Below are 72,089 nucleotides of genomic sequence, written 5' to 3' on the forward strand. Positions count from 1 at the left end.
TTTTGGACTGTAGAAAAATTGATTGAAAATGTCATTTGGATTGTGTCATGTTGAATAACTACTTTTTATAGCCTCAAAGTGTCCAAAATTGCCATTTTTACAGACTTTTTCTCCTACTCAGAAGCTTCTGTTTCGACCAATTTCAGGCTTTAAAATGACTCTAAACACACTTATTTGAGTTCCAAGAGTTCTAATTCACATTCAATATTCATTTACAGTCAAAAAATTAAACATTAAAAAATTATCATTTCTGACCATTTGGAGAAAGTTCGACAGGTCACGGGTCATCGTTTTTCATCAGAAAATTGATTTTTTTGTACTGTAGAAATATTGATTCAAAATGTCATTTGGATTGTGCCTCATGTTGAATAACTACTTTTTATATCCTCAATGTGACCAAAATTGCCATTTTTACAGACTTTTTCTCCTACTCAGAAGCTTCTATTTCGTCCAATTTCAGGCATTAAAATGACTTTAAACACACGTATTTTAGTTTCAAGAGTTCTAATTCACATTCAATATTTATTTACAGTCAAAAAATTAAACATTAAAAAATTATCATTTCTGACCATTTAGAGAAAGTTCGACAGGTCATGGGTCATCGTTTTTCATCAGAAAATTGATTTTTTAGACTGTAGAAAAATTGATTCAAAATGTCATTTGGATTGTGCCTCATGTTGAATAACTACTTTTTATATCCTCAATGTGACCAAAATTGCCATTTTTACAGACTTTTTCTCCTACTCAGAAGCTTCTATTTCGACCAATTTCAGGCATTAAAATGACTTTAAACACACTTATTTTAGTTTCAAGAGTTCGAATTCACATTCAATATTCATTTACAGTCAAAAAATTAAACATTAAAAAATTATCATTTCTGACTATTTGGAGAATGTTCGACAGGTCACGGGTCATCGTTTTTCATCAGAAAATTGATTTTTTTGGACTGTAGAAAAATTGATTCAAAATGTCATTTGGATTGTGTCTCATGTTGAATAACCACTTTTTATAGCCTCAATGTGACCAAAATTGCCATTTTTACAGACTTTTTCTCCTACTCAGAAGCTTCTATTTCGACCAATTTCAGGCATTAAAATGATACTAAACACACTTATTTTAGTTCCAAAGAGTTCTAATTCACATTCAATATTCATTTACAATCAAAATTTTAAACATTAAAAAATTATCATTTCTGACCATTTGGAGAAAGTTCGACAGGTCACGGGTCATCGTTTTTCATCAGAAAATTGATTTTTCGGACTGTAGAAAAATTGATTCAAAATGTCATTTGGATTGTGTCTCATGTTGAATAACTACATTTTATAGCCTCAAAGTGACCAAAATTGCCATTTTTACAGACTTTTTCTCCTACTCAGAAGCTTCTATTTCGACCAATTTCAGGCATTAAAATGACTTTAAACACACGTATTTTAGTTTCAAGAGTCCTAATTCACATTCAATATTCATTTACAGTCAAAAAATTAAACATTAAAAAAATTATCATTTCTGACCATTTGGAGAAAGTTCGACAGGTCACGGGTCATCGTTTTTCATCAGAAAATTGATTTTTTGGACTGTAGAAAAATTGATTGAAAATGTCATTTGGATTGTGTCATGTTGAATAACTACTTTTTATAGCCTCAAAGTGTCCAAAATTGCCATTTTTACAGACTTTTTCTCCTACTCAGAAGCTTCTATTTCGACCAATTTCAGGCTTTAAAATGACTCTAAACACACTTATTTTAGTTCCAAGAGTTCTAATTCACATTCAATATTCATTTACAGTCAAAAAATTTAACATCAAAAAATGATCATTTCTGACCATTTGGAGAATGTTCGACAGGTCACGCACGGGTCATCATTTTTTATCAGAAAATAGATTTTTTGGACTGTAGAAAAATTTATTCAAAATGTCATTTGGATTGTGCCTCATGTTGAATAACTACTTTTTATAACGTCAATGTGACCAAAATTGCCATTTTTACAGACTTTTTCTCCTACTTAGAAGCTTCTATTTCAACCAATTTCAGGCCTTAAAAAGACTCTAAACACACTTATTTTAGTTCCAAGAGTTCTAATTCACATTCAATATTCATTTACAGTCAAAAAATTAAACATTAAAAAATTATAATTTCTGACTATTTGGAGAAAGTTCGACAGGTCACGGGTCATCATTTTTCATCAGAAAATTGATTTTTTTGTACTGTAGAAAAATTGATTCAAAATGTCATTTGGATTGTGTCTCATGTTGAATAACCACTTTTTATAGCCTCAAAGTGACCAAAATTGCCATTTTTACAGACTTTTTCTCCTACTCAGAAGCTCCTATTTCGTCCAATTTCAGGCATTAAAATGACTTTAAACACACGTATTTTAGTTTCAAGAGTTCTAATTCACATTCAATATTCATTTACAGTCAAAAAATTAAACATTAAAAAATGATAATTTCTGACCATTTGGAGAAATTTCGACAGGTCACGGGTCATCGTTTTCCATCAGAAAATTGATTTTTTGGACTGTAGAAAAATTGATTCAAAATGTCATTTGGATTGTGTCTCATGTTGAATAACCACTTTTTATAGCCTCAAAGTGACCAAAATTGCCATTTTTACAGACTTTTTCTCCTACTTAGAAGCTTCTATTTCAACCAATTTTAGGCATTAAAATGACTCTAAACACACTTATTTTAGTTCCAAGAGTTCTAATTCACATTCAATATTCATTTACAGTCAAAAAATAAACATTAAAAAATTATCATTTCTGACCATTTGGAGAAAGTTCGACAGGTCACGGGTCATCGTTTTTCATCAGAAAATTGATTTTTTAGACTGTAGAAAAATTGATTCAAAATGTCATTTGGATTGTGCCTCATGTTGAATAACTACTTTTTACATCCTCAATGTGACCAAAATTGCCATTTTTACAGACTTTTTCTCCTACTCAGAAGCTTCTATTTCGACCAATTTCAGGCATTAAAATGACTCTAAACACACCTATTTTAGTTCCAAGAGTTCTAATTCACATTCAATATTCATCTACAGTCAAAAAATGTAACATAAAAAAATGATCATTTCAGACCATTTGGAAAAAGTTCGACAGGTACGGGTCATCGTTTTTCATCAGAAAATTGATTTTTTGGACTGTACAAAAATTAATTCAAAATGTCATTTGGATTGTGTCTCATGTTGAATAACAACTTTTTATAGCCTCAAAGTGACCAAAATTGCCATTTTTACAGACTTTTTCTTCTACTCAGAAGCCTCTATTTCGACCCATTTCAGGCATTAAAATGACTTTAAACACACGTATTTTAGTTTCAAGAGTTCGAATTCACATTCAATATTCATTTACAGTCAAAAAATATAACATTAAAAAATTATAATTTCTGACCATTTGGAGAAAGTTCGACAGGTCACGGGTCATCGTTTTTCATCAGAAAATTGATGTTTTGGACTGTAGAAAAATTGATTCAAAATGTCATTTGGATTGTGCCTCATGTTGAATAACTACTTTTTATAGCCTCAATGTGACCACAATTGCCATTTTTACAGACTTTTTCTCCTACTCAGAAGCTTCTATTTCGACCAATTTCAGGCATTAAAATGACTCTAAACACACCTATTTGAGTTCCAAGAGTTCTAATTCACATTCAATATTCATTTACAATCAAAATTTTAAACATTAAAAAATTATCATTTCTGACCATTTAGAGAAAGTTCGACAGGTCATGGGTCATCGTTTTTCATCAGAAAATTGATTTTTTAGACTGTAGAAAAATTGATTCAAAATGTCATTTGGATTGTGCCTCATGTTGAATAACTACTTTTTATATCCTCAATGTGACCAAAATTGCCATTTTTACAGACTTTTTCTCCTACTCAGAAGCTTCTATTTCGACCAATTTCAGGCATTAAAATGACTCTAAACACACCTATTTTAGTTCCAAGAGTTCTAATTCACATTCAATATTCATCTACAGTCAAAAAATGTAACATAAAAAAATGATCATTTCAGACCATTTGGAAAAAGTTCGACAGGTACGGGTCATCGTTTTTCATCAGAAAATTGATTTTTTGGAATGTACAAAAATTAATTCAAAATGTCATTTGGATTGTGTCTCATGTTGAATAACAACTTTTTATAGCCTCAAAGTGACCAAAATTGCCATTTTTACAGACTTTTTCTCCTACTCAGAAGCTTCTATTTCGACCAATTTCAGGCATTAAAATGACTTTAAACACACTTATTTTAGTTTCAAGAGTTCGAATTCACATTCAATATTCATTTACAGTCAAAAAATTAAACATTAAAAAATTATCATTTCTGACTATTTGGAGAATGTTCGACAGGTCACGGGTCATCGTTTTTCATCAGAAAATTGATTTTTTTGGACTGTAGAAAAATTGATTCAAAATGTCATTTGGATTGTGTCTCATGTTGAATAACCACTTTTTATAGCCTCAATGTGACCAAAATTGCCATTTTTACAGACTTTTTCTCCTACTCAGAAGCTTCTATTTCGACCAATTTCAGGCATTAAAATGATACTAAACACACTTATTTTAGTTCCAAAGAGTTCTAATTCACATTCAATATTCATTTACAATCAAAATTTCAAACATTAAAAAATTATCATTTCTGACCATTTGGAGAAAGTTCGACAGGTCACGGGTCATCGTTTTTCATCAGAAAATTGATTTTTCGGACTGTAGAAAAATTGATTCAAAATGTCATTTGGATTGTGTCTCATGTTGAATAACTACTTTTTATAGCCTCAAAGTGACCAAAATTGCCATTTTTACAGACTTTTTCTCCTACTCAGAAGCTTCTATTTCGACCAATTTCAGGCATTAAAATGACTTTAAACACACGTATTTTAGTTTCAAGAGTCCTAATTCACATTCAATATTCATTTACAGTCAAAAAATTAAACATTAAAAAAATTATCATTTCTGACCATTTGGAGAAAGTTCGACAGGTCACGGGTCATCGTTTTTCATCAGAAAATTGATTTTTTGGACTGTAGAAAAATTGATTGAAAATGTCATTTGGATTGTGTCATGTTGAATAACTACTTTTTATAGCCTCAAAGTGTCCAAAATTGCCATTTTTACAGACTTTTTCTCCTACTCAGAAGCTTCTATTTCGACCAATTTCAGGCTTTAAAATGACTCTAAACACACTTATTTTAGTTCCAAGAGTTCTAATTCACATTCAATATTCATTTACAGTCAAAAAATTTAACATCAAAAAATGATCATTTCTGACCATTTGGAGAAAGTTCGACAGGTCACGCACGGGTCATCATTTTTTATCAGAAAATAGATTTTTTGGACTGTAGAAAAATTTATTCAAAATGTCATTTGGATTGTGCCTCATGTTGAATAACTACTTTTTATATCCTCAATGTGACCAAAATTGCCATTTTTACAGACTTTTTCTCCTACTTAGAAGCTTCTATTTCAACCAATTTCAGGCATTAAAAAGACTCTAAACACACTTATTTTAGTTCCAAGAGTTCTAATTCACATTCAATATTCATTTACAGTCAAAAAATTAAACATTAAAAAATTATAATTTCTGACTATTTGGAGAAAGTTCGACAGGTCACGGGTCATCATTTTTCATCAGAAAATTGATTTTTTTGTACTGTAGAAAAATTGATTCAAAATGTCATTTGGATTGTGTCTCATGTTGAATAACCACTTTTTATAGCCTCAAAGTGACCAAAATTGCCATTTTTACAGACTTTTTCTCCTACTCAGAAGCTTCTATTTCGTCCAATTTCAGGCATTAAAATGACTTTAAACACACGTATTTTAGTTTCAAGAGTTCTAATTCACATTCAATATTCATTTACAGTAAAAAAATTAAACATTAAAAAATGATCATTTCTGACCATTTGGAGAAATTTCGACAGGTCACGGGTCATCGTTTTCCATCAGAAAATTGATTTTTTGGACTGTGGAAAAATTGATTCAAAATGTCATTTGGATTGTGTCTCATGTTGAATAACCACTTTTTATAGCCTCAAAGTGACCAAAATTGCCATTTTTACAGACTTTTTCTCCTACTTAGAAGCTTCTATTTCAACCAATTTTAGGCATTAAAATGACTCTAAACACACTTATTTTAGTTCCAAGAGTTCTAATTCACATTCAATATTCATTTACAGTCAAAAAATTAAACATTAAAAAATTATCATTTCTGACCATTTGGAGAAAGTTCGACAGGTCACGGGTCATCGTTTTTCATCAGAAAATTGATTTTTTAGACTGTAGAAAAATTGATTCAAAATGTCATTTGGATTGTGCCTCATGTTGAATAACTACTTTTTACATCCTCAATGTGACCAAAATTGCCATTTTTACAGACTTTTTCTCCTACTCAGAAGCTTCTATTTTGACCAATTTCAGGCATTAAAATGACTCTAAACACACCTATTTTAGTTCCAAGAGTTCTAATTCACATTCAATATTCATCTACAGTCAAAAAATGTAACATAAAAAAATGATCATTTCAGACCATTTGGAAAAAGTTCGACAGGTACGGGTCATCGTTTTTCATCAGAAAATTGATTTTTTGGACTGTACAAAAATTAATTCAAAATGTCATTTGGATTGTGTCTCATGTTGAATAACAACTTTTTATAGCCTCAAAGTGACCAAAATTGCCATTTTTACAGACTTTTTCTCCTACTCAGAAGCCTCTATTTCGACCCATTTCAGGCATTAAAATGACTTTAAACACACGTATTTTAGTTTCAAGAGTTCTAATTCACATTCAATATTCATTTACAGTCAAAAAATATAACATTAAAAAATTATCATTTCTGACCATTTGGAGAAAGTTCGACAGGTCACGGGTCATCGTTTTTCATCAGAAAATTGATGTTTTGGACTGTAGAAAAATTGATTCAAAATGTCATTTGGATTGTGCCTCATGTTGAATAACTACTTTTTATAGCCTCAATGTGACCACAATTGCCATTTTTACAGACTTTTTCTCCTACTCAGAAGCTTCTATTTCGACCAATTTCAGGCATTAAAATGACTCTAAACACACCTATTTGAGTTCCAAGAGTTCTAATTCACATTCAATATTCATTTACAATCAAAATTTTAAACATTAAAAAATTATCATTTCTGACCATTTAGAGAAAGTTCGACAGGTCATGGGTCATCGTTTTTCATCAGAAAATTGATTTTTTAGACTGTAGAAAAATTGATTCAAAATGTCATTTGGATTGTGCCTCATGTTGAATAACTACTTTTTATATCCTCAATGTGACCAAAATTGCCATTTTTACAGACTTTTTCTCCTACTCAGAAGCTTCTATTTCGACCAATTTCAGGCATTAAAATGACTCTAAACACACCTATTTTAGTTCCAAGAGTTCTAATTCACATTCAATATTCATCTACAGTCAAAAAATGTAACATAAAAAAATGATCATTTCAGACCATTTGGAAAAAGTTCGACAGGTACGGGTCATCGTTTTTCATCAGAAAATTGATTTTTTGGAATGTACAAAAATTAATTCAGAATGTCATTTGGATTGTGTCTCATGTTGAATAACAACTTTTTATAGCCTCAAAGTGACCAAAATTGCCATTTTTACAGACTTTTTCTCCTACTCAGAAGCTTCTATTTCGACCAATTTCAGGCATTAAAATGACTTTAAACACACTTATTTTAGTTTCAAGAGTTCGAATTCACATTCAATATTCATTTACAGTCAAAAAATTAAACATTAAAAAATTATCATTTCTGACTATTTGGAGAATGTTCGACAGGTCACGGGTCATCGTTTTTCATCAGAAAATTGATTTTTTTGGACTGTAGAAAAATTGATTCAAAATGTCATTTGGATTGTGTCTCATGTTGAATAACCACTTTTTATAGCCTCAATGTGACCAAAATTGCCATTTTTACAGACTTTTTCTCCTACTCAGAAGCTTCTATTTCGACCAATTTCAGGCATTAAAATGATACTAAACACACTTATTTTAGTTCCAAAGAGTTCTAATTCACATTCAATATTCATTTACAATCAAAATTTTAAACATTAAAAAATTATCATTTCTGACCATTTGGAGAAAGTTCGACAGGTCACGGGTCATCGTTTTTCATCAGAAAATTGATTTTTCGGACTGTAGAAAAATTGATTCAAAATGTCATTTGGATTGTGTCTCATGTTGAATAACTACTTTTTATAACCTCAAAGTGAACAAAATTGCCATTTTTACAGACTTTTTCTCCTACTCAGAAGCTTCTATTTCGACCAATTTCAGGCATTAAAATGACTTTAAACACACCTATTTGAGTTCCAAGAGTTCGAATTCACATTCAATATTCATTTACAGTCAAAAAATTAAACATTAAAAAATTATCATTTCTGACTATTTGGAGAATGTTCGACAGGTCACGGGTCATCGTTTTTCATCAGAAAATTGATTTTTTTGGACTGTAGAAAAATTGATTCAAAATGTCATTTGGATTGTGCCTCATGTTGAATAACTACTTTTTATATCCTCAATGTGACCAAAATTGCCATTTTTACAGACTTTTTCTCCTACTCAGAAGCTTCTATTTCGACCAATTTCAGGCATTAAAATGACTCTAAACACACCTATTTTAGTTCCAAGAGTTCTAATTCACATTCAATATTCATCTACAGTCAAAAAATGTAACATAAAAAAATGATCATTTCAGACCATTTGGAAAAAGTTCGACAGGTACGGGTCATCGTTTTTCATCAGAAAATTGATTTTTTTGTACTGTAGAAAAATTGATTCAAAATGTCATTTGGATTGTGTCTCATGTTGAATAACCACTTTTTATAGCCTCAAAGTGACCAAAATTGCCATTTTTACAGGCTTTTTCTCCTACTCAGAAGCTTCTATTTCGTCCAATTTCAGGCATTAAAATGACTTTAAACACACGTATTTTAGTTTCAAGAGTTCTAATTCACATTCAATATTCATTTACAGTCAAAAAATTAAACATTAAAAAATGATCATTTCTGACCATTTGGAGAAATTTCGACAGGTCACGGGTCATCGTTTTTCATCAGAAAATTGATTTTTTAGACTGTAGAAAAATTGATTCAAAATGTCATTTGGATTGTGCCTCATGTTGAATAACTACTTTTTACATCCTCAATGTGACCAAAATTGCCATTTTTACAGACTTTTTCTCCTACTCAGAAGCTTCTATTTTGACCAATTTCAGGCATTAAAATGACTCTAAACACACCTATTTTAGTTCCAAGAGTTCTGATTCACATTCAATATTCATCTACAGTCAAAAAATGTAACATAAAAAAATGATCATTTCAGACCATTTGGAAAAAGTTCGACAGGTACGGGTCATCGTTTTTCATCAGAAAATTGATTTTTTGGACTGTACAAAAATTAATTCAAAATGTCATTTGGATTGTGTCTCATGTTGAATAACAACTTTTTATAGCCTCAAAGTGACCAAAATTGCCATTTTTACAGACTTTTTCTCCTACTCAGAAGCCTCTATTTCGACCCATTTCAGGCATTAAAATGACTTTAAACACACGTATTTTAGTTTCAAGAGTTCTAATTCACATTCAATATTCATTTACAGTCAAAAAATATAACATTAAAAAATTATCATTTCTGACCATTTGGAGAAAGTTCGACAGGTCACGGGTCATCGTTTTTCATCAGAAAATTGATGTTTTGGACTGTAGAAAAATTGATTCAAAATGTCATTTGGATTGTGCCTCATGTTGAATAACTACTTTTTATAGCCTCAATGTGACCACAATTGCCATTTTTACAGACTTTTTCTCCTACTCAGAAGCTTCTATTTCGACCAATTTCAGGCATTAAAATGACTCTAAACACACCTATTTGAGTTCCAAGAGTTCTAATTCACATTCAATATTCATTTACAATCAAAATTTTAAACATTAAAAAATTATCATTTCTGACCATTTAGAGAAAGTTCGACAGGTCATGGGTCATCGTTTTTCATCAGAAAATTGATTTTTTAGACTGTAGAAAAATTGATTCAAAATGTCATTTGGATTGTGCCTCATGTTGAATAACTACTTTTTATATCCTCAATGTGACCAAAATTGCCATTTTTACAGACTTTTTCTCCTACTCAGAAGCTTCTATTTCGACCAATTTCAGGCATTAAAATGACTCTAAACACACCTATTTTAGTTCCAAGAGTTCTAATTCACATTCAATATTCATCTACAGTCAAAAAATGTAACATAAAAAAATGATCATTTCAGACCATTTGGAAAAAGTTCGACAGGTACGGGTCATCGTTTTTCATCAGAAAATTGATTTTTTGGAATGTACAAAAATTAATTCAGAATGTCATTTGGATTGTGTCTCATGTTGAATAACAACTTTTTATAGCCTCAAAGTGACCAAAATTGCCATTTTTACAGACTTTTTCTCCTACTCAGAAGCTTCTATTTCGACCAATTTCAGGCATTAAAATGACTTTAAACACACTTATTTTAGTTTCAAGAGTTCGAATTCACATTCAATATTCATTTACAGTCAAAAAATTAAACATTAAAAAATTATCATTTCTGACTATTTGGAGAATGTTCGACAGGTCACGGGTCATCGTTTTTCATCAGAAAATTGATTTTTTTGGACTGTAGAAAAATTGATTCAAAATGTCATTTGGATTGTGTCTCATGTTGAATAACCACTTTTTATAGCCTCAATGTGACCAAAATTGCCATTTTTACAGACTTTTTCTCCTACTCAGAAGCTTCTATTTCGACCAATTTCAGGCATTAAAATGATACTAAACACACTTATTTTAGTTCCAAAGAGTTCTAATTCACATTCAATATTCATTTACAATCAAAATTTTAAACATTAAAAAATTATCATTTCTGACCATTTGGAGAAAGTTCGACAGGTCACGGGTCATCGTTTTTCATCAGAAAATTGATTTTTCGGACTGTAGAAAAATTGATTCAAAATGTCATTTGGATTGTGTCTCATGTTGAATAACTACTTTTTATAACCTCAAAGTGACCAAAATTGCCATTTTTACAGACTTTTTCTCCTACTCAGAAGCTTCTATTTCGACCAATTTCAGGCATTAAAATGACTTTAAACACACGTATTTTAGTTTCAAGAGTTCGAATTCACATTCAATATTCATTTACAGTCAAAAAATTAAACATTAAAAAATTATCATTTCTGACTATTTGGAGAATGTTCGACAGGTCACGGGTCATCGTTTTTCATCAGAAAATTGATTTTTTTGGACTGTAGAAAAATTGATTCAAAATGTCATTTGGATTGTGTCTCATGTTGAATAACCACTTTTTATAGCCTCAATGTGACCAAAATTGCCATTTTTACAGACTTTTTCTCCTACTCAGAAGCTTCTATTTCGACCAATTTCAGGCATTAAAATGATACTAAACACACTTATTTTAGTTCCAAAGAGTTCTAATTCACATTCAATATTCATTTACAATCAAAATTTTAAACATTAAAAAATTATCATTTCTGACCATTTGGAGAAAGTTCGACAGGTCACGGGTCATCGTTTTTCATCAGAAAATTGATTTTTCGGACTGTAGAAAAATTGATTCAAAATGTCATTTGGATTGTGTCTCATGTTGAATAACTACTTTTTATAACCTCAAAGTGACCAAAATTGCCATTTTTACAGACTTTTTCTCCTACTCAGAAGCTTCTATTTCGACCAATTTCAGGCATTAAAATGACTTTAAACACACGTATTTTAGTTTCAAGAGTTCGAATTCACATTCAATATTCATTTACAGTCAAAAAATTAAACATTAAAAAATTATCATTTCTGACTATTTGGAGAATGTTCGACAGGTCACGGGTCATCGTTTTTCATCAGAAAATTGATTTTTTTGGACTGTAGAAAAATTGATTCAAAATGTCATTTGGATTGTGTCTCATGTTGAATAACCACTTTTTATAGCCTCAATGTGACCAAAATTGCCATTTTTACAGACTTTTTCTCCTACTCAGAAGCTTCTATTTCGACCAATTTCAGGCATTAAAATGATACTAAACACACTTATTTTAGTTCCAAAGAGTTCTAATTCACATTCAATATTCATTTACAATCAAAATTTTAAACATTAAAAAATTATCATTTCTGACCATTTGGAGAAAGTTCGACAGGTCACGGGTCATCGTTTTTCATCAGAAAATTGATTTTTCGGACTGTAGAAAAATTGATTCAAAATGTCATTTGGATTGTGTCTCATGTTGAATAACTACTTTTTATAACCTCAAAGTGACCAAAATTGCCATTTTTACAGACTTTTTCTCCTACTCAGAAGCTTCTATTTCGACCAATTTCAGGCATTAAAATGACTTTAAACACACGTATTTTAGTTTCAAGAGTTCGAATTCACATTCAATATTCATTTACAGTCAAAAAATTAAACATTAAAAAATTATCATTTCTGACTATTTGGAGAATGTTCGACAGGTCACGGGTCATCGTTTTTCATCAGAAAATTGATTTTTTTGGACTGTAGAAAAATTGATTCAAAATGTCATTTGGATTGTGTCTCATGTTGAATAACCACTTTTTATAGCCTCAATGTGACCAAAATTGCCATTTTTACAGACTTTTTCTCCTACTCAGAAGCTTCTATTTCGACCAATTTCAGGCATTAAAATGACTTTAAACACACGTATTTTAGTTTCAAGAGTCCTAATTCACATTCAATATTCATTTACAGTCAAAAAATTAAACATTAAAAAAATTATCATTTCTGACCATTTGGAGAAAGTTCGACAGGTCACGGGTCATCGTTTTTCATCAGAAAATTGATTTTTTGGACTGTAGAAAAATTGATTGAAAATGTCATTTGGATTGTGTCATGTTGAATAACTACTTTTTATAGCCTCAAAGTGTCCAAAATTGCCATTTTTACAGACTTTTTCTCCTACTCAGAAGCTTCTATTTCGACCAATTTCAGGCTTTAAAATGACTTTAAACACACGTATTTTAGTTTCAAGAGTTCGTATTCACATTCAATATTCATTTACAGTCAAAAAATATAACATTAAAAAATTATCATTTCTGACCATTTGGAGAAAGTTCGACAGGTCACGGGTCATCGTTTTTCATCAGAAAATTGATGTTTTGGACTGTAGAAAAATTGATTCAAAATGTCATTTGGATTGTGCCTCATGTTGAATAACTACTTTTTATAGCCTCAATGTGACCACAATTGCCATTTTTACAGACTTTTTCTCCTACTCAGAAGCTTCTATTTCGACCAATTTCAGGCATTAAAATGACTCTAAACACACCTATTTGAGTTCCAAGAGTTCTAATTCACATTCAATATTCATTTACAATCAAAATTTTAAACATTAAAAAATTATCATTTCTGACCATTTGGAGAAAGTTCGACAGGTCACGGGTCATCGTTTTTCATCAGAAAATTGATTTTTTGGACTGTAGAAAAATTGATTGAAAATGTCATTTGGATTGTGTCTCATGTTGAATAACTACTTTTTATAGCCTCAAAGTGACGAAAATTGCCATTTTTACAGACTTTTTCTCCTACTCAGAAGCTTCTATTTCGACCATTTTCAGGCATTAAAATGAATTTAAACACACGTATTTTAGTTTCAAGAGTCCTAATTCACATTCAATATTAATTTACAGTCAAAAAATTAAACACTAAAAAATTTTTTCATTTCTGACCATTTGGAGAAAGTTCGACAGGTCACGGGTCATCGTTTTTCATCAGAAAATTGATTTTTTGGACTGTAGAAAAATTGATTCAAAATGTCATTTGGATTGTGTCTCATGTTGAATAACTATTTTTATAGCCTCAAAGTGACCAAAATTGCCATTTTTACAGACTTTTTCTCCTACTTAGAAGCTTCTATTTCAACCAATTTTAGGCATTAAAATGAATCTAAACACACTTATTTTAGTTCCAAGAGTTCTAATTCACATTCAATTTTCATTTACAGTCAAAAAATTAAACATTAAAAAAATTATCATTTCTGACCATTTGGAGAAAGTTCGACAGGTCACGGGTCATCGTTTTTCATCAGAAAATTGATTTTTTGGACTGTAGAAAAATTGATTAAAAATGTCATTTGGATTGTGCCTCTTGTTGAATAACTACTTTTTATATCCTCAATGTGACCAAAATTGCCATTTTTACAGACTTTTTCTCCTACTCAGAAGCTTCTATTTCGACCAATTTCAGGCATTAAAATGACTTTAAACACACTTATTTTAGTTTCAAGAGTTCGAATTCACATTCAATATTCATTTACAGTCAAAAAATTAAACATTAAAAAATTATCATTTCTGACTATTTGGAGAATGTTCGACAGGTCACGGGTCATCGTTTTTCATCAGAAAATTGATTTTTTTGGACTGTAGAAAAATTGATTCAAAATGTCATTTGGATTGTGTCTCATGTTGAATAACCACTTTTTATAGCCTCAATGTGACCAAAATTGCCATTTTTACAGACTTTTTCTCCTACTCAGAAGCTTCTATTTCGACCAATTTCAGGCATTAAAATGATACTAAACACACTTATTTTAGTTCCAAAGAGTTCTAATTCACATTCAATATTCATTTACAATCAAAATTTTAAACATTAAAAAATTATCATTTCTGACCATTTGGAGAAAGTTCGACAGGTCACGGGTCATCGTTTTTCATCAGAAAATTGATTTTTCGGACTGTAGAAAAATTGATTCAAAATGTCATTTGGATTGTGTCTCATGTTGAATAACTACTTTTTATAGCCTCAAAGTGACCAAAATTGCCATTTTTACAGACTTTTTCTCCTACTCAGAAGCTTCTATTTCGACCAATTTCAGGCATTAAAATGACTTTAAACACGTATTTTAGTTTCAAGAGTCCTAATTCACATTCAATATTCATTTACAGTCAAAAAATTAAACATTAAAAAAATTATCATTTCTGACCATTTGGAGAAAGTTCGACAGGTCATGGGTCATCGTTTTTCATCAGAAAATTGATTTTTTGGACTGTAGAAAAATTGATTGAAAATGTCATTTGGATTGTGTCATGTTGAATAACTACTTTTTATAGCCTCAAAGTGTCCAAAATTGCCATTTTTACAGACTTTTTCTCCTACTCAGAAGCTTCTATTTCGACCAATTTCAGGCTTTAAAATGACTCTAAACACACTTATTTTAGTTCCAAGAGTTCTAATTCACATTCAATATTCATTTACAGTCAAAAAATTTAACATCAAAAAATGATCATTTCTGACCATTTGGAGAAAGTTCGACAGGTCACGCACGGGTCATCATTTTTTATCAGAAAATAGATTTTTTGGACTGTAGAAAAATTTATTCAAAATGTCATTTGGATTGTGCCTCATGTTGAATAACTACTTTTTATATCCTCAATGTGACCAAAATTGCCATTTTTACAGACTTTTTCTCCTACTTAGAAGCTTCTATTTCAACCAATTTCAGGCATTAAAAAGACTCTAAACACACTTATTTTAGTTCCAAGAGTTCTAATTCACATTCAATATTCATTTACAGTCAAAAAATTAAACATTAAAAAATGATCATTTCTGACCATTTGGAGAAATTTCGACAGGTCACCGGTCATCATTTTTCATCAGAAAATTGATTTTTTGGACTGTAGAAAAATTGATTCAAAATGTCATTTGGATTGTGTCTCATGTTGAATAACTATTTTTATAGCCTCAAAGTGACCAAAATTGCCATTTTTACAGACTTTTTCTCCTACTTAGAAGCTTCTATTTCGACCAATTTCAGGCATTAAAATGATACTAAACACACTTATTTTAGTTCCAAAGAGTTCTAATTCACATTCAATATTCATTTACAATCAAAATTTTAAACATTAAAAAATTATCATTTCTGACCATTTGGAGAAAGTTCGACAGGTCACGGGTCATCGTTTTTCATCAGAAAATTGATTTTTCGGACTGTAGAAAAATTGATTCAAAATGTCATTTGGATTGTGTCTCATGTTGAATAACTATTTTTATAACCTCAAAGTGACCAAAATTGCCATTTTTACAGACTTTTTCTCCTACTCAGAAGCTTCTATTTCGACCAATTTCAGGCATTAAAATGACTTTAAACACACGTATTTTAGTTTCAAGAGTCCTAATTCACATTCAATATTCATTTACAGTCAAAAAATTAAACATTAAAAAAATTATCATTTCTGACCATTTGGAGAAAGTTCGACAGGTCACGGGTCATCGTTTTTCATCAGAAAATTGATTTTTTGGACTGTAGAAAAATTGATTGAAAATGTCATTTGGATTGTGTCATGTTGAATAACTACTTTTTATAGCCTCAAAGTGTCCAAAATTGCCATTTTTACAGACTTTTTCTCCTACTCAGAAGCTTCTATTTCGACCAATTTCAGGCTTTAAAATGACTCTAAACACACTTATTTTAGTTCCAAGAGTTCTAATTCACATTCAATATTCATTTACAGTCAAAAAATTTAACATCAAAAAATGATCATTTCTGACCATTTGGAGAAAGTTCGACAGGTCACGCACGGGTCATCATTTTTTATCAGAAAATAGATTTTTTGGACTGTAGAAAAATTTATTCAAAATGTCATTTGGATTGTGCCTCATGTTGAATAACTACTTTTTATATCCTCAATGTGACCAAAATTGCCATTTTTACAGACTTTTTCTCCTACTTAGAAGCTTCTATTTCAACCAATTTCAGGCATTAAAAAGACTCTAAACACACTTATTTTAGTTCCAAGAGTTCTAATTCACATTCAATATTCATTTACAGTCAAAAAATTAAACATTAAAAAATTATAATTTCTGACTATTTGGAGAAAGTTCGACAGGTCACGGGTCATCATTTTTCATCAGAAAATTGATTTTTTTGTACTATAGAAAAATTGATTCAAAATGTCATTTGGATTGTGTCTCATGTTGAATAACCACTTTTTATAGCCTCAAAGTGACCAAAATTGCCATTTTTACAGACTTTTTCTCCTACTCAGAAGCTTCTATTTCGTCCAATTTCAGGCATTAAAATGACTTTAAACACACGTATTTTAGTTTCAAGAGTTCTAATTCACATTCAATATTCATTTACAGTCAAAAAATTAAACATTAAAAAATGATCATTTCTGACCATTTGGAGAAATTTCGACAGGTCACGGGTCATCGTTTTCCATCAGAAAATTGATTTTTTGGACTGTAGAAAAATTGATTCAAAATGTCATTTGGATTGTGTCTCATGTTGAATAACCACTTTTCATAGCCTCAGAGTGACCAAAATTGCCATTTTTACAGACTTTTTCTCCTACTTAGAAGCTTCTATTTCAACCAATTTTAGGCATTAAAATGACTCTAAACACACTTATTTTAGTTCCAAGAGTTCTAATTCACATTCAATATTCATTTACAGTCAAAAAATTAAACATTAAAAAATTATCATTTCTGACCATTTGGAGAAAGTTCGACAGGTCACGGGTCATCGTTTTTCATCAGAAAATTGATTTTTTAGACTGTAGAAAAATTGATTCAAAATGTCATTTGGATTGTGCCTTATGTTGAATAACTACTTTTTACATCCTCAATGTGACCAAAATTGCCATTTTTACAGACTTTTTCTCCTACTCAGAAGCTTCTATTTCGACCAATTTCAGGCATTAAAATGACTCTAAACACACCTATTTTAGTTCCAAGAGTTCTAATTCACATTCAATATTCATCTACAGTCAAAAAATGTAACATAAAAAAATGATCATTTCAGACCATTTGGAAAAAGTTCGACAGGTACGGGTCATCGTTTTTCATCAGAAAATTGATTTTTTGGACTGTACAAAAATTAATTCAAAATGTCATTTGGATTGTGTCTCATGTTGAATAACAACTTTTTATAGCCTCAAAGTGACCAAAATTGCCATTTTTACAGACTTTTTCTCCTACTCAGAAGCCTCTATTTCGACCCATTTCAGGCATTAAAATGACTTTAAACACACGTATTTTAGTTTCAAGAGTTCGTATTCACATTCAATATTCATTTACAGTCAAAAAATATAACATTAAAAAATTATCATTTCTGACCATTTGGAGAAAGTTCGACAGGTCACGGGTCATCGTTTTTCATCAGAAAATTGATGTTTTGGACTGTAGAAAAATTGATTCAAAATGTCATTTGGATTGTGCCTCATGTTGAATAACTACTTTTTATAGCCTCAATGTGACCACAATTGCCATTTTTACAGACTTTTTCTCCTACTCGGAAGCTTCTATTTCGACCAATTTCAGGCATTAAAATGACTCTAAACACACCTATTTGAGTTCCAAGAGTTCTAATTCACATTCAATATTCATTTACAATCAAAATTTTAAACATTAAAAAATTATCATTTCTGACCATTTGGAGAAAGTTCGACAGGTCACGGGTCATCGTTTTTCATCAGAAAATTGATTTTTTGGACTGTAGAAAAATTGATTGAAAATGTCATTTGGATTGTGTCTCATGTTGAATAACTACTTTTTATAGCCTCAAAGTGACGAAAATTGCCATTTTTACAGACTTTTTCTCCTACTCAGAAGCTTCTATTTCGACCATTTTCAGGCATTAAAATGACTTTAAACACACGTATTTTAGTTTCAAGAGTCCTAATTCACATTCAATATTAATTTACAGTCAAAAAATTAAACACTAAAAAAAATTTTCATTTCTGACCATTTGGAGAAAGTTCGACAGGTCACGGGTCATCGTTTTTCATCAGAAAATTGATTTTTTGGACTGTAGAAAAATTGATTCAAAATGTCATTTGGATTGTGTCTCATGTTAAATAACTATTTTTATAGCCTCAAAGTGACCAAAATTGCCATTTTTACAGACTTTTTCTCCTACTTAGAAGCTTCTATTTCAACCAATTTTAGGCATTAAAATGAATCTAAACACACTTATTTTAGTTCCAAGAGTTCTAATTCACATTCAATTTTCATTTACAGTCAAAAAATTAAACATTAAAAAAATTATCATTTCTGACCATTTGGAGAAAGTTCGACAGGTCACGGGTCATCGTTTTTCATCAGAAAATTGATTTTTTGGACTGTAGAAAAATTGATTAAAAATGTCATTTGGATTGTGCCTCTTGTTGAATAACTACTTTTTATATCCTCAATGTGACCAAAATTGCCATTTTTACAGACTTTTTCTCCTACTCAGAAGCTTCTATTTCGACCAATTTCAGGCATTAAAATGACTTTAAACACACTTATTTTAGTTTCAAGAGTTCGAATTCACATTCAATATTCATTTACAGTCAAAAAATTAAACATTAAAAAATTATCATTTCTGACTATTTGGAGAATGTTCGACAGGTCACGGGTCATCGTTTTTCATCAGAAAATTGATTTTTTTGGACTGTAGAAAAATTGATTCAAAATGTCATTTGGATTGTGTCTCATGTTGAATAACCACTTTTTATAGCCTCAATGTGACCAAAATTGCCATTTTTACAGACTTTTTCTCCTACTCAGAAGCTTCTATTTCGACCAATTTCAGGCATTAAAATGATACTAAACACACTTATTTTAGTTCCAAAGAGTTCTAATTCACATTCAATATTCATTTACAATCAAAATTTTAAACATTAAAAAATTATCATTTCTGACCATTTGGAGAAAGTTCGACAGGTCACGGGTCATCGTTTTTCATCAGAAAATTGATTTTTCGGACTGTAGAAAAATTGATTCAAAATGTCATTTGGATTGTGTCTCATGTTGAATAACTACTTTTTATAGCCTCAAAGTGACCAAAATTGCCATTTTTACAGACTTTTTCTCCTACTCAGAAGCTTCTATTTCGACCAATTTCAGGCATTAAAATGACTTTAAACACACGTATTTTAGTTTCAAGAGTCCTAATTCACATTCAATATTCATTTACAGTCAAAAAATTAAACATTAAAAAAATTATCATTTCTGACCATTTGGAGAAAGTTCGACAGGTCATGGGTCATCGTTTTTCATCAGAAAATTGATTTTTTGGACTGTAGAAAAATTGATTGAAAATGTCATTTGGATTGTGTCATGTTGAATAACTACTTTTTATAGCCTCAAAGTGTCCAAAATTGCCATTTTTACAGACTTTTTCTCCTACTCAGAAGCTTCTATTTCGACCAATTTCAGGCTTTAAAATGACTCTAAACACACTTATTTTAGTTCCAAGAGTTCTAATTCACATTCAATATTCATTTACAGTCAAAAAATTTAACATCAAAAAATGATCATTTCTGACCATTTGGAGAAAGTTCGACAGGTCACGCACGGGTCATCATTTTTTATCAGAAAATAGATTTTTTGGACTGTAGAAAAATTTATTCAAAATGTCATTTGGATTGTGCCTCATGTTGAATAACTACTTTTTATATCCTCAATGTGACCAAAATTGCCATTTTTACAGACTTTTTCTCCTACTTAGAAGCTTCTATTTCAACCAATTTCAGGCATTAAAAAGACTCTAAACACACTTATTTTAGTTCCAAGAGTTCTAATTCACATTCAATATTCATTTACAGTCAAAAAATTAAACATTAAAAAATGATCATTTCTGACCATTTGGAGAAATTTCGACAGGTCACGGGTCATCATTTTTCATCAGAAAATTGATTTTTTTGTACTGTAGAAAAATTGATTCAAAATGTCATTTGGATTGTGTCTCATGTTGAATAACTATTTTTATAGCCTCAAAGTGACTAAAATTGCCATTTTTACAGACTTTTTCTCCTACTTAGAAGCTTCTATTTCAACCAATTTTAGGCATTAAAATGACTCTAAACACACTTATTTCAGTTCCAAGAGTTCTAATTCACATTCAATTTTCATTTACAGTCAAAAAATTAAACATTAAAAAAATGATCATTTCTGACCATTTGGAGAAAGTTCGACAGGTCACGGGTCATCGTTTTTCATCAGAAAATTGATTTTTTGGACTGTAGAAAAATTGATTAAAAATGTCATTTGGATTGTGCCTCTTGTTGAATAACTACTTTTTATATCCTCAATGTGACCAAAATTGCCATTTTTACAGACTTTTTCTCCTACTCAGAAGCTTCTATTTCGACCAATTTCAGGCATTAAAATGACTTTAAACACACTTATTTTAGTTTCAAGAGTTCGAATTCACATTCAATATTCATTTACAGTCAAAAAATTAAACATTAAAAAATTATCATTTCTGACTATTTGGAGAATGTTCGACAGGTCACGGGTCATCGTTTTTCATCAGAAAATTGATTTTTTTGGACTGTAGAAAAATTGATTCAAAATGTCATTTGGATTGTGTCTCATGTTGAATAACCACTTTTTATAGCCTCAATGTGACCAAAATTGCCATTTTTACAGACTTTTTCTCCTACTCAGAAGCTTCTATTTCGACCAATTTCAGGCATTAAAATGATACTAAACACACCTATTTTAGTTCCAAAGAGTTCTAATTCACATTCAATATTCATTTACAATCAAAATTTTAAACATTAAAAAATTATCATTTCTGACCATTTGGAGAAAGTTCGACAAGTCACGGGTCATCGTTTTTCATCAGAAAATTGATTTTTCGGACTGTAGAAAAATTGATTCAAAATGTCATTTGGATTGTGTCTCATGTTAAATAACTACTTTTTATAGCCTCAAAGTGACCAAAATTGCCATTTTTACAGACTTTTTCTCCTACTCAGAAGCTTCTATTTCGACCAATTTCAGGCATTAAAATGACTTTAAACACACGTATTTTAGTTTCAAGAGTCCTAATTCACATTCAATATTCATTTACAGTCAAAAAATTAAACATTAAAAAAATTATCATTTCTGACCATTTGGAGAAAGTTCGACAGGTCACGGGTCATCGTTTTTCATCAGAAAATTGATTTTTTGGACTGTAGAAAAATTGATTGAAAATGTCATTTGGATTGTGTCATGTTGAATAACTACTTTTTATAGCCTCAAAGTGTCCAAAATTGCCATTTTTACAGACTTTTTCTCCTACTCAGAAGCTTCTATTTCGACCAATTTCAGGCTTTAAAATGACTCTAAACACACTTATTATATTTCCAAGAGTTCTAATTCACATTCAATATTCATTTACAGTTAAAAAATTTAACATCAAAAAATGATCATTTCTGACCATTTGGAGAAAGTTCGACAGGTCACGCACGGGTCATCATTTTTTATCAGAAAATAGATTTTTTGGACTGTAGAAAAATTTATTCAAAATGTCATTTGGATTGTGCCTCATGTTGAATAACTACTTTTTATATCCTCAATGTGACCAAAATTGCCATTTTTACAGACTTTTTCTCCTACTTAGAAGCTTCTATTTCAACCAATTTCAGGCATTAAAAAGACTCTAAACACACTTATTTTAGTTCCAAGAGTTCTAATTCACATTCAATATTCATTTACAGTCAAAAAATTAAACATTAAAAAATTATAATTTCTGACTATTTGGAGAAAGTTCGACAGGTCACGGGTCATCATTTTTCATCAGAAAATTGATTTTTTTGTACTATAGAAAAATTGATTCAAAATGTCATTTGGATTGTGTCTCATGTTGAATAACCACTTTTTATAGCCTCAAAGTGACCAAAATTGCCATTTTTACAGACTTTTTCTCCTACTCAGAAGCTTCTATTTCGTTCAATTTCAGGCATTAAAATGACTTTAAACACACGTATTTTAGTTTCAAGAGTTCTAATTCACATTCAATATTCATTTACAGTCAAAAAATTAAACATTAAAAAATGATCATTTCTGACCATTTGGAGAAATTTCGACAGGTCACGGGTCATCGTTTTCCATCAGAAAATTGATTTTTTGGACTGTAGAAAAATTGATTCAAAATGTCATTTGGATTGTGTCTCATGTTGAATAACCACTTTTTATAGCCTCAGAGTGACCAAAATTGCCATTTTTACAGACTTTTTCTCCTACTTAGAAGCTTCTATTTCAACCAATTTTAGGCATTAAAATGACTCTAAACACACTTATTTTAGTTCCAAGAGTTCTAATTCACATTCAATTTTCATTTACAGTCAAAAAATTAAACATTAAAAAAATTATCATTTCTGACCATTAGGAGAAAGTTCGACAGGTCACGGGTCATCGTTTTTCATCAGAAAATTGATTTTTTGGACTGTAGAAAAATTGATTAAAAATGTCATTTGGATTGTGCCTCTTGTTGAATAACTACTTTTTATATCCTCAATGTGACCAAAATTGCCATTTTTACAGACTTTTTCTCCTACTCAGAAGCTTCTATTTTGACCAATTTCAGGCATTAAAATGACTTTAAACACACTTATTTTAGTTTCAAGAGTTCGAATTCACATTCAATATTCATTTACAGTCAAAAAATTAAACATTAAAAAATTATAATTTCTGACTATTTGGAGAATGTTCGACAGGTCACGGGTCATCGTTTTTCATCAGAAAATTGATTTTTTTGGACTGTAGAAAAATTGATTCAAAATGTCATTTGGATTGTGTCTCATGTTGAATAACCACTTTTTATAGCCTCAATGTGACCAAAATTGCCATTTTTACAGACTTTTTCTCCTACTCAGAAGCTTCTATTTCGACCAATTTCAGGCATTAAAATGATACTAAACACACCTATTTTAGTTCCAAAGAGTTCTAATTCACATTCAATATTCATTTACAATCAAAATTTTAAACATTAAAAAATTATCATTTCTTACCATTTGGAGAAAGTTCGACAAGTCACGGGTCATCGTTTTTCATCAGAAAATTGATTTTTCGGACTGTAGAAAAATTGATTCAAAATGTCATTTGGATTGTGTCTCATGTTGAATAACTACTTTTTATAGCCTCAAAGTGACCAAAATTGCCATTTTTACAGACTTTTTCTCCCACTCAGAAGCTTCTATTTCGACCAATTTCAGGCATTAAAATGACTTTAAACACACGTATTTTAGTTTCAAGAGTCCTAATTCACATTCAATATTCATTTACAGTCAAAAAATTAAACATTAAAAAAATTATAATTTCTGACCATTTGGAGAAAGTTCGACAGGTCACGGGTCATCGTTTTTCATCAGAAAATTGATTTTTTGGACTGTAGAAAAATTGATTGAAAATGTCATTTGGATTGTGTCATGTTGAATAACTACTTTTTATAGCCTCAAAGTGTCCAAAATTGCCATTTTTACAGACTTTTTCTCCTACTCAGAAGCTTCTATTTCGACCAATTTCAGGCTTTAAAATGACTCTAAACACACTTATTTTAGTTCCAAGAGTTCTAATTCACATTCAATATTCATTTACAGTCAAAAAATTTAACATCAAAAAATGATCATTTCTGACCATTTGGAGAAAGTTCGACAGGTCACGCACGGGTCATCATTTTTTATCAGAAAATAGATTTTTTGGACTGTAGAAAAATTTATTCAAAATGTCATTTGGATTGTGCCTCATGTTGAATAACTACTTTTTATATCCTCAATGTGACCAAAATTGCCATTTTTACAGACTTTTTCTCCTACTTAGAAGCTTCTATTTCAACCAATTTCAGGCATTAAAAAGACTCTAAACACACTTATTTTAGTTCCAAGAGTTCTAATTCACATTCAATATTCATTTACAGTCAAAAAATTAAACATTAAAAAATGATCATTTCTGACCATTTGGAGAAATTTCGACAGGTCACGGGTCATCATTTTTCATCAGAAAATTGATTTTTTTGTACTGTAGAAAAATTGATTCAAAATGTCATTTGGATTGTGTCTCATGTTGAATAACCACTTTTTATAGCCTCAAAGTGACCAAAATTGCCATTTTTACAGACTTTTTCTCCTACTCAGAAGCTTCTATTTTGTCCAATTTCAGGCATTAAAATGACTTTAAACACACGTATTTTAGTTTCAAGAGTTCTAATTCACATTCAATATTCATTTACAGTCAAAAAATTAAACATTAAAAAATGATCATTTCTGACCATTTGGAGAAATTTCGACAGGTCACGGGTCATCGTTTTCTATCAGAAAATTGATTTTTTGGACTGTAGAAAAATTGATTCAAAATGTCATTTGGATTGTGTCTCATGTTGAATAACCACTTTTTATAGCCTCAAAGTGACCAAAATTGCCATTTTTACAGACTTTTTCTCCTACTTAGAAGCTTCTATTTCAACCAATTTTAGGCATTAAAATGACTCTAAACACACTTATTTTAGTTCCAAGAGTTCTAATTCACATTCAATATTCATTTACAGTCAAAAAATTAAACATTAAAAAATTATCATTTCTGACCATTTGGAGAAAGTTCGACAGGTCACGGGTCATCGTTTTTCATCAGAAAATTGATTTTTTAGACTGTAGAAAAATTGATTCAAAATGTCATTTGGATTGTGCCTCATGTTGAATAACTACTTTTTACATCCTCAATGTGACCAAAATTGCCATTTTTACAGACTTTTTCTCCTACTCAGAAGCTTCTATTTCGACCAATTTCAGGCATTAAAATGACTCTAAACACACCTATTTTAGTTCCAAGAGTTCTAATTCACATTCAATATTCATCTACAGTCAAAAAATGTAACATAAAAAAATGATCATTTCAGACCATTTGGAAAAAGTTCGACAGGTACGGGTCATCGTTTTTCATCAGAAAATTGATTTTTTGGACTGTACAAAAATTGATTGAAAATGTCATTTGGATTGTGCCTCATGTTGAATAACTACTTTTTACATCCTCAATGTGACCAAAATTGCCATTTTTCCAGACTTTTTCTCCTACTCAGAAGCTTCTATTTCGACCAATTTCAGGCATTAAAATGACTCTAAACACACGTATTTTAGTTTCAAGAGTTCGAATTCACATTCAATATTCATTTACAGTCAAAAAATATAACATTAAAAAATTATCATTTCTGACCATTTGGAGAAAGTTCGACAGGTCACGGGTCATCGTTTTTCATCAGAAAATTGATGTTTTGGACTGTAGAAAAATTGATTCAAAATGTCATTTGGATTGTGCCTCATGTTGAATAACTACTTTTTATAGCCTCAATGTGACCACAATTGCCATTTTTACAGACTTTTTCTCCTACTCAGAAGCTTCTATTTCGACCAATTTCAGGCATTAAAATGACTCTAAACACACCTATTTGAGTTCCAAGAGTTCTAATTCACATTCAATATTCATTTACAATCAAAATTTTAAACATTAAAAAATTATCATTTCTGACCATTTAGAGAAAGTTCGACAGGTCATGGGTCATCGTTTTTCATCAGAAAATTGATTTTTTAGACTGTAGAAAAATTGATTCAAAATGTCATTTGGATTGTGCCTCATGTTGAATAACTACTTTTTATATCCTCAATGTGACCAAAATTGCCATTTTTACAGACTTTTTCTCCTACTCAGAAGCTTCTATTTCGACCAATTTCAGGCATTAAAATGACTTTAAACACACTTATTTTAGTTTCAAGAGTTCGAATTCACATTCAATATTCATTTACAGTCAAAAAATTAAACATTAAAAAATTATCATTTCTGACTATTTGGAGAATGTTCGACAGGTCACGGGTCATCGTTTTTCATCAGAAAATTGATTTTTTTGGACTGTAGAAAAATTGATTCAAAATGTCATTTGGATTGTGTCTCATGTTGAATAACCACTTTTTATAGCCTCAATGTGACCAAAATTGCCATTTTTACAGACTTTTTCTCCTACTCAGAAGCTTCTATTTCGACCAATTTCAGGCATTAAAATGATACTAAACACACTTATTTTAGTTCCAAAGAGTTCTAATTCACATTCAATATTCATTTACAATCAAAATTTTAAACATTAAAAAATTATCATTTCTGACCATTTGGAGAAAGTTCGACAAGTCACGGGTCATCGTTTTTCATCAGAAAATTGATTTTTCGGACTGTAGAAAAATTGATTCAAAATGTCATTTGGATTGTGTCTCATGTTAAATAACTACTTTTTATAGCCTCAAAGTGACCAAAATTGCCATTTTTACAGACTTTTTCTCCTACTCAGAAGCTTCTATTTCGACCAATTTCAGGCATTAAAATGACTTTAAACACACGTATTTTAGTTTCAAGAGTCCTAATTCACATTCAATATTCATTTACAGTCAAAAAATTAAACATTAAAAAAATTATCATTTCTGACCATTTGGAGAAAGTTCGACAGGTCACGGGTCATCGTTTTTCATCAGAAAATTGATTTTTTGGACTGTAGAAAAATTGATTGAAAATGTCATTTGGATTGTGTCATGTTGAATAACTACTTTTTATAGCCTCAAAGTGTCCAAAATTGCCATTTTTACAGACTTTTTCTCCTACTCAGAAGCTTCTATTTCGACCAATTTCAGGCTTTAAAATGACTCTAAACACTTATTATATTTCCAAGAGTTCTAATTCACATTCAATATTCATTTACAGTTAAAAAATTTAACATCAAAAAATGATCATTTCTGACCATTTGGAGAAAGTTCGACAGGTCACGCACGGGTCATCATTTTTTATCAGAAAATAGATTTTTTGGACTGTAGAAAAATTTATTCAAAATGTCATTTGGATTGTGCCTCATGTTGAATAACTACTTTTTATATCCTCAATGTGACCAAAATTGCCATTTTTACAGACTTTTTCTCCTACTTAGAAGCTTCTATTTCAACCAATTTCAGGCATTAAAAAGACTCTAAACACACTTATTTTAGTTCCAAGAGTTCTAATTCACATTCAATATTCATTTACAGTCAAAAAATTAAACATTAAAAAATTATAATTTCTGACTATTTGGAGAAAGTTCGACAGGTCACGGGTCATCATTTTTCATCAGAAAATTGATTTTTTTGTACTATAGAAAAATTGATTCAAAATGTCATTTGGATTGTGTCTCATGTTGAATAACCACTTTTTATAGCCTCAAAGTGACCAAAATTGCCATTTTTACAGACTTTTTCTCCTACTCAGAAGCTTCTATTTCGTTCAATTTCAGGCATTAAAATGACTTTAAACACACGTATTTTAGTTTCAAGAGTTCTAATTCACATTCAATATTCATTTACAGTCAAAAAATTAAACATTAAAAAATGATCATTTCTGACCATTTGGAGAAATTTCGACAGGTCACGGGTCATCGTTTTCCATCAGAAAATTGATTTTTTGGACTGTAGAAAAATTGATTCAAAATGTCATTTGGATTGTGTCTCATGTTGAATAACCACTTTTTATAGCCTCAGAGTGACCAAAATTGCCATTTTTACAGACTTTTTCTCCTACTTAGAAGCTTCTATTTCAACCAATTTTAGGCATTAAAATGACTCTAAACACACTTATTTTAGTTCCAAGAGTTCTAATTCACATTCAATTTTCATTTACAGTCAAAAAATTAAACATTAAAAAAATTATCATTTCTGACCATTAGGAGAAAGTTCGACAGGTCACGGGTCATCGTTTTTCATCAGAAAATTGATTTTTTGGACTGTAGAAAAATTGATTAAAAATGTCATTTGGATTGTGCCTCTTGTTGAATAACTACTTTTTATATCCTCAATGTGACCAAAATTGCCATTTTTACAGACTTTTTCTCCTACTCAGAAGCTTCTATTTTGACCAATTTCAGGCATTAAAATGACTTTAAACACACTTATTTTAGTTTCAAGAGTTCGAATTCACATTCAATATTCATTTACAGTCAAAAAATTAAACATTAAAAAATTATAATTTCTGACTATTTGGAGAATGTTCGACAGGTCACGGGTCATCGTTTTTCATCAGAAAATTGATTTTTTTGGACTGTAGAAAAATTGATTCAAAATGTCATTTGGATTGTGTCTCATGTTGAATAACCACTTTTTATAGCCTCAATGTGACCAAAATTGCCATTTTTACAGACTTTTTCTCCTACTCAGAAGCTTCTATTTCGACCAATTTCAGGCATTAAAATGATACTAAACACACCTATTTTAGTTCCAAAGAGTTCTAATTCACATTCAATATTCATTTACAATCAAAATTTTAAACATTAAAAAATTATCATTTCTTACCATTTGGAGAAAGTTCGACAAGTCACGGGTCATCGTTTTTCATCAGAAAATTGATTTTTCGGACTGTAGAAAAATTGATTCAAAATGTCATTTGGATTGTGTCTCATGTTGAATAACTACTTTTTATAGCCTCAAAGTGACCAAAATTGCCATTTTTACAGACTTTTTCTCCTACTCAGAAGCTTCTATTTCGACCAATTTCAGGCATTAAAATGACTTTAAACACACGTATTTTAGTTTCAAGAGTCCTAATTCACATTCAATATTCATTTACAGTCAAAAAATTAAACATTAAAAAAATTATAATTTCTGACCATTTGGAGAAAGTTCGACAGGTCACGGGTCATCGTTTTTCATCAGAAAATTGATTTTTTGGACTGTAGAAAAATTGATTGAAAATGTCATTTGGATTGTGTCATGTTGAATAACTACTTTTTATAGCCTCAAAGTGTCCAAAATTGCCATTTTTACAGACTTTTTCTCCTACTCAGAAGCTTCTATTTCGACCAATTTCAGGCTTTAAAATGACTCTAAACACACTTATTTTAGTTCCAAGAGTTCTAATTCACATTCAATATTCATTTACAGTCAAAAAATTTAACATCAAAAAATGATCATTTCTGACCATTTGGAGAAAGTTCGACAGGTCACGCACGGGTCATCATTTTTTATCAGAAAATAGATTTTTTGGACTGTAGAAAAATTTATTCAAAATGTCATTTGGATTGTGCCTCATGTTGAATAACTACTTTTTATATCCTCAATGTGACCAAAATTGCCATTTTTACAGACTTTTTCTCCTACTTAGAAGCTTCTATTTCAACCAATTTTAGGCATTAAAATGACTCTAAACACACTTATTTTAGTTCCAAGAGTTCTAATTCACATTCAATTTTCATTTACAGTCAAAAAATTAAACATTAAAAAAATTATCATTTCTGACCATTAGGAGAAAGTTCGACAGGTCACGGGTCATCGTTTTTCATCAGAAAATTGATTTTTTGGACTGTAGAAAAATTGATTAAAAATGTCATTTGGATTGTGCCTCTTGTTGAATAACTACTTTTTATATCCTCAATGTGACCAAAATTGCCATTTTTACAGACTTTTTCTCCTACTCAGAAGCTTCTATTTTGACCAATTTCAGGCATTAAAATGACTTTAAACACACTTATTTTAGTTTCAAGAGTTCGAATTCACATTCAATATTCATTTACAGTCAAAAAATTAAACATTAAAAAATTATAATTTCTGACTATTTGGAGAATGTTCGACAGGTCACGGGTCATCGTTTTTCATCAGAAAATTGATTTTTTTGGACTGTAGAAAAATTGATTCAAAATGTCATTTGGATTGTGTCTCATGTTGAATAACCACTTTTTATAGCCTCAATGTGACCAAAATTGCCATTTTTACAGACTTTTTCTCCTACTCAGAAGCTTCTATTTCGACCAATTTCAGGCATTAAAATGATACTAAACACACCTATTTTAGTTCCAAAGAGTTCTAATTCACATTCAATATTCATTTACAATCAAAATTTTAAACATTAAAAAATTATCATTTCTTACCATTTGGAGAAAGTTCGACAAGTCACGGGTCATCGTTTTTCATCAGAAAATTGATTTTTCGGACTGTAGAAAAATTGATTCAAAATGTCATTTGGATTGTGTCTCATGTTGAATAACTACTTTTTATAGCCTCAAAGTGACCAAAATTGCCATTTTTACAGACTTTTTCTCCTACTCAGAAGCTTCTATTTCGACCAATTTCAGGCATTAAAATGACTTTAAACACACGTATTTTAGTTTCAAGAGTCCTAATTCACATTCAATATTCATTTACAGTCAAAAAATTAAACATTAAAAAAATTATAATTTCTGACCATTTGGAGAAAGTTCGACAGGTCACGGGTCATCGTTTTTCATCAGAAAATTGATTTTTTGGACTGTAGAAAAATTGATTGAAAATGTCATTTGGATTGTGTCATGTTGAATAACTACTTTTTATAGCCTCAAAGTGTCCAAAATTGCCATTTTTACAGACTTTTTCTCCTACTCAGAAGCTTCTATTTCGACCAATTTCAGGCTTTAAAATGACTCTAAACACACTTATTTTAGTTCCAAGAGTTCTAATTCACATTCAATATTCATTTACAGTCAAAAAATTTAACATCAAAAAATGATCATTTCTGACCATTTGGAGAAAGTTCGACAGGTCACGCACGGGTCATCATTTTTGATCAGAAAATAGATTTTTTGGACTGTAGAAAAATTTATTCAAAATGTCATTTGGATTGTGCCTCATGTTGAATAACTACTTTTTATATCCTCAATGTGACCAAAATTGCCATTTTTACAGACTTTTTCTCCTACTTAGAAGCTTCTATTTCAACCAATTTCAGGCATTAAAAAGACTCTAAACACACTTATTTTAGTTCCAAGAGTTCTAATTCACATTCAATATTCATTTACAGTCAAAAAATTAAACATTAAAAAATGATCATTTCTGACCATTTGGAGAAATTTCGACAGGTCACGGGTCATCATTTTTCATCAGAAAATTGATTTTTTTGTACTGTAGAAAAATTGATTCAAAATGTCATTTGGATTGTGTCTCATGTTGAATAACCACTTTTTATAGCCTCAAAGTGACCAAAATTGCCATTTTTACAGACTTTTTCTCCTACTCAGAAGCTTCTATTTTGTCCAATTTCAGGCATTAAAATGACTTTAAACACACGTATTTTAGTTTCAAGAGTTCTAATTCACATTCAATATTCATTTACAGTCAAAAAATTAAACATTAAAAAATGATCATTTCTGACCATTTGGAGAAATTTCGACAGGTCACGGGTCATCGTTTTCTATCAGAAAATTGATTTTTTGGACTGTAGAAAAATTGATTCAAAATGTCATTTGGATTGTGTCTCATGTTGAATAACCACTTTTTATAGCCTCAAAGTGACCAAAATTGCCATTTTTACAGACTTTTTCTCCTACTTAGAAGCTTCTATTTCAACCAATTTTAGGCATTAAAATGACTCTAAACACACTTATTTTAGTTCCAAGAGTTCTAATTCACATTCAATATTCATTTACAGTCAAAAAATTAAACATTAAAAAATTATCATTTCTGACCATTTGGAGAAAGTTCGACAGGTCACGGGTCATCGTTTTTCATCAGAAAATTGATTTTTTAGACTGTAGAAAAATTGATTCAAAATGTCATTTGGATTGTGCCTCATGTTGAATAACTACTTTTTACATCCTCAATGTGACCAAAATTGCCATTTTTACAGACTTTTTCTCCTACTCAGAAGCTTCTATTTCGACCAATTTCAGGCATTAAAATGACTCTAAACACACCTATTTTAGTTCCAAGAGTTCTAATTCACATTCAATATTCATCTACAGTCAAAAAATGTAACATAAAAAAATGATCATTTCAGACCATTTGGAAAAAGTTCGACAGGTACGGGTCATCGTTTTTCATCAGAAAATTGATTTTTTGGACTGTACAAAAATTGATTCAAAATGTCATTTGGATTGTGCCTCATGTTGAATAACTACTTTTTACATCCTCAATGTGACCAAAATTGCCATTTTTCCAGACTTTTTCTCCTACTCAGAAGCTTCTATTTCGACCAATTTCAGGCATTAAAATGACTCTAAACACACGTATTTTAGTTTCAAGAGTTCGAATTCACATTCAATATTCATTTACAGTCAAAAAATATAACATTAAAAAATTATCATTTCTGACCATTTGGAGAAAGTTCGACAGGTCACGGGTCATCGTTTTTCATCAGAAAATTGATGTTTTGGACTGTAGAAAAATTGATTCAAAATGTCATTTGGATTGTGCCTCATGTTGAATAACTACTTTTTATAGCCTCAATGTGACCACAATTGCCATTTTTACAGACTTTTTCTCCTACTCAGAAGCTTCTATTTCGACCAATTTCAGGCATTAAAATGACTCTAAACACACCTATTTGAGTTCCAAGAGTTCTAATTCACATTCAATATTCATTTACAATCAAAATTTTAAACATTAAAAAATTATCATTTCTGACCATTTAGAGAAAGTTCGACAGGTCATGGGTCATCGTTTTTCATCAGAAAATTGATTTTTTAGACTGTAGAAAAATTGATTCAAAATGTCATTTGGATTGTGCCTCATGTTGAATAACTACTTTTTATATCCTCAATGTGACCAAAATTGCCATTTTTACAGACTTTTTCTCCTACTCAGAAGCTTCTATTTCGACCAATTTCAGGCATTAAAATGACTTTAAACACACTTATTTTAGTTTCAAGAGTTCGAATTCACATTCAATATTCATTTACAGTCAAAAAATTAAACATTAAAAAATTATCATTTCTGACTATTTGGAGAATGTTCGACAGGTCACGGGTCATCGTTTTTCATCAGAAAATTGATTTTTTTGGACTGTAGAAAAATTGATTCAAAATGTCATTTGGATTGTGTCTCATGTTGAATAACCACTTTTTATAGCCTCAATGTGACCAAAATTGCCATTTTTACAGACTTTTTCTCCTACTCAGAAGCTTCTATTTCGACCAATTTCAGGCATTAAAATGATACTAAACACACTTATTTTAGTTCCAAAGAGTTCTAATTCACATTCAATATTCATTTACAATCAAAATTTTAAACATTAAAAAATTATCATTTCTGACCATTTGGAGAAAGTTCGACAGGTCAAGCACGGGTCATCATTTTTTATCAGAAAATAGATTTTTTGGACTGTAGAAAAATTTATTCAAAATGTCATTTGGATTGTGCCTCATGTTGAATAACTACTTTTTATATCCTCAATGTGACCAAAATTGCCATTTTTACAGACTTTTTCTCCTACTTAGAAGCTTCTATTTCAACCAATTTTAGGCATTAAAATGAATCTAAACACACTTATTTTAGTTCCAAGAGTTCTAATTCACATTCAATTTTCATTTACAGTCAAAAAATTAAACATTAAAAAAATTATCATTTCTGACCATTTGGAGAAAGTTCGACAGGTCACGGGTCATCGTTTTTCATCAGAAAATTGATTTTTTGGACTGTAGAAAAATTGATTAAAAATGTCATTTGGATTGTGCCTCTTGTTGAATAACTACTTTTTATATCCTCAATGTGACCAAAATTGCCATTTTTACAGACTTTTTCTCCTACTCAGAAGCTTCTATTTCGACCAATTTCAGGCATTAAAATGACTTTAAACACACTTATTTTAGTTTCAAGAGTTCGAATTCACATTCAATATTCATTTACAGTCAAAAAATTAAACATTAAAAAATTATCATTTCTGACTATTTGGAGAATGTTCGACAGGTCACGGGTCATCGTTTTTCATCAGAAAATTGATTTTTTTGGACTGTAGAAAAATTGATTCAAAATGTCATTTGGATTGTGTCTCATGTTGAATAACCACTTTTTATAGCCTCAATGTGACCAAAATTGCCATTTTTACAGACTTTTTCTCCTACTCAGAAGCTTCTATTTCGACCAATTTCAGGCATTAAAATGATACTAAACACACTTATTTTAGTTCCAAAGAGTTCTAATTCACATTCAATATTCATTTACAATCAAAATTTTAAACATTAAAAAATTATCATTTCTGACCATTTGGAGAAAGTTCGACAGGTCACGGGTCATCGTTTTTCATCAGAAAATTGATTTTTCGGACTGTAGAAAAATTGATTCAAAATGTCATTTGGATTGTGTCTCATGTTGAATAACCACTTTTTATAGCCTCAAAGTGACCAAAATTGCCATTTTTACAGACTTTTTCTCCTACTCAGAAGCTTCTATTTCGACCAATTTCAGGCATTAAAATGACTTTAAACACACGTATTTTAGTTTCAAGAGTCCTAATTCACATTCAATATTCATTTACAGTCAAAAAATTAAACATTAAAAAAATTATCATTTCTGACCATTTGGAGAAAGTTCGACAGGTCACGGGTCATCGTTTTTCATCAGAAAATTGATTTTTTGGACTGTAGAAAAATTGATTGAAAATGTCATTTGGATTGTGTCATGTTGAATAACTACTTTTTATAGCCTCAAAGTGTCCAAAATTGCCATTTTTACAGACTTTTTCTCCTACTCAGAAGCTTCTATTTCGACCAATTTCAGGCTTTAAAATGACTCTAAACACACTTATTTTAGTTCCAAGAGTTCTAATTCACATTCAATATTCATTTACAGTCAAAAAATTTAACATCAAAAAATGATCATTTCTGACCATTTGGAGAAAGTTCGACAGGTCACGCACGGGTCATCATTTTTTATCAGAAAATAGATTTTTTGGACTGTAGAAAAATTTATTCAAAATGTCATTTGGATTGTGCCTCATGTTGAATAACTACTTTTTATATCCTCAATGTGACCAAAATTGCCATTTTTACAGACTTTTTCTCCTACTTAGAAGCTTCTATTTCAACCAATTTCAGGCATTAAAAAGACTCTAAACACACTTATTTTAGTTCCAAGAGTTCTAATTCACATTCAATATTCATTTACAGTCAAAAAATTAAATATTAAAAAATGATCATTTCTGACCATTTGGAGAAATTTCGACAGGTCACGGGTCATCATTTTTCATCAGAAAATTGATTTTTTTGTACTGTAGAAAAATTGATTCAAAATGTCATTTGGATTGTGTCTCATGTTGAATAACTATTTTTATAGCCTCAAAGTGACCAAAATTGCCATTTTTACAGACTTTTTCTCCTACTTAGAAGCTTCTATTTCAACCAATTTTAGGCATTAAAATGACTCTAAACACACTTATTTTAGTTCCAAGAGTTCTAATTCACATTCAATTTTCATTTACAGTCAAAAAATTAAACATTAAAAAAATTATCATTTCTGACCATTTGGAGAAAGTTCGACAGGTCACGGGTCATCGTTTTTCATCAGAAAATTGATTTTTTTGGACTGTAGAAAAATTGATTCAAAATGTCATTTGGATTGTGTCTCATGTTGAATAACCACTTTTTATAGCCTCAATGTGACCAAAATTGCCATTTTTACAGACTTTTTCTCCTACTCAGAAGCTTCTATTTCGACCAATTTCAGGCATTAAAATGATACTAAACACACTTATTTTAGTTCCAAAGAGTTCTAATTCACATTCAATATTCATTTACAATCAAAATTTTAAACATTAAAAAATTATCATTTCTGACCATTTGGAGAAAGTTCGACAGGTCACGGGTCATCGTTTTTCATCAGAAAATTGATTTTTCGGACTGTAGAAAAATTGATTCAAAATGTCATTTGGATTGTGTCTCATGTTGAATAACTACTTTTTATAACCTCAAAGTGACCAAAATTGCCATTTTTACAGACTTTTTCTCCTACTCAGAAGCTTCTATTTCGACCAATTTCAGGCATTAAAATGACTTTAAACACACGTATTTTAGTTTCAAGAGTTCGAATTCACATTCAATATTCATTTACAGTCAAAAAATTAAACATTAAAAAATTATCATTTCTGACTATTTGGAGAATGTTCGACAGGTCACGGGTCATCGTTTTTCATCAGAAAATTGATTTTTTTGGACTGTAGAAAAATTGATTCAAAATGTCATTTGGATTGTGTCTCATGTTGAATAACCACTTTTTATAGCCTCAATGTGACCAAAATTGCCATTTTTACAGACTTTTTCTCCTACTCAGAAGCTTCTATTTCGACCAATTTCAGGCATTAAAATGACTTTAAACACACGTATTTTAGTTTCAAGAGTCCTAATTCACATTCAATATTCATTTACAGTCAAAAAATTAAACATTAAAAAAATTATCATTTCTGACCATTTGGAGAAAGTTCGACAGGTCACGGGTCATCGTTTTTCATCAGAAAATTGATTTTTTGGACTGTAGAAAAATTGATTGAAAATGTCATTTGGATTGTGTCATGTTGAATAACTACTTTTTATAGCCTCAAAGTGTCCAAAATTGCCATTTTTACAGACTTTTTCTCCTACTCAGAAGCTTCTATTTCGACCAATTTCAGGCTTTAAAATGACTTTAAACACACGTATTTTAGTTTCAAGAGTTCGTATTCACATTCAATATTCATTTACAGTCAAAAAATATAACATTAAAAAATTATCATTTCTGACCATTTGGAGAAAGTTCGACAGGTCACGGGTCATCGTTTTTCATCAGAAAATTGATGTTTTGGACTGTAGAAAAATTGATTCAAAATGTCATTTGGATTGTGCCTCATGTTGAATAACTACTTTTTATAGCCTCAATGTGACCACAATTGCCATTTTTACAGACTTTTTCTCCTACTCAGAAGCTTCTATTTCGACCAATTTCAGGCATTAAAATGACTCTAAACACACCTATTTGAGTTCCAAGAGTTCTAATTCACATTCAATATTCATTTACAATCAAAATTTTAAACATTAAAAAATTATCATTTCTGACCATTTGGAGAAAGTTCGACAGGTCACGGGTCATCGTTTTTCATCAGAAAATTGATTTTTTGGACTGTAGAAAAATTGATTGAAAATGTCATTTGGATTGTGTCTCATGTTGAATAACTACTTTTTATAGCCTCAAAGTGACGAAAATTGCCATTTTTACAGACTTTTTCTCCTACTCAGAAGCTTCTATTTCGACCATTTTCAGGCATTAAAATGAATTTAAACACACGTATTTTAGTTTCAAGAGTCCTAATTCACATTCAATATTAATTTACAGTCAAAAAATTAAACACTAAAAAATTTTTTCATTTCTGACCATTTGGAGAAAGTTCGACAGGTCACGGGTCATCGTTTTTCATCAGAAAATTGATTTTTTGGACTGTAGAAAAATTGATTCAAAATGTCATTTGGATTGTGTCTCATGTTGAATAACTATTTTTATAGCCTCAAAGTGACCAAAATTGCCATTTTTACAGACTTTTTCTCCTACTTAGAAGCTTCTATTTCAACCAATTTTAGGCATTAAAATGAATCTAAACACACTTATTTTAGTTCCAAGAGTTCTAATTCACATTCAATTTTCATTTACAGTCAAAAAATTAAACATTAAAAAAATTATCATTTCTGACCATTTGGAGAAAGTTCGACAGGTCACGGGTCATCGTTTTTCATCAGAAAATTGATTTTTTGGACTGTAGAAAAATTGATTAAAAATGTCATTTGGATTGTGCCTCTTGTTGAATAACTACTTTTTATATCCTCAATGTGACCAAAATTGCCATTTTTACAGACTTTTTCTCCTACTCAGAAGCTTCTATTTCGACCAATTTCAGGCATTAAAATGACTTTAAACACACTTATTTTAGTTTCAAGAGTTCGAATTCACATTCAATATTCATTTACAGTCAAAAAATTAAACATTAAAAAATTATCATTTCTGACTATTTGGAGAATGTTCGACAGGTCACGGGTCATCGTTTTTCATCAGAAAATTGATTTTTTTGTACTGTAGAAAAATTGATTCAAAATGTCATTTGGATTGTGTCTCATGTTGAATAACCACTTTTTATAGCCTCAAAGTGACCAAAATTGCCATTTTTACAGACTTTTTCTCCTACTCAGAAGCTTCTATTTTGTCCAATTTCAGGCATTAAAATGACTTTAAACACACGTATTTTAGTTTCAAGAGTTCTAATTCACATTCAATATTCATTTACAGTCAAAAAATTAAACATTAAAAAATGATCATTTCTGACCATTTGGAGAAATTTCGACAGGTCACGGGTCATCGTTTTCTATCAGAAAATTGATTTTTTGGACTGTAGAAAAATTGATTCAAAATGTCATTTGGATTGTGTCTCATGTTGAATAACCACTTTTTATAGCCTCAAAGTGACCAAAATTGCCATTTTTACAGACTTTTTCTCCTACTTAGAAGCTTCTATTTCAACCAATTTTAGGCATTAAAATGACTCTAAACACACTTATTTTAGTTCCAAGAGTTCTAATTCACATTCAATATTCATTTACAGTCAAAAAATTAAACATTAAAAAATTATCATTTCTGACCATTTGGAGAAAGTTCGACAGGTCACGGGTCATCGTTTTTCATCAGAAAATTGATTTTTTAGACTGTAGAAAAATTGATTCAAAATGTCATTTGGATTGTGCCTCATGTTGAATAACTACTTTTTACATCCTCAATGTGACCAAAATTGCCATTTTTACAGACTTTTTCTCCTACTCAGAAGCTTCTATTTCGACCAATTTCAGGCATTAAAATGACTCTAAACACACCTATTTTAGTTCCAAGAGTTCTAATTCACATTCAATATTCATCTACAGTCAAAAAATGTAACATAAAAAAATGATCATTTCAGACCATTTGGAAAAAGTTCGACAGGTACGGGTCATCGTTTTTCATCAGAAAATTGATTTTTTGGACTGTACAAAAATTGATTCAAAATGTCATTTGGATTGTGCCTCATGTTGAATAACTACTTTTTACATCCTCAATGTGACCAAAATTGCCATTTTTCCAGACTTTTTCTCCTACTCAGAAGCTTCTATTTCGACCAATTTCAGGCATTAAAATGACTCTAAACACACGTATTTTAGTTTCAAGAGTTCGAATTCACATTCAATATTCATTTACAGTCAAAAAATATAACATTAAAAAATTATCATTTCTGACCATTTGGAGAAAGTTCGACAGGTCACGGGTCATCGTTTTTCATCAGAAAATTGATGTTTTGGACTGTAGAAAAATTGATTCAAAATGTCATTTGGATTGTGCCTCATGTTGAATAACTACTTTTTATAGCCTCAATGTGACCACAATTGCCATTTTTACAGACTTTTTCTCCTACTCAGAAGCTTCTATTTCGACCAATTTCAGGCATTAAAATGACTCTAAACACACCTATTTGAGTTCCAAGAGTTCTAATTCACATTCAATATTCATTTACAATCAAAATTTTAAACATTAAAAAATTATCATTTCTGACCATTTAGAGAAAGTTCGACAGGTCATGGGTCATCGTTTTTCATCAGAAAATTGATTTTTTAGACTGTAGAAAAATTGATTCAAAATGTCATTTGGATTGTGCCTCATGTTGAATAACTACTTTTTATATCCTCAATGTGACCAAAATTGCCATTTTTACAGACTTTTTCTCCTACTCAGAAGCTTCTATTTCGACCAATTTCAGGCATTAAAATGACTTTAAACACACTTATTTTAGTTTCAAGAGTTCGAATTCACATTCAATATTCATTTACAGTCAAAAAATTAAACATTAAAAAATTATCATTTCTGACTATTTGGAGAATGTTCGACAGGTCACGGGTCATCGTTTTTCATCAGAAAATTGATTTTTTTGGACTGTAGAAAAATTGATTCAAAATGTCATTTGGATTGTGTCTCATGTTGAATAACCACTTTTTATAGCCTCAATGTGACCAAAATTGCCATTTTTACAGACTTTTTCTCCTACTCAGAAGCTTCTATTTCGACCAATTTCAGGCATTAAAATGATACTAAACACACTTATTTTAGTTCCAAAGAGTTCTAATTCACATTCAATATTCATTTACAATCAAAATTTTAAACATTAAAAAATTATCATTTCTGACCATTTGGAGAAAGTTCGACAGGTCAAGCACGGGTCATCATTTTTTATCAGAAAATAGATTTTTTGGACTGTAGAAAAATTTATTCAAAATGTCATTTGGATTGTGCCTCATGTTGAATAACTACTTTTTATATCCTCAATGTGACCAAAATTGCCATTTTTACAGACTTTTTCTCCTACTTAGAAGCTTCTATTTCAACCAATTTTAGGCATTAAAATGAATCTAAACACACTTATTTTAGTTCCAAGAGTTCTAATTCACATTCAATTTTCATTTACAGTCAAAAAATTAAACATTAAAAAAATTATCATTTCTGACCATTTGGAGAAAGTTCGACAGGTCACGGGTCATCGTTTTTCATCAGAAAATTGATTTTTTGGACTGTAGAAAAATTGATTAAAAATGTCATTTGGATTGTGCCTCTTGTTGAATAACTACTTTTTATATCCTCAATGTGACCAAAATTGCCATTTTTACAGACTTTTTCTCCTACTCAGAAGCTTCTATTTCGACCAATTTCAGGCATTAAAATGACTTTAAACACACTTATTTTAGTTTCAAGAGTTCGAATTCACATTCAATATTCATTTACAGTCAAAAAATTAAACATTAAAAAATTATCATTTCTGACTATTTGGAGAATGTTCGACAGGTCACGGGTCATCGTTTTTCATCAGAAAATTGATTTTTTTGGACTGTAGAAAAATTGATTCAAAATGTCATTTGGATTGTGTCTCATGTTGAATAACCACTTTTTATAGCCTCAATGTGACCAAAATTGCCATTTTTACAGACTTTTTCTCCTACTCAGAAGCTTCTATTTCGACCAATTTCAGGCATTAAAATGATACTAAACACACTTATTTTAGTTCCAAAGAGTTCTAATTCACATTCAATATTCATTTACAATCAAAATTTTAAACATTAAAAAATTATCATTTCTGACCATTTGGAGAAAGTTCGACAGGTCACGGGTCATCGTTTTTGATCAGAAAATTGATTTTTCGGACTGTAGAAAAATTGATTCAAAATGTCATTTGGATTGTGTCTCATGTTGAATAACTACTTTTTATAGCCTCAAAGTGACCAAAATTGCCATTTTTACAGACTTTTTCTCCTACTCAGAAGCTTCTATTTCGACCAATTTCAGGCATTAAAATGACTTTAAACACACGTATTTTAGTTTCAAGAGTCCTAATTCACATTCAATATTCATTTACAGTCAAAAAATTAAACATTAAAAAAATTATCATTTCTGACCATTTGGAGAAAGTTCGACAGGTCACGGGTCATCGTTTTTCATCAGAAAATTGATTTTTTGGACTGTAGAAAAATTGATTGAAAATGTCATTTGGATTGTGTCATGTTGAATAACTACTTTTTATAGCCTCAAAGTGTCCAAAATTGCCATTTTTACAGACTTTTTCTCCTACTCAGAAGCTTCTATTTCGACCAATTTCAGGCTTTAAAATGACTCTAAACACACTTATTTTAGTTCCAAGAGTTCTAATTCACATTCAATATTCATTTACAGTCAAAAAATTTAACATCAAAAAATGATCATTTCTGACCATTTGGAGAAAGTTCGACAGGTCACGCACGGGTCATCATTTTTTATCAGAAAATAGATTTTTTGGACTGTAGAAAAATTTATTCAAAATGTCATTTGGATTGTGCCTCATGTTGAATAACTACTTTTTATATCCTCAATGTGACCAAAATTGCCATTTTTACAGACTTTTTCTCCTACTTAGAAGCTTCTATTTCAACCAATTTCAGGCATTAAAAAGACTCTAAACACACTTATTTTAGTTCCAAGAGTTCTAATTCACATTCAATATTCATTTACAGTCAAAAAATTAAATATTAAAAAATGATCATTTCTGACCATTTGGAGAAATTTCGACAGGTCACGGGTCATCATTTTTCATCAGAAAATTGATTTTTTTGTACTGTAGAAAAATTGATTCAAAATGTCATTTGGATTGTGTCTCATGTTGAATAACTATTTTTATAGCCTCAAAGTGACCAAAATTGCCATTTTTACAGACTTTTTCTCCTACTTAGAAGCTTCTATTTCAACCAATTTTAGGCATTAAAATGACTCTAAACACACTTATTTTAGTTCCAAGAGTTCTAATTCACATTCAATTTTCATTTACAGTCAAAAAATTAAACATTAAAAAAATTATCATTTCTGACCATTTGGAGAAAGTTCGACAGGTCACGGGTCATCGTTTTTCATCAGAAAATTGATTTTTTTGGACTGTAGAAAAATTGATTCAAAATGTCATTTGGATTGTGTCTCATGTTGAATAACCACTTTTTATAGCCTCAATGTGACCAAAATTGCCATTTTTACAGACTTTTTCTCCTACTCAGAAGCTTCTATTTCGACCAATTTCAGGCATTAAAATGATACTAAACACACTTATTTTAGTTCCAAAGAGTTCTAATTCACATTCAATATTCATTTACAATCAAAATTTTAAACATTAAAAAATTATCATTTCTGACCATTTGGAGAAAGTTCGACAGGTCACGGGTCATCGTTTTTCATCAGAAAATTGATTTTTCGGACTGTAGAAAAATTGATTCAAAATGTCATTTGGATTGTGTCTCATGTTGAATAACTACTTTTTATAACCTCAAAGTGACCAAAATTGCCATTTTTACAGACTTTTTCTCCTACTCAGAAGCTTCTATTTCGACCAATTTCAGGCATTAAAATGACTTTAAACACACGTATTTTAGTTTCAAGAGTTCGAATTCACATTCAATATTCATTTACAGTCAAAAAATTAAACATTAAAAAATTATCATTTCTGACTATTTGGAGAATGTTCGACAGGTCACGGGTCATCGTTTTTCATCAGAAAATTGATTTTTTTGGACTGTAGAAAAATTGATTCAAAATGTCATTTGGATTGTGTCTCATGTTGAATAACCACTTTTTATAGCCTCAATGTGACCAAAATTGCCATTTTTACAGACTTTTTCTCCTACTCAGAAGCTTCTATTTCGACCAATTTCAGGCATTAAAATGACTTTAAACACACGTATTTTAGTTTCAAGAGTCCTAATTCACATTCAATATTCATTTACAGTCAAAAAATTAAACATTAAAAAAATTATCATTTCTGACCATTTGGAGAAAGTTCGACAGGTCACGGGTCATCGTTTTTCATCAGAAAATTGATTTTTTGGACTGTAGAAAAATTGATTGAAAATGTCATTTGGATTGTGTCATGTTGAATAACTACTTTTTATAGCCTCAAAGTGTCCAAAATTGCCATTTTTACAGACTTTTTCTCCTACTCAGAAGCTTCTATTTCGACCAATTTCAGGCTTTAAAATGACTTTAAACACACGTATTTTAGTTTCAAGAGTTCGTATTCACATTCAATATTCATTTACAGTCAAAAAATATAACATTAAAAAATTATCATTTCTGACCATTTGGAGAAAGTTCGACAGGTCACGGGTCATCGTTTTTCATCAGAAAATTGATGTTTTGGACTGTAGAAAAATTGATTCAAAATGTCATTTGGATTGTGCCTCATGTTGAATAACTACTTTTTATAGCCTCAATGTGACCACAATTGCCATTTTTACAGACTTTTTCTCCTACTCAGAAGCTTCTATTTCGACCAATTTCAGGCATTAAAATGACTCTAAACACACCTATTTGAGTTCCAAGAGTTCTAATTCACATTCAATATTCATTTACAATCAAAATTTTAAACATTAAAAAATTATCATTTCTGACCATTTGGAGAAAGTTCGACAGGTCACGGGTCATCGTTTTTCATCAGAAAATTGATTTTTTGGACTGTAGAAAAATTGATTGAAAATGTCATTTGGATTGTGTCTCATGTTGAATAACTACTTTTTATAGCCTCAAAGTGACGAAAATTGCCATTTTTACAGACTTTTTCTCCTACTCAGAAGCTTCTATTTCGACCATTTTCAGGCATTAAAATGAATTTAAACACACGTATTTTAGTTTCAAGAGTCCTAATTCACATTCAATATTAATTTACAGTCAAAAAATGAAACACTAAAAAAATTTTTCATTTCTGACCATTTGGAGAAAGTTCGACAGGTCACGGGTCATCGTTTTTCATCAGAAAATTGATTTTTTGGACTGTAGAAAAATTGATTCAAAATGTCATTTGGATTGTGTCTCATGTTGAATAACTATTTTTATAGCCTCAAAGTGACCAAAATTGCCATTTTTACAGACTTTTTCTCCTACTTAGAAGCTTCTATTTCAACCAATTTTAGGCATTAAAATGAATCTAAACACACTTATTTTAGTTCCAAGAGTTCTAATTCACATTCAATTTTCATTTACAGTCAAAAAATTAAACATTAAAAAAATTATCATTTCTGACCATTTGGAGAAAGTTCGACAGGTCACGGGTCATCGTTTTTCATCAGAAAATTGATTTTTTGGACTGTAGAAAAATTGATTAAAAATGTCATTTGGATTGTGCCTCTTGTTGAATAACTACTTTTTATATCCTCAATGTGACCAAAATTGCCATTTTTACAGACTTTTTCTCCTACTCAGAAGCTTCTATTTCGACCAATTTCAGGCATTAAAATGACTTTAAACACACTTATTTTAGTTTCAAGAGTTCGAATTCACATTCAATATTCATTTACAGTCAAAAAATTAAACATTAAAAAATTATCATTTCTGACTATTTGGAGAATGTTCGACAGGTCACGGGTCATCGTTTTTCATCAGAAAATTGATTTTTTTGGACTGTAGAAAAATTGATTCAAAATGTCATTTGGATTGTGTCTCATGTTGAATAACCACTTTTTATAGCCTCAATGTGACCAAAATTGCCATTTTTACAGACTTTTTCTCCTACTCAGAAGCTTCTATTTCGACCAATTTCAGGCATTAAAATGATACTAAACACACTTATTTTAGTTCCAAAGAGTTCTAATTCACATTCAATATTCATTTACAATCAAAATTTTAAACATTAAAAAATTATCATTTCTGACCATTTGGAGAAAGTTCGACAGGTCACGGGTCATCGTTTTTCATCAGAAAATTGATTTTTCGGACTGTAGAAAAATTGATTCAAAATGTCATTTGGATTGTGTCTCATGTTGAATAACTACTTTTTATAGCCTCAAAGTGACCAAAATTGCCATTTTTACAGACTTTTTCTCCTACTCAGAAGCTTCTATTTCGACCAATTTCAGGCATTAAAATGACTTTAAACACGTATTTTAGTTTCAAGAGTCCTAATTCACATTCAATATTCATTTACAGTCAAAAAATTAAACATTAAAAAAATTATCATTTCTGACCATTTGGAGAAAGTTCGACAGGTCATGGGTCATCGTTTTTCATCAGAAAATTGATGTTTTGGACTGTAGAAAAATTGATTGAAAATGTCATTTGGATTGTGTCATGTTGAATAACTACTTTTTATAGCCTCAAAGTGTCCAAAATTGCCATTTTTACAGACTTTTTCTCCTACTCAGAAGCTTCTATTTCGACCAATTTCAGGCTTTAAAATGACTCTAAACACACTTATTTTAGTTCCAAGAGTTCTAATTCACATTCAATATTCATTTACAGTCAAAAAATTTAACATCAAAAAATGATCATTTCTGACCATTTGGAGAAAGTTCGACAGGTCACGCACGGGTCATCATTTTTTATCAGAAAATAGATTTTTTGGACTGTAGAAAAATTTATTCAAAATGTCATTTGGATTGTGCCTCATGTTGAATAACTACTTTTTATATCCTCAATGTGACCAAAATTGCCATTTTTACAGACTTTTTCTCCTACTTAGAAGCTTCTATTTCAACCAATTTCAGGCATTAAAAAGACTCTAAACACACTTATTTTAGTTCCAAGAGTTCTAATTCACATTCAATATTCATTTACAGTCAAAAAATTAAACATTAAAAAATGATCATTTCTGACCATTTGGAGAAATTTCGACAGGTCACCGGTCATCATTTTTCATCAGAAAATTGATTTTTTGGACTGTAGAAAAATTGATTCAAAATGTCATTTGGATTGTGTCTCATGTTGAATAACTATTTTTATAGCCTCAAAGTGACCAAAATTGCCATTTTTACAGACTTTTTCTCCTACTTAGAAGCTTCTATTTCGACCAATTTCAGGCATTAAAATGATACTAAACACACTTATTTTAGTTCCAAAGAGTTCTAATTCACATTCAATATTCATTTACAATCAAAATTTTAAACATTAAAAAATTATCATTTCTGACCATTTGGAGAAAGTTCGACAGGTCACGGGTCATCGTTTTTCATCAGAAAATTGATTTTTCGGACTGTAGAAAAATTGATTCAAAATGTCATTTGGATTGTGTCTCATGTTGAATAACTATTTTTATAACCTCAAAGTGACCAAAATTGCCATTTTTACAGACTTTTTCTCCTACTCAGAAGCTTCTATTTCGACCAATTTCAGGCATTAAAATGACTTTAAACACACGTATTTTAGTTTCAAGAGTCCTAATTCACATTCAATATTCATTTACAGTCAAAAAATTAAACATTAAAAAAATTATCATTTCTGACCATTTGGAGAAAGTTCGACAGGTCACGGGTCATCGTTTTTCATCAGAAAATTGATTTTTTGGACTGTAGAAAAATTGATTGAAAATGTCATTTGGATTGTGTCATGTTGAATAACTACTTTTTATAGCCTCAAAGTGTCCAAAATTGCCATTTTTACAGACTTTTTCTCCTACTCAGAAGCTTCTATTTCGACCAATTTCAGGCTTTAAAATGACTCTAAACACACTTATTTTAGTTCCAAGAGTTCTAATTCACATTCAATATTCATTTACAGTCAAAAAATTTAACATCAAAAAATGATCATTTCTGACCATTTGGAGAAAGTTCGACAGGTCACGCACGGGTCATCATTTTTTATCAGAAAATAGATTTTTTGGACTGTAGAAAAATTTATTCAAAATGTCATTTGGATTGTGCCTCATGTTGAATAACTACTTTTTATATCCTCAATGTGACCAAAATTGCCATTTTTACAGACTTTTTCTCCTACTTAGAAGCTTCTATTTCAACCAATTTCAGGCATTAAAAAGACTCTAAACACACTTATTTTAGTTCCAAGAGTTCTAATTCACATTCAATATTCATTTACAGTCAAAAAATTAAACATTAAAAAATTATAATTTCTGACTATTTGGAGAAAGTTCGACAGGTCACGGGTCATCATTTTTCATCAGAAAATTGATTTTTTTGTACTATAGAAAAATTGATTCAAAATGTCATTTGGATTGTGTCTCATGTTGAATAACCACTTTTTATAGCCTCAAAGTGACCAAAATTGCCATTTTTACAGACTTTTTCTCCTACTCAGAAGCTTCTATTTCGTCCAATTTCAGGCATTAAAATGACTTTAAACACACGTATTTTAGTTTCAAGAGTTCTAATTCACATTCAATATTCATTTACAGTCAAAAAATTAAACATTAAAAAATGATCATTTCTGACCATTTGGAGAAATTTCGACAGGTCACGGGTCATCGTTTTCCATCAGAAAATTGATTTTTTGGACTGTAGAAAAATTGATTCAAAATGTCATTTGGATTGTGTCTCATGTTGAATAACCACTTTTCATAGCCTCAGAGTGACCAAAATTGCCATTTTTACAGACTTTTTCTCCTACTTAGAAGCTTCTATTTCAACCAATTTTAGGCATTAAAATGACTCTAAACACACTTATTTTAGTTCCAAGAGTTCTAATTCACATTCAATATTCATTTACAGTCAAAAAATTAAACATTAAAAAATTATCATTTCTGACCATTTGGAGAAAGTTCGACAGGTCACGGGTCATCGTTTTTCATCAGAAAATTGATTTTTTAGACTGTAGAAAAATTGATTCAAAATGTCATTTGGATTGTGCCTTATGTTGAATAACTACTTTTTACATCCTCAATGTGACCAAAATTGCCATTTTTACAGACTTTTTCTCCTACTCAGAAGCTTCTATTTCGACCAATTTCAGGCATTAAAATGACTCTAAACACACCTATTTTAGTTCCAAGAGTTCTAATTCACATTCAATATTCATCTACAGTCAAAAAATGTAACATAAAAAAATGATCATTTCAGACCATTTGGAAAAAGTTCGACAGGTACGGGTCATCGTTTTTCATCAGAAAATTGATTTTTTGGACTGTACAAAAATTAATTCAAAATGTCATTTGGATTGTGTCTCATGTTGAATAACAACTTTTTATAGCCTCAAAGTGACCAAAATTGCCATTTTTACAGACTTTTTCTCCTACTCAGAAGCCTCTATTTCGACCCATTTCAGGCATTAAAATGACTTTAAACACACGTATTTTAGTTTCAAGAGTTCGTATTCACATTCAATATTCATTTACAGTCAAAAAATATAACATTAAAAAATTATCATTTCTGACCATTTGGAGAAAGTTCGACAGGTCACGGGTCATCGTTTTTCATCAGAAAATTGATGTTTTGGACTGTAGAAAAATTGATTCAAAATGTCATTTGGATTGTGCCTCATGTTGAATAACTACTTTTTATAGCCTCAATGTGACCACAATTGCCATTTTTACAGACTTTTTCTCCTACTCAGAAGCTTCTATTTCGACCAATTTCAGGCATTAAAATGACTCTAAACACACCTATTTGAGTTCCAAGAGTTCTAATTCACATTCAATATTCATTTACAATCAAAATTTTAAACATTAAAAAATTATCATTTCTGACCATTTGGAGAAAGTTCGACAGGTCACGGGTCATCGTTTTTCATCAGAAAATTGATTTTTTGGACTGTAGAAAAATTGATTGAAAATGTCATTTGGATTGTGTCTCATGTTGAATAACTACTTTTTATAGCCTCAAAGTGACGAAAATTGCCATTTTTACAGACTTTTTCTCCTACTCAGAAGCTTCTATTTCGACCATTTTCAGGCATTAAAATGACTTTAAACACACGTATTTTAGTTTCAAGAGTCCTAATTCACATTCAATATTAATTTACAGTCAAAAAATTAAACACTAAAAAAAATTTTCATTTCTGACCATTTGGAGAAAGTTCGACAGGTCACGGGTCATCGTTTTTCATCAGAAAATTGATTTTTTCGACTGTAGAAAAATTGATTCAAAATGTCATTTGGATTGTGTCTCATGTTAAATAACTATTTTTATAGCCTCAAAGTGACCAAAATTGCCATTTTTACAGACTTTTTCTCCTACTTAGAAGCTTCTATTTCAACCAATTTTAGGCATTAAAATGAATCTAAACACACTTATTTTAGTTCCAAGAGTTCTAATTCACATTCAATTTTCATTTACAGTCAAAAAATTAAACATTAAAAAAATTATCATTTCTGACCATTTGGAGAAAGTTCGACAGGTCACGGGTCATCGTTTTTCATCAGAAAATTGATTTTTTGGACTGTAGAAAAATTGATTAAAAATGTCATTTGGATTGTGCCTCTTGTTGAATAACTACTTTTTATATCCTCAATGTGACCAAAATTGCCATTTTTACAGACTTTTTCTCCTACTCAGAAGCTTCTATTTCGACCAATTTCAGGCATTAAAATGACTTTAAACACACTTATTTTAGTTTCAAGAGTTCGAATTCACATTCAATATTCATTTACAGTCAAAAAATTAAACATTAAAAAATTATCATTTCTGACTATTTGGAGAATGTTCGACAGGTCACGGGTCATCGTTTTTCATCAGAAAATTGATTTTTTTGGACTGTAGAAAAATTGATTCAAAATGTCATTTGGATTGTGTCTCATGTTGAATAACCACTTTTTATAGCCTCAATGTGACCAAAATTGCCATTTTTACAGACTTTTTCTCCTACTCAGAAGCTTCTATTTCGACCAATTTCAGGCATTAAAATGATACTAAACACACTTATTTTAGTTCCAAAGAGTTCTAATTCACATTCAATATTCATTTACAATCAAAATTTTAAACATTAAAAAATTATCATTTCTGACCATTTGGAGAAAGTTCGACAGGTCACGGGTCATCGTTTTTCATCAGAAAATTGATTTTTCGGACTGTAGAAAAATTGATTCAAAATGTCATTTGGATTGTGTCTCATGTTGAATAACTACTTTTTATAGCCTCAAAGTGACCAAAATTGCCATTTTTACAGACTTTTTCTCCTACTCAGAAGCTTCTATTTCGACCAATTTCAGGCATTAAAATGACTTTAAACACACGTATTTTAGTTTCAAGAGTCCTAATTCACATTCAATATTCATTTACAGTCAAAAAATTAAACATTAAAAAAATTATCATTTCTGACCATTTGGAGAAAGTTCGACAGGTCATGGGTCATCGTTTTTCATCAGAAAATTGATTTTTTGGACTGTAGAAAAATTGATTGAAAATGTCATTTGGATTGTGTCATGTTGAATAACTACTTTTTATAGCCTCAAAGTGTCCAAAATTGCCATTTTTACAGACTTTTTCTCCTACTCAGAAGCTTCTATTTCGACCAATTTCAGGCTTTAAAATGACTCTAAACACACTTATTTTAGTTCCAAGAGTTCTAATTCACATTCAATATTCATTTACAGTCAAAAAATTTAACATCAAAAAATGATCATTTCTGACCATTTGGAGAAAGTTCGACAGGTCACGCACGGGTCATCATTTTTTATCAGAAAATAGATTTTTTGGACTGTAGAAAAATTTATTCAAAATGTCATTTGGATTGTGCCTCATGTTGAATAACTACTTTTTATATCCTCAATGTGACCAAAATTGCCATTTTTACAGACTTTTTCTCCTACTTAGAAGCTTCTATTTCAACCAATTTCAGGCATTAAAAAGACTCTAAACACACTTATTTTAGTTCCAAGAGTTCTAATTCACATTCAATATTCATTTACAGTCAAAAAATTAAACATTAAAAAATGATCATTTCTGACCATTTGGAGAAATTTCGACAGGTCACGGGTCATCATTTTTCATCAGAAAATTGATTTTTTTGTACTGTAGAAAAATTGATTCAAAATGTCATTTGGATTGTGTCTCATGTTGAATAACTATTTTTATAGCCTCAAAGTGACTAAAATTGCCATTTTTACAGACTTTTTCTCCTACTTAGAAGCTTCTATTTCAACCAATTTTAGGCATTAAAATGACTCTAAACACACTTATTTCAGTTCCAAGAGTTCTAATTCACATTCAATTTTCATTTACAGTCAAAAAATTAAACATTAAAAAAATGATCATTTCTGACCATTTGGAGAAAGTTCGACAGGTCACGGGTCATCGTTTTTCATCAGAAAATTGATTTTTTGGACTGTAGAAAAATTGATTAAAAATGTCATTTGGATTGTGCCTCTTGTTGAATAACTACTTTTTATATCCTCAATGTGACCAAAATTGCCATTTTTACAGACTTTTTCTCCTACTCAGAAGCTTCTATTTCGACCAATTTCAGGCATTAAAATGACTTTAAACACACTTATTTTAGTTTCAAGAGTTCGAATTCACATTCAATATTCATTTACAGTCAAAAAATTAAACATTAAAAAATTATCATTTCTGACTATTTGGAGAATGTTCGACAGGTCACGGGTCATCGTTTTTCATCAGAAAATTGATTTTTTTGGACTGTAGAAAAATTGATTCAAAATGTCATTTGGATTGTGTCTCATGTTGAATAACCACTTTTTATAGCCTCAATGTGACCAAAATTGCCATTTTTACAGACTTTTTCTCCTACTCAGAAGCTTCTATTTCGACCAATTTCAGGCATTAAAATGATACTAAACACACCTATTTTAGTTCCAAAGAGTTCTAATTCACATTCAATATTCATTTACAATCAAAATTTTAAACATTAAAAAATTATCATTTCTGACCATTTGGACAAAGTTCGACAAGTCACGGGTCATCGTTTTTCATCAGAAAATTGATTTTTCGGACTGTAGAAAAATTGATTCAAAATGTCATTTGGATTGTGTCTCATGTTAAATAACTACTTTTTATAGCCTCAAAGTGACCAAAATTGCCATTTTTACAGACTTTTTCTCCTACTCAGAAGCTTCTATTTCGACCAATTTCAGGCATTAAAATGACTTTAAACACACGTATTTTAGTTTCAAGAGTCCTAATTCACATTCAATATTCATTTACAGTCAAAAAATTAAACATTAAAAAAATTATCATTTCTGACCATTTGGAGAAAGTTCGACAGGTCACGGGTCATCGTTTTTCATCAGAAAATTGATTTTTTGGACTGTAGAAAAATTGATTGAAAATGTCATTTGGATTGTGTCATGTTGAATAACTACTTTTTATAGCCTCAAAGTGTCCAAAATTGCCATTTTTACAGACTTTTTCTCCTACTCAGAAGCTTCTATTTCGACCAATTTCAGGCTTTAAAATGACTCTAAACACACTTATTATATTTCCAAGAGTTCTAATTCACATTCAATATTCATTTACAGTTAAATAATTTAACATCAAAAAATGATCATTTCTGACCATTTGGAGAAAGTTCGACAGGTCACGCACGGGTCATCATTTTTTATCAGAAAATAGATTTTTTGGACTGTAGAAAAATTTATTCAAAATGTCATTTGGATTGTGCCTCATGTTGAATAACTACTTTTTATATCCTCAATGTGACCAAAATTGCCATTTTTACAGACTTTTTCTCCTACTTAGAAGCTTCTATTTCAACCAATTTCAGGCATTAAAAAGACTCTAAACACACTTATTTTAGTTCCAAGAGTTCTAATTCACATTCAATATTCATTTACAGTCAAAAAATTAAACATTAAAAAATTATAATTTCTGACTATTTGGAGAAAGTTCGACAGGTCACGGGTCATCATTTTTCATCAGAAAATTGATTTTTTTGTACTATAGAAAAATTGATTCAAAATGTCATTTGGATTGTGTCTCATGTTGAATAACCACTTTTTATAGCCTCAAAGTGACCAAAATTGCCATTTTTACAGACTTTTTCTCCTACTCAGAAGCTTCTATTTCGTTCAATTTCAGGCATTAAAATGACTTTAAACACACGTATTTTAGTTTCAAGAGTTCTAATTCACATTCAATATTCATTTACAGTCAAAAAATTAAACATTAAAAAATGATCATTTCTGACCATTTGGAGAAATTTCGACAGGTCACGGGTCATCGTTTTCCATCAGAAAATTGATTTTTTGGACTGTAGAAAAATTGATTCAAAATGTCATTTGGATTGTGTCTCATGTTGAATAACCACTTTTTATAGCCTCAGAGTGACCAAAATTGCCATTTTTACAGACTTTTTCTCCTACTTAGAAGCTTCTATTTCAACCAATTTTAGGCATTAAAATGACTCTAAACACACTTATTTTAGTTCCAAGAGTTCTAATTCACATTCAATTTTCATTTACAGTCAAAAAATTAAACATTAAAAAAATTATCATTTCTGACCATTAGGAGAAAGTTCGACAGGTCACGGGTCATCGTTTTTCATCAGAAAATTGATTTTTTGGACTGTAGAAAAATTGATTAAAAATGTCATTTGGATTGTGCCTCTTGTTGAATAACTACTTTTTATATCCTCAATGTGACCAAAATTGCCATTTTTACAGACTTTTTCTCCTACTCAGAAGCTTCTATTTTGACCAATTTCAGGCATTAAAATGACTTTAAACACACTTATTTTAGTTTCAAGAGTTCGAATTCACATTCAATATTCATTTACAGTCAAAAAATTAAACATTAAAAAATTATAATTTCTGACTATTTGGAGAATGTTCGACAGGTCACGGGTCATCGTTTTTCATCAGAAAATTGATTTTTTTGGACTGTAGAAAAATTGATTCAAAATGTCATTTGGATTGTGTCTCATGTTGAATAACCACTTTTTATAGCCTCAATGTGACCAAAATTGCCATTTTTACAGACTTTTTCTCCTACTCAGAAGCTTCTATTTCGACCAATTTCAGGCATTAAAATGATACTAAACACACCTATTTTAGTTCCAAAGAGTTCTAATTCACATTCAATATTCATTTACAATCAAAATTTTAAACATTAAAAAATTATCATTTCTTACCATTTGGAGAAAGTTCGACAAGTCACGGGTCATCGTTTTTCATCAGAAAATTGATTTTTCGGACTGTAGAAAAATTGATTCAAAATGTCATTTGGATTGTGTCTCATGTTGAATAACTACTTTTTATAGCCTCAAAGTGACCAAAATTGCCATTTTTACAGACTTTTTCTCCTACTCAGAAGCTTCTATTTCGACCAATTTCAGGCATTAAAATGACTTTAAACACACGTATTTTAGTTTCAAGAGTCCTAATTCACATTCAATATTCATTTACAGTCAAAAAATTAAACATTAAAAAAATTATAATTTCTGACCATTTGGAGAAAGTTCGACAGGTCACGGGTCATCGTTTTTCATCAGAAAATTGATTTTTTGGACTGTAGAAAAATTGATTGAAAATGTCATTTGGATTGTGTCATGTTGAATAACTACTTTTTATAGCCTCAAAGTGTCCAAAATTGCCATTTTTACAGACTTTTTCTCCTACTCAGAAGCTTCTATTTCGACCAATTTCAGGCTTTAAAATGACTCTAAACACACTTATTTTAGTTCCAAGAGTTCTAATTCACATTCAATATTCATTTACAGTCAAAAAATTTAACATCAAAAAATGATCATTTCTGACCATTTGGAGAAAGTTCGACAGGTCACGCACGGGTCATCATTTTTTATCAGAAAATAGATTTTTTGGACTGTAGAAAAATTTATTCAAAATGTCATTTGGATTGTGCCTCATGTTGAATAACTACTTTTTATATCCTCAATGTGACCAAAATTGCCATTTTTACAGACTTTTTCTCCTACTTAGAAGCTTCTATTTCAACCAATTTCAGGCATTAAAAAGACTCTAAACACACTTATTTTAGTTCCAAGAGTTCTAATTCACATTCAATATTCATTTACAGTCAAAAAATTAAACATTAAAAAATGATCATTTCTGACCATTTGGAGAAATTTCGACAGGTCACGGGTCATCATTTTTCATCAGAAAATTGATTTTTTTGTACTGTAGAAAAATTGATTCAAAATGTCATTTGGATTGTGTCTCATGTTGAATAACCACTTTTTATAGCCTCAAAGTGACCAAAATTGCCATTTTTACAGACTTTTTCTCCTACTCAGAAGCTTCTATTTTGTCCAATTTCAGGCATTAAAATGACTTTAAACACACGTATTTTAGTTTCAAGAGTTCTAATTCACATTCAATATTCATTTACAGTCAAAAAATTAAACATTAAAAAATGATCATTTCTGACCATTTGGAGAAATTTCGACAGGTCACGGGTCATCGTTTTCTATCAGAAAATTGATTTTTTGGACTGTAGAAAAATTGATTCAAAATGTCATTTGGATTGTGTCTCATGTTGAATAACCACTTTTTATAGCCTCAAAGTGACCAAAATTGCCATTTTTACAGACTTTTTCTCCTACTTAGAAGCTTCTATTTCAACCAATTTTAGGCATTAAAATGACTCTAAACACACTTATTTTAGTTCCAAGAGTTCTAATTCACATTCAATATTCATTTACAGTCAAAAAATTAAACATTAAAAAATTATCATTTCTGACCATTTGGAGAAAGTTCGACAGGTCACGGGTCATCGTTTTTCATCAGAAAATTGATTTTTTAGACTGTAGAAAAATTGATTCAAAATGTCATTTGGATTGTGCCTCATGTTGAATAACTACTTTTTACATCCTCAATGTGACCAAAATTGCCATTTTTACAGACTTTTTCTCCTACTCAGAAGCTTCTATTTCGACCAATTTCAGGCATTAAAATGACTCTAAACACACCTATTTTAGTTCCAAGAGTTCTAATTCACATTCAATATTCATCTACAGTCAAAAAATGTAACATAAAAAAATGATCATTTCAGACCATTTGGAAAAAGTTCGACAGGTACGGGTCATCGTTTTTCATCAGAAAATTGATTTTTTGGACTGTACAAAAATTGATTCAAAATGTCATTTGGATTGTGCCTCATGTTGAATAACTACTTTTTACATCCTCAATGTGACCAAAATTGCCATTTTTCCAGACTTTTTCTCCTACTCAGAAGCTTCTATTTCGACCAATTTCAGGCATTAAAATGACTCTAAACACACGTATTTTAGTTTCAAGAGTTCGAATTCACATTCAATATTCATTTACAGTCAAAAAATATAACATTAAAAAATTATCATTTCTGACCATTTGGAGAAAGTTCGACAGGTCACGGGTCATCGTTTTTCATCAGAAAATTGATGTTTTGGACTGTAGAAAAATTGATTCAAAATGTCATTTGGATTGTGCCTCATGTTGAATAACTACTTTTTATAGCCTCAATGTGACCACAATTGCCATTTTTACAGACTTTTTCTCCTACTCAGAAGCTTCTATTTCGACCAATTTCAGGCATTAAAATGACTCTAAACACACCTATTTGAGTTCCAAGAGTTCTAATTCACATTCAATATTCATTTACAATCAAAATTTTAAACATTAAAAAATTATCATTTCTGACCATTTAGAGAAAGTTCGACAGGTCATGGGTCATCGTTTTTCATCAGAAAATTGATTTTTTAGACTGTAGAAAAATTGATTCAAAATGTCATTTGGATTGTGCCTCATGTTGAATAACTACTTTTTATATCCTCAATGTGACCAAAATTGCCATTTTTACAGACTTTTTCTCCTACTCAGAAGCTTCTATTTCGACCAATTTCAGGCATTAAAATGACTTTAAACACACTTATTTTAGTTTCAAGAGTTCGAATTCACATTCAATATTCATTTACAGTCAAAAAATTAAACATTAAAAAATTATCATTTCTGACTATTTGGAGAATGTTCGACAGGTCACGGGTCATCGTTTTTCATCAGAAAATTGATTTTTTTGGACTGTAGAAAAATTGATTCAAAATGTCATTTGGATTGTGTCTCATGTTGAATAACCACTTTTTATAGCCTCAATGTGACCAAAATTGCCATTTTTACAGACTTTTTCTCCTACTCAGAAGCTTCTATTTCGACCAATTTCAGGCATTAAAATGATACTAAACACACTTATTTTAGTTCCAAAGAGTTCTAATTCACATTCAATATTCATTTACAATCAAAATTTTAAACATTAAAAAATTATCATTTCTGACCATTTGGAGAAAGTTCGACAGGTCAAGCACGGGTCATCATTTTTTATCAGAAAATAGATTTTTTGGACTGTAGAAAAATTTATTCAAAATGTCATTTGGATTGTGCCTCATGTTGAATAACTACTTTTTATATCCTCAATGTGACCAAAATTGCCATTTTTACAGACTTTTTCTCCTACTTAGAAGCTTCTATTTCAACCAATTTTAGGCATTAAAATGAATCTAAACACACTTATTTTAGTTCCAAGAGTTCTAATTCACATTCAATTTTCATTTACAGTCAAAAAATTAAACATTAAAAAAATTATCATTTCTGACCATTTGGAGAAAGTTCGACAGGTCACGGGTCATCGTTTTTCATCAGAAAATTGATTTTTTGGACTGTAGAAAAATTGATTAAAAATGTCATTTGGATTGTGCCTCTTGTTGAATAACTACTTTTTATATCCTCAATGTGACCAAAATTGCCATTTTTACAGACTTTTTCTCCTACTCAGAAGCTTCTATTTCGACCAATTTCAGGCATTAAAATGACTTTAAACACACTTATTTTAGTTTCAAGAGTTCGAATTCACATTCAATATTCATTTACAGTCAAAAAATTAAACATTAAAAAATTATCATTTCTGACTATTTGGAGAATGTTCGACAGGTCACGGGTCATCGTTTTTCATCAGAAAATTGATTTTTTTGGACTGTAGAAAAATTGATTCAAAATGTCATTTGGATTGTGTCTCATGTTGAATAACCACTTTTTATAGCCTCAATGTGACCAAAATTGCCATTTTTACAGACTTTTTCTCCTACTCAGAAGCTTCTATTTCGACCAATTTCAGGCATTAAAATGATACTAAACACACTTATTTTAGTTCCAAAGAGTTCTAATTCACATTCAATATTCATTTACAATCAAAATTTTAAACATTAAAAAATTATCATTTCTGACCATTTGGAGAAAGTTCGACAGGTCACGGGTCATCGTTTTTCATCAGAAAATTGATTTTTCGGACTGTAGAAAAATTGATTCAAAATGTCATTTGGATTGTGTCTCATGTTGAATAACTACTTTTTATAGCCTCAAAGTGACCAAAATTGCCATTTTTACAGACTTTTTCTCCTACTCAGAAGCTTCTATTTCGACCAATTTCAGGCATTAAAATGACTTTAAACACACGTATTTTAGTTTCAAGAGTCCTAATTCACATTCAATATTCATTTACAGTCAAAAAATTAAACATTAAAAAAATTATCATTTCTGACCATTTGGAGAAAGTTCGACAGGTCACGGGTCATCGTTTTTCATCAGAAAATTGATTTTTTGGACTGTAGAAAAATTGATTGAAAATGTCATTTGGATTGTGTCATGTTGAATAACTACTTTTTATAGCCTCAAAGTGTCCAAAATTGCCATTTTTACAGACTTTTTCTCCTACTCAGAAGCTTCTATTTCGACCAATTTCAGGCTTTAAAATGACTCTAAACACACTTATTTTAGTTCCAAGAGTTCTAATTCACATTCAATATTCATTTACAGTCAAAAAATTTAACATCAAAAAATGATCATTTCTGACCATTTGGAGAAAGTTCGACAGGTCACGCACGGGTCATCATTTTTTATCAGAAAATAGATTTTTTGGACTGTAGAAAAATTTATTCAAAATGTCATTTGGATTGTGCCTCATGTTGAATAACTACTTTTTATATCCTCAATGTGACCAAAATTGCCATTTTTACAGACTTTTTCTCCTACTTAGAAGCTTCTATTTCAACCAATTTCAGGCATTAAAAAGACTCTAAACACACTTATTTTAGTTCCAAGAGTTCTAATTCACATTCAATATTCATTTACAGTCAAAAAATTAAATATTAAAAAATGATCATTTCTGACCATTTGGAGAAATTTCGACAGGTCACGGGTCATCATTTTTCATCAGAAAATTGATTTTTTTGTACTGTAGAAAAATTGATTCAAAATGTCATTTGGATTGTGTCTCATGTTGAATAACTATTTTTATAGCCTCAAAGTGACCAAAATTGCCATTTTTACAGACTTTTTCTCCTACTTAGAAGCTTCTATTTCAACCAATTTTAGGCATTAAAATGACTCTAAACACACTTATTTTAGTTCCAAGAGTTCTAATTCACATTCAATTTTCATTTACAGTCAAAAAATTAAACATTAAAAAAATTATCATTTCTGACCATTTGGAGAAAGTTCGACAGGTCACGGGTCATCGTTTTTCATCAGAAAATTGATTTTTTTGGACTGTAGAAAAATTGATTCAAAATGTCATTTGGATTGTGTCTCATGTTGAATAACCACTTTTTATAGCCTCAATGTGACCAAAATTGCCATTTTTACAGACTTTTTCTCCTACTCAGAAGCTTCTATTTCGACCAATTTCAGGCATTAAAATGATACTAAACACACTTATTTTAGTTCCAAAGAGTTCTAATTCACATTCAATATTCATTTACAATCAAAATTTTAAACATTAAAAAATTATCATTTCTGACCATTTGGAGAAAGTTCGACAAGTCACGGGTCATCGTTTTTCATCAGAAAATTGATTTTTCGGACTGTAGAAAAATTGATTCAAAATGTCATTTGGATTGTGTCTCATGTTGAATAACTACTTTTTATAGCCTCAAAGTGACCAAAATTGCCATTTTTACAGACTTTTTCTCCTACTCAGAAGCTTCTATTTCGACCAATTTCAGGCATTAAAATGACTTTAAACACACGTATTTTAGTTTCAAGAGTCCTAATTCACATTCAATATTCATTTACAGTCAAAAAATTAAACATTAAAAAAATTATCATTTCTGACCATTTGGAGAAAGTTCGACAGGTCACGGGTCATCGTTTTTCATCAGAAAATTGATTTTTTGGACTGTAGAAAAATTGATTGAAAATGTCATTTGGATTGTGTCATGTTGAATAACTACTTTTTATAGCCTCAAAGTGTCCAAAATTGCCATTTTTACAGACTTTTTCTCCTACTCAGAAGCTTCTATTTCGACCAATTTCAGGCTTTAAAATGACTCTAAACACACTTATTTTAGTTCCAAGAGTTCTAATTCACATTCAATATTCATTTACAGTCAAAAAATTTAACATCAAAAAATGATCATTTCTGACCATTTGGAGAAAGTTCGACAGGTCACGCACGGGTCATCATTTTTTATCAGAAAATAGATTTTTTGGACTGTAGAAAAATTTATTCAAAATGTCATTTGGATTGTGCCTCATGTTGAATAACTACTTTTTATATCCTCAATGTGACCAAAATTGCCATTTTTACAGACTTTTTCTCCTACTTAGAAGCTTCTATTTCAACCAATTTCAGGCATTAAAAAGACTCTAAACACACTTATTTTAGTTCCAAGAGTTCTAATTCACATTCAATATTCATTTACAGTCAAAAAATTAAACATTAAAAAATGATCATTTCTGACCATTTGGAGAAATTTCGACAGGTCACGGGTCATCGTTTTTCATCAGAAAATTGATTTTTTGGACTGTAGAAAAATTGATTAAAAATGTCATTTGGATTGTGCCTCTTGTTGAATAACTACTTTTTATATCCTCAATGTGACCAAAATTGCCATTTTTACAGACTTTTTCTCCTACTCAGAAGCTTCTATTTCGACCAATTTCAGGCATTAAAATGACTTTAAACACACTTATTTTAGTTTCAAGAGTTCGAATTCACATTCAATATTCATTTACAGTCAAAAAATTAAACATTAAAAAATTATCATTTCTGACTATTTGGAGAATGTTCGACAGGTCACGGGTCATCGTTTTTCATCAGAAAATTGATTTTTTTGGACAGTAGAAAAATTGATTCAAAATGTCATTTGGATTGTGTCTCATGTTGAATAACCACTTTTTATAGCCTCAATGTGACCAAAATTGCCATTTTTACAGACTTTTTCTCCTACTCAGAAGCTTCTATTTCGACCAATTTCAGGCATTAAAATGATACTAAACACACTTATTTTAGTTCCAAAGAGTTCTAATTCACATTCAATATTCATTTACAATCAAAATTTTAAACATTAAAAAATTATCATTTCTGACCATTTGGAGAAAGTTCGACAAGTCACGGGTCATCGTTTTTCATCAGAAAATTGATTTTTCGGACTGTAGAAAAATTGATTCAAAATGTCATTTGGATTGTGTCTCATGTTGAATAACTACTTTTTATAGCCTCAAAGTGACCAAAATTACCATTTTTACAGACTTTTTCTCCTACTCAGAAGCTTCTATTTCGACCAATTTCAGGCATTAAAATGACTCTAAACACACCTATTTTAGTTCCAAGAGTTCTAATTCACATTCAATATTCATCTACAGTCAAAAAATGTAACATAAAAAAATGATCATTTCAGACCATTTGGAAAAAGTTCGACAGGTACGGGTCATTGTTTTTCATCAGAAAATAGATTTTTTGGACTGTAGAAAAATTTATTCAAAATGTCATTTGGATTGTGCCTCATGTTGAATAACTACTTTTTATATCCTCAATGTGACCAAAATTGCCATTTTTACAGACTTTTTCTCCTACTTAGAAGCTTCTATTTCAACCAATTTCAGGCATTAAAAAGACTCTAAACACACTTATTTTAGTTCCAAGAGTTCTAATTCACATTCAATATTCATTTACAGTCAAAAAATTAAACATTAAAAAATGATCATTTCTGACCATTTGGAGAAATTTCGACAGGTCACGGGTCATCATTTTTCATCAGAAAATTGATTTTTTTGTACTGTAGAAAAATTGATTCAAAATGTCATTTGGATTGTGTCTCATGTTGAATAACTATTTTTATAGCCTCAAAGTGACCAAAATTGCCATTTTTACAGACTTTTCTCCTACTTAGAAGCTTCTATTTCAACCAATTTTAGGCATTAAAATGACTCTAAACACACTTATTTTAGTTCCAAGAGTTCTAATTCACATTCAATTTTCATTTACAGTCAAAAAATTAAACATTAAAAAAATTATCATTTCTGACCATTTGGAGAAAGTTCGACAGGTCACGGGTCATCGTTTTTCATCAGAAAATTGATTTTTTGGACTGTAGAAAAATTGATTAAAAATGTCATTTGGATTGTGCCTCTTGTTGAATAACTACTTTTTATATCCTCAATGTGACCAAAATTGCCATTTTTACAGACTTTTTCTCCTACTCAGAAGCTTCTATTTCGACCAATTTCAGGCATTAAAATGACTTTAAACACACTTATTTTAGTTTCAAGAGTTCGAATTCACATTCAATATTCATTTACAGTCAAAAAATTAAACATTAAAAAATTATCATTTCTGACTATTTGGAGAATGTTCGACAGGTCACGGGTCATCGTTTTTCATCAGAAAATTGATTTTTTTGCACTGTAGAAAAATTGATTCAAAATGTCATTTGGATTGTGTCTCATGTTGAATAACCACTTTTTATAGCCTCAATGTGACCAAAATTGCCATTTTTACAGACTTTTTCTCCTACTCAGAAGCTTCTATTTCGACCAATTTCAGGCATTAAAATGATACTAAACACACTTATTTTAGTTCCAAAGAGTTCTAATTCACATTCAATATTCATTTACAATCGAAATTTTAAACATTAAAAAATTATCATTTCTGATCATTTGGAGAAAGTTCGACAGGTCACGGGTCATCGTTTTTCATCAGAAAATTGATTTTTCGGACTGTAGAAAAATTGATTCAAAATGTCATTTGGATTGTGTCTCATGTTGAATAACTACTTTTTATATCCTCAATGTGACCAAAATTGCAATTTTTACAGACTTTTTCTCCTACTCAGAAGCTTCTATTTTGACCAACTTCAGGCATTAAAATGACTCTAAACACACTTATTTTAGTTCCAAGAGTTCTAATTCACATTCAATATTCATCTACAGTCAAAAAATGTAACATAAAAAAATGATCATTTCAGACCATTTGGAAAAAGTTCGACAGGTACGGGTCATTGTTTTTCATCAGAAAATAGATTTTTTGGACTGTAGAAAAATGTATTCAAAATGTCATTTGGATTGTGCCTCATGTTGAATAACTACTTTTTATATCCTCAATGTGACCAAAATTGCCATTTTTACAGACTTTTTCTCCTACTTAGAAGCTTCTATTTCAACCAATTTCAGGCATTAAAATGATACTAAACACACTTATTTTAGTTCCAAAGAGTTCTAATTCACATTCAATATTCATTTACAATCAAAATTTTAAACATTAAAAAATTATCATTTCTGACCATTTGGAGAAAGTTCGACAGGTCACGGGTCATCGTTTTTCATCAGAAAATTGATTTTTCGGACTGTAGAAAAATTGATTCAAAATGTCATTTGGATTGTGTCTCATGTTGAATAACTACTTTTTATAACCTCAAAGTGACCAAAATTGCCATTTTTACAGACTTTTTCTCCTGCTCAGAAGCTTCTATTTCGACCAATTTCAGGCATTAAAATGACTTTAAACACACGTATTTTAGTTTCAAGAGTCCTAATTCACATTCAATATTCATTTACAGTCAAAAAATTAAACATTAAAAAAATTATCATTTCTGACCATTTGGAGAAAGTTCGACAGGTCACGGGTCATCGTTTTTCATCAGAAAATTGATTTTTTGGACTGTAGAAAAATTGATTGAAAATGTCATTTGGATTGTGTCATGTTGAATAACTACTTTTTATAGCCTCAAAGTGTCCAAAATTGCCATTTTTACAGACTTTTTCTCCTACTCAGAAGCTTCTATTTCGACCAATTTCAGGCTTTAAAATGACTCTAAACACACTTATTTTAGTTCCAAGAGTTCTAATTCACATTCAATATTCATTTACAGTCAAAAAATTTAACATCAAAAAATTATCATTTCTGACCATTTGGAGAAAGTTCGACAGGTCAAGCACGGGTCATCATTTTTTATCAGAAAATAGATTTTTTGGACTGTAGAAAAATTTATTCAAAATGTCATTTGGATTGTGCCTCATGTTGAATAACTACTTTTTATATCCTCAATGTGACCAAAATTGCCATTTTTACAGACTTTTTCTCCTACTTAGAAGCTTCTATTTCAACCAATTTCAGGCATTAAAAAGACTCTAAACACACTTATTTTAGTTCCAAGAGTTCTAATTCACATTCAATATTCATTTACAGTCAAAAAATTAAACATTAAAAAAATTATCATTTCTGACCATTTGGAGAAAGTTCGACAGGTCACGGGTCATCGTTTTTCATCAGAAAATTGATTTTTTGGACTGTAGAAAAATTGATTGAAAATGTCATTTGGATTGTGTCATGTTGAATAACTACTTTTTATAGCCTCAAAGTGTCCAAAATTGCCATTTTTACAGACTTTTTCTCCTACTCAGAAGCTTCTATTTCGACCAATTTCAGGCTTTAAAATGACTCTAAACACACTTATTTTAGTTCCAAGAGTTCTAATTCACATTCAATATTCATTTACAGTCAAAAAATTTAACATCAAAAAATTATCATTTCTGACCATTTGGAGAAAGTTCGACAGGTCAAGCACGGGTCATCATTTTTTATCAGAAAATAGATTTTTTGGACTGTAGAAAAATTTATTCAAAATGTCATTTGGATTGTGCCTCATGTTGAATAACTACTTTTTATATCCTCAATGTGACCAAAATTGCCATTTTTACAGACTTTTTCTCCTACTTAGAAGCTTCTATTTCAACCAATTTCAGGCATTAAAAAGACTCTAAACACACTTATTTTAGTTCCAAGAGTTCTAATTCACATTCAATATTCATTTACAGTCAAAAAATTAAACATTAAAAAAATTATCATTTCTGACCATTTGGAGAAAGTTCGACAGGTCACGGGTCATCGTTTTTCATCAGAAAATTGATTTTTTGGACTGTAGAAAAATTGATTCAAAATGTCATTTGGATTGTGTCTCATGTTGAATAACTATTTTTATAGCCTCAAAGTGACCAAAATTGCCATTTTTACAGACTTTTTCTCCTACTTAGAAGCTTCTATTTCAACCAATTTTAGGCATTAAAATGAATCTAAACACACTTATTTTAGTTCCAAGAGTTCTAATTCACATTCAATTTTCATTTACAGTCAAAAAATTAAACATTAAAAAAATTATCATTTCTGACCATTTGGAGAAAGTTCGACAGGTCACGGGTCATCGTTTTTCATCAGAAAATTGATTTTTTGGACTGTAGAAAAATTGATTAAAAATGTCATTTGGATTGTGCCTCTTGTTGAATAACTACTTTTTATATCCTCAATGTGACCAAAATTGCCATTTTTACAGACTTTTTCTCCTACTCAGAAGCTTCTATTTCGACCAATTTCAGGCATTAAAAGGACTTTAAACACACTTATTTTAGTTTCAAGAGTTCGAATTCACATTCAATATTCATTTACAGTCAAAAAATTAAACATTAAAAAATTATCATTTCTGACTATTTGGAGAATGTTCGACAGGTCACGGGTCATCGTTTTTCATCAGAAAATTGATTTTTTTTGGACTGTAGAAAAATTGATTCAAAATGTCATTTGGATTGTGTCTCATGTTGAATAACCACTTTTTATAGCCTCAATGTGACCAAAATTGCCATTTTTACAGACTTTTTCTCCTACTCAGAAGCTTCTATTTCGACCAATTTCAGGCATTAAAATGATACTAAACACACTTATTTTAGTTCCAAAGAGTTCTAATTCACATTCAATATTCATTTACAATCAAAATTTTAAACATTAAAAAATTATCATTTCTGACCATTTGGAGAAAGTTCGACAGGTCACGGGTCATCGTTTTTCATCAGAAAATTGATTTTTCGGACTGTAGAAAAATTGATTCAAAATGTCATTTGGATTGTGTCTCATGTTGAATAACTACTTTTTATAGCCTCAAAGTGACCAAAATTGCCATTTTTACAGACTTTTTCTCCTACTCAGAAGCTTCTATTTCGACCAATTTCAGGCATTAAAATGACTTTAAACACACGTATTTTAGTTTCAAGAGTCCTAATTCACATTCAATATTCATTTACAGTCAAAAAATTAAACATTAAAAAAATTATCATTTCTGACCATTTGGAGAAAGTTCGACAGGTCACGGGTCATCGTTTTTCATCAGAAAATTGATTTTTTGGACTGTAGAAAAATTGATTGAAAATGTCATTTGGATTGTGTCATGTTGAATAACTACTTTTTATAGCCTCAAAGTGTCCAAAATTGCCATTTTTACAGACTTTTTCTCCTACTCAGAAGCTTCTATTTCGACCAATTTCAGGCTTTAAAATGACTCTAAACACACTTATTTTAGTTCCAAGAGTTCTAATTCACATTCAATATTCATTTACAGTCAAAAAATTTAACATCAAAAAATGATCATTTCTGACCATTTGGAGAAAGTTCGACAGGTCACGCACGGGTCATCATTTTTTATCAGAAAATAGATTTTTTGGACTGTAGAAAAATTTATTCAAAATGTCATTTGGATTGTGCCTCATGTTGAATAACTACTTTTTATATCCTCAATGTGACCAAAATTGCCATTTTTACAGACTTTTTCTCCTACTTAGAAGCTTCTATTTCAACCAATTTCAGGCATTAAAAAGACTCTAAACACACTTATTTTAGTTCCAAGAGTTCTAATTCACATTCAATATTCATTTACAGTCAAAAAATTAAACATTAAAAAATGATCATTTCTGACCATTTGGAGAAATTTCGACAGGTCACGGGTCATCATTTTTCATCAGAAAATTGATTTTTTTGTACTGTAGAAAAATTGATTCAAAATGTCATTTGGATTGTGTCTCATGTTGAATAACTATTTTTATAGCCTCAAAGTGACCAAAATTGCCATTTTTACAGACTTTTTCTCCTACTTAGAAGCTTCTATTTCAACCAATTTTAGGCATTAAAATGACTCTAAACACACTTATTTTAGTTCCAAGAGTTCTAATTCACATTCAATTTTCATTTACAGTCAAAAAATTAAACATTAAAAAAATTATCATTTCTGACCATTTGGAGAAAGTTCGACAGGTCACGGGTCATCGTTTTTCATCAGAAAATTGATTTTTTGGACTGTAGAAAAATTGATTAAAAATGTCATTTGGATTGTGCCTCTTGTTGAATAACTACTTTTTATATCCTCAATGTGACCAAAATTGCCATTTTTACAGACTTTTTCTCCTACTCAGAAGCTTCTATTTCGACCAATTTCAGGCATTAAAATGACTTTAAACACACTTATTTTAGTTTCAAGAGTTCGAATTCACATTCAATATTCATTTACAGTCAAAAAATTAAACATTAAAAAATTATCATTTCTGACTATTTGGAGAATGTTCGACAGGTCACGGGTCATCGTTTTTCATCAGAAAATTGATTTTTTTGGACAGTAGAAAAATTGATTCAAAATGTCATTTGGATTGTGTCTCATGTTGAATAACCACTTTTTATAGCCTCAATGTGACCAAAATTGCCATTTTTACAGACTTTTTCTCCTACTCAGAAGCTTCTATTTCGACCAATTTCAGGCATTAAAATGATACTAAACACACTTATTTTAGTTCCAAAGAGTTCTAATTCACATTCAATATTCATTTACAATCAAAATTTTAAACATTAAAAAATTATCATTTCTGACCATTTGGAGAAAGTTCGACAAGTCACGGGTCATCGTTTTTCATCAGAAAATTGATTTTTCGGACTGTAGAAAAATTGATTCAAAATGTCATTTGGATTGTGTCTCATGTTGAATAACTACTTTTTATAGCCTCAAAGTGACCAAAATTACCATTTTTACAGACTTTTTCTCCTACTCAGAAGCTTCTATTTCGACCAATTTCAGGCATTAAAATGACTCTAAACACACCTATTTTAGTTCCAAGAGTTCTAATTCACATTCAATATTCATCTACAGTCAAAAAATGTAACATAAAAAAATGATCATTTCAGACCATTTGGAAAAAGTTCGACAGGTACGGGTCATTGTTTTTCATCAGAAAATAGATTTTTTGGACTGTAGAAAAATTTATTCAAAATGTCATTTGGATTGTGCCTCATGTTGAATAACTACTTTTTATATCCTCAATGTGACCAAAATTGCCATTTTTACAGACTTTTTCTCCTACTTAGAAGCTTCTATTTCAACCAATTTCAGGCATTAAAAAGACTCTAAACACACTTATTTTAGTTCCAAGAGTTCTAATTCACATTCAATATTCATTTACAGTCAAAAAATTAAACATTAAAAAATGATCATTTCTGACCATTTGGAGAAATTTCGACAGGTCACGGGTCATCATTTTTCATCAGAAAATTGATTTTTTTGTACTGTAGAAAAATTGATTCAAAATGTCATTTGGATTGTGTCTCATGTTGAATAACTATTTTTATAGCCTCAAAGTGACCAAAATTGCCATTTTTACAGACTTTTTCTCCTACTTAGAAGCTTCTATTTCAACCAATTTTAGGCATTAAAATGACTCTAAACACACTTATTTTAGTTCCAAGAGTTCTAATTCACATTCAATTTTCATTTACAGTCAAAAAATTAAACATTAAAAAAATTATCATTTCTGACCATTTGGAGAAAGTTCGACAGGTCACGGGTCATCGTTTTTCATCAGAAAATTGATTTTTTGGACTGTAGAAAAATTGATTAAAAATGTCATTTGGATTGTGCCTCTTGTTGAATAACTACTTTTTATATCCTCAATGTGACCAAAATTGCCATTTTTACAGACTTTTTCTCCTACTCAGAAGCTTCTATTTTGACCAATTTCAGGCATTAAAATGACTTTAAACACACTTATTTTAGTTTCAAGAGTTCGAATTCACATTCAATATTCATTTACAGTCAAAAAATTAAACATTAAAAAATTATAATTTCTGACTATTTGGAGAATGTTCGACAGGTCACGGGTCATCGTTTTTCATCAGAAAATTGATTTTTTTGGACTGTAGAAAAATTGATTCAAAATGTCATTTGGATTGTGTCTCATGTTGAATAACCACTTTTTATAGCCTCAATGTGACCAAAATTGCCATTTTTACAGACTTTTTCTCCTACTCAGAAGCTTCTATTTCGACCAATTTCAGGCATTAAAATGATACTAAACACACTTATTTTAGTTCCAAAGAGTTCTAATTCACATTCAATATTCATTTACAATCAAAATTTTAAACATTAAAAAATTATCATTTCTGATCATTTGGAGAAAGTTCGACAGGTCACGGGTCATCGTTTTTCATCAGAAAATTGATTTTTCGGACTGTAGAAAAATTGATTCAAAATGTCATTTGGATTGTGTCTCATGTTGAATAACTACTTTTTATATCCTTAATGTGACCAAAATTGCAATTTTTACAGACTTTTTCTCCTACTCAGAAGCTTCTATTTTGACCAACTTCAGGCATTAAAATGACTCTAAACACACTTATTTTAGTTCCAAGAGTTCTAATTCACATTCAATATTCATCTACAGTCAAAAAATGTAACATAAAAAAATGATCATTTCAGACCATTTGGAAAAAGTACGACAGGTACGGGTCATTGTTTTTCATCAGAAAATAGATTTTTTGGACTGTAGAAAAATGTATTCAAAATGTCATTTGGATTGTGCCTCATGTTGAATAACTACTTTTTATATCCTCAATGTGACCAAAATTGCCATTTTTACAGACTTTTTCTCCTACTTAGAAGCTTCTATTTCAACCAATTTCAGGCATTAAAATGATACTAAACACACTTATTTTAGTTCCAAAGAGTTCTAATTCACATTCAATATTCATTTACAATCAAAATTTTAAACATTAAAAAATTATCATTTCTGACCATTTGGAGAAAGTTCGACAGGTCACGGGTCATCGTTTTTCATCAGAAAATTGATTTTTCGGACTGTAGAAAAATTGATTCAAAATGTCATTTGGATTGTGTCTCATGTTGAATAACTACTTTTTATAACCTCAAAGTGACCAAAATTGCCATTTTTACAGACTTTTTCTCCTACTCAGAAGCTTCTATTTCGACCAATTTCAGGCATTAAAATGACTTTAAACACACGTATTTTAGTTTCAAGAGTCCTAATTCACATTCAATATTCATTTACAGTCAAAAAATTAAACATTAAAAAAATTATCATTTCTGACCATTTGGAGAAAGTTCGACAGGTCACGGGTCATCGTTTTTCATCAGAAAATTGATTTTTTGGACTGTAGAAAAATTGATTGAAAATGTCATTTGGATTGTGTCATGTTGAATAACTACTTTTTATAGCCTCAAAGTGTCCAAAATTGCCATTTTTACAGACTTTTTCTCCTACTCAGAAGCTTCTATTTCGACCAATTTCAGGCTTTAAAATGACTCTAAACACACTTATTTTAGTTCCAAGAGTTCTAATTCACATTCAATATTCATTTACAGTCAAAAAATTTAACATCAAAAAATGATCATTTCTGACCATTTGGAGAAAGTTCGACAGGTCAAGCACGGGTCATCATTTTTTATCAGAAAATAGATTTTTTGGACTGTAGAAAAATTTATTCAAAATGTCATTTGGATTGTGCCTCATGTTGAATAACTACTTTTTATATCCTCAATGTGACCAAAATTGCCATTTTTACAGACTTTTTCTCCTACTTAGAAGCTTCTATTTCAACCAATTTTAGGCATTAAAATGAATCTAAACACACTTATTTTAGTTCCAAGTGTTCTAATTCACATTCAATTTTCATTTACAGTCAAAAAATTAAACATTAAAAAAATTATCATTTCTGACCATTTGGAGAAAGTTCGACAGGTCACGGGTCATCGTTTTTCATCAGAAAATTGATTTTTTGGACTGTAGAAAAATTGATTAAGAATGTCATTTGGATTGTGCCTCTTGTTGAATAACTACTTTTTATATCCTCAATGTGACCAAAATTGCCATTTTTACAGACTTTTTCTCCTACTCAGAAGCTTCTATTTCGACCAATTTCAGGCATTAAAATGACTTTAAACACACTTATTTTAGTTTCAAGAGTTCGAATTCACATTCAATATTCATTTACAGTCAAAAAATTAAACATTAAAAAATTATCATTTCT

Source organism: Triturus cristatus, chromosome 9 (assembly GCF_964204655.1).
Source record: "Triturus cristatus chromosome 9, aTriCri1.1, whole genome shotgun sequence".
In the NCBI taxonomy this organism is placed as follows: Eukaryota; Metazoa; Chordata; class Amphibia; order Caudata; family Salamandridae; genus Triturus; species Triturus cristatus.